General features: G+C 43.2%; 2 protein-coding genes across 3 annotated transcripts; one reads left to right on the top strand and one right to left on the bottom strand.

The window, feature by feature from the left end:
* Positions 1-2,550: 2,550 nt before the first annotated feature.
* LOC131564857 (uncharacterized) lies at positions 2,551-7,102 on the top strand. Its single transcript, XM_058815463.1, has 2 exons — positions 2,551-2,629; positions 4,328-7,102. The coding sequence occupies exon 2, from the start codon at positions 4,330-4,332 to the stop codon at positions 5,317-5,319; it is 990 nt and encodes a 329-aa protein (XP_058671446.1). The 5' UTR covers positions 2,551-2,629; positions 4,328-4,329; the 3' UTR covers positions 5,320-7,102.
* Positions 7,103-17,963: 10,861 nt separating this feature from the next.
* Positions 17,964-50,474, bottom strand: CNOT6 (CCR4-NOT transcription complex subunit 6). Of its 2 annotated transcripts, none has more exons than XM_058815071.1 (12): positions 50,356-50,474; positions 35,938-36,051; positions 33,305-33,491; positions 29,850-29,935; positions 28,782-28,886; positions 28,625-28,693; positions 27,067-27,224; positions 26,402-26,556; positions 25,302-25,456; positions 24,133-24,363; positions 22,710-22,912; positions 17,964-22,051 (listed from the first exon to the last, which is right to left on the bottom strand). In XM_058815071.1, exons 2-12 carry the CDS (start codon positions 36,047-36,049, stop codon positions 21,839-21,841), a joined length of 1,674 nt encoding a protein of 557 aa, XP_058671054.1. In that variant the 5' UTR covers positions 36,050-36,051; positions 50,356-50,474; the 3' UTR covers positions 17,964-21,838. The 2 variants fall into 2 exon arrangements, with proteins under 2 accessions (XP_058671054.1, XP_058671055.1); XM_058815072.1 differs by having other exon boundaries at positions 28,797-28,886.
* Positions 50,475-72,089: the final 21,615 nt, after the last annotated feature.

Genomic DNA, 72,089 nt, shown 5'->3' with positions numbered 1-72,089 from the left:
TTTTAAGTGACCCGGGCTGCTGGCAGGACAGGGGGTTTCATGTGACCCTGGCAGGAGAAGGTTTTCAAGTGATGGCAGTGCTGCCCTCACTGAGACCTGCAACAATTCACAGTGCTCACTCTCCAGCCTCTTTGTGTGGTACATCCAAGAGGAACCAACCCACACCAGCGTTCAGACACTTTGGGACATGTATAATCTAAATGATGATGAAAAATTCATCCATGCAAAGGTACAATTTAAACATAGGCAGATCAGTAATAACAGAAATGGCGTTCTTAGAGCAAGCATTCAAAGTTGCACCTTGTTTCTTTTAAATTAAGATTTTTTGAGGATGCAGGTGATGAAAGAAGAAACCAAATAGCTGTGGTTGAGGTAAACATAAAAAGAGATATATTATATTTGTCCCTCCCATGTAGCATGTTCTATTCACTGCATCATACCTTTAAGAAGGAGATAACTCCAGCAGGGAGGAGAGACTCACCAGGGCAGAGGAACCATCTTGAAGACTCTTTTTAAAGAGGATGTATCCATGCACATCTGCACGTTTGGAGTTTGTTTCCAGCTCAGTGATCCTCCTCACACAATGTTTTTCCCAAGCTCCATACAGCAGCTGTTTAGCATAGCTGATGTCTGAGGGTTTTTTTCCTTTAGATGGTAATCACGTTTCCTGCAAGCAAGAAGGAAAAATTGAAGGTCTGAGTTACTACAGCATGATCCCTGAAGATCATTGCTGTTAGTGAATTTAATGCCTGAAAGGTTGTGGGTCATTTCAGCTAAATTCAGCTGTTTGGCACCAGAAGTCCAGAGAAATAGCTTAAGCTTACGTACCTGTTATGTTGAAATAATAAGCAATGGCTATTTCCGGAAGAAAAAATAATCTGCTTGGAACCATATCCCAAAGGGATGCAAAAGTCTGCTGAGCTGCTTATTTCTTTTTAATGGAGATGAAAAAAAAAACCTGAATGATGAGTGTGGGCTTGGGTGACTAAATCAGCTGTTAAAGCCAATTCCAGCCTGAATGCTGGTAACACAGAATATTTGCATTAAAACTAAAGTAGTGATTTTTAATTAAAAATTTCTGCTTTTTTCTTCATCCCTCCAGCAGGTCAGGACAGGCGTTGTGGGGAGCAGCAAGGCTCAGAAATGCAGTCACACTCCCTGGCCTGGGCACACAGGGGTGTTGTGTGGGATGGCTATTCCCAGGAAAGAGCAGCAGCTGTTGGGGCTGCCTCTGAGGACAGTGTTGGGAAATAAATACAGAAGGAAGGTTCTGCTGCAACACGACAATTCATCTCCCCACGCAATGTGATGCTGCAAGAGAGGCCATGAGGGGGACACTGGGGTTGCTCCAGAATTGCAATCAGTTTGCAGCATGTTAATGAGCCAGGAAACAAAGGCAAATCCCTGCTGCCCAGGGACCCACAAGGTCGGATGCTGCCAGTCCTCCTGGCAAAGCAATTTGCTGCAATGCACTTGTGTGGTCTCAGAGAAACACAAATGGGGATGATCCTGGGAGCACTGGGAGAGGGGGTTGGTGGAGCACAGTCCTGGGAGGTGCCTGGAAGGGCCGGCTGCTGCTGTGCCTCCACAGCAACGTGGATATGCAGCTGAATCCCGGGATGCAGAGCTCAGCCTGGGGGTGCACAGCTCAATCCAGGCATGCAGAGCTCAGCCTGGGGGTGCACAGCTCAGCCCAGGGAGGTACAGCCTGGCCCAGGATGTAGGGCCTAATCCAGGGATGTAGAGCTCAGCCCAGGGATGTGTGGCTCAGTCCAGGGAGGTACAGCTTGGCCTAGGGATGCTCCACTCAGAGCAGAATGGAAGGGACAGAAGAGAGCAGAGAGCAGCGCTAAAGAAGCTGCAAACACCCACGGCCTATTGGGAAAAACAGCACAAATTTGTTCACAAAATAAGGCAGAGAAGGAGGAAAAACAGCCCCAAACCTTAAGGATTCCTCTTCCAGCGCTAAAGCATGAAGGAGCTACGGCTCCTCTTTTCCCACCCCAGCCAGGAGCACTGGCAGCCTTTCCCCTCCTGCAGCACGGCCGCGGCTCCGCGGTCCCTTCTGCACGGGGAATGGTCACCAGGCAATGAACCGCAGGGATTTGGGGTTTGGGATGGCCATTCCCGGCCGGGCCATGAGCCACAGGGATTTGGGATGTGGGATGTGGGATGGCCATTCCCAGCCGGGCCATGAGCCGCAGGGATTTGGGATGTGGGATGGCCATTCCCAGCCGGGAGATGAGCCGCAGGATTTGGGATGCGGGATGTGGGATGGCCATTCCTTGCGGGCAATAAACCGCAGGGATTTGGGATTTGGGTTGTGGGATGGCCATTCCCGGAGGGCAATAAACCGCAGGGATTTGGGATTTGGGATGTGGGATGGCCATTCCCGGCCGGTGCCCGCGGGCTGCCCCGGTGCCTGCCTGGGCGCCCGGCGGCTGCGGCTCGGCAGGGCAGGCAGCCAGCGGGATATATTTAGCAGCAGCAACACAACAGGCAGCGGGATCAGCTGACTGAGGCAGGGAGCTGGCGCATGGGTTGGTGTCAGACAGCACATCTCCGAGCTGGAGCGGGGAGCGGAGAGCGGGGCAGAGCCGCGCAGCCCGGGCAGACCGCAGCAGCCCAGGTAAGGGGAGCGGCTCTGGCCGCGGGCGTGTGCCGGGGGTCGCCAGGGATACCCGGGGTGCTGACAGCCAGGGATGCTCACGGCACGGTGGGAGGGCTGCAGGCAGCGGGTGCAGCTCCGCAGGGGCCGCAGGAGGTGCCCAGGGCCAAGGGGATCGCGGCCGGGCGGGATCTGATCCATCCCTTCATCGGAAGAGTTCTTTACCTGCAAATAGGTGATTTAAATTTCCTTCCGGAGGAAGGGCGTGTTGGCAGGACCCAGTGGCTGATTAGCGCTATCGGGTTTAACACGACATGCCCGCGCCCCTCGCCAGCAGCATCCTCGCCCTCATTGCCGGGCCCAGGCTCTGACCCTGCCGGGCTCAGGCCAGGGCTGGGAGGGAAGGAAGGAAGGAAGGAAGGAAGGAAAAAGCCTTTTCTTCAAGGCTTGGAGACATGAGAGAAACGGAGCAGGCAGGAAAATGATAATAAAAGGGCCCTAAGGTTTAAAGCAAGCATCTCCTGCTCTCAGGGCAGCAAATCCCAGCTTGGCTGGCTTTTCCAGCAGCACACGAGGAAAAGCAGGGAGGGCCACAGTAGCCTGGGGAGGGACAGACCCGGCACGAGCTGCTCATTTGTGCTCCGTGTGTGATCTGCAGCTTTGCAGGGAGGCTCAACAAAGCCAGATTTATTTACAGCAATGACAAGCAAGGCATTAAAATAGCCAGCAAAGCACTTTTGCGTTTAATCACACAACAAAGCTATATTGTGTCTGCAGATTAGTCGCATGCAAATTTCATTGGGGGAAGCAGTGAAAAAAAAAAAATCCAGGCTGTGTGGTCATTTCTGCCAGAAGGGGAGATAAGCAAAGAACAGAGGGAAGTGTTTGGAAAAAAAATAAAAAATCAGTACAGTTAGAAAACACTGCAGTACAAAATATACAGAAAAATTTGTAATTCAATATATTTAACTGAGTAGTAGGAGCAGTTTGATGGAAATCCATCCTAAAATGAGTTGAGGATGAGTATTTGAATATAAATTAAATATGAATTAAATCCCTTTGACTCTATGTAAGCACTTAGGGGAGGACCTACCTCTTCATAACTACATTTATGAACTACATTAAAAAAATAAAATAAATATGTTTATATTTATATAAACATATATATATATATATATAAAAGTGATAAAAGTGACCCTGTACATTCTCACCTACAGTTTCTAGAAGGGACCACTGTAATGTTGCTTTATGTAGGGGGTGCTCCCCACAGGGGCAGGGCAGCTCTCTCCTGCTGGGTTCAGCTCCTTGGGCTAAGGGTGCAGTCAGAGCCCTGTCACAGCGAGCAGACATGGAGATTAAATAAGGACAGCAGTTTGTGCCTTGCTGCTCCCCCAAGGGCAGTGGGACAAGCTCATGCCTCTGCCCCATGCCTCTCCAGCTGTGCTGCCCTGCATTGCTTAAGGAGGGAGGGAGCACCATTGCTGATCTCCTTAATGAACCCTCTATTTACTGCCACATTTTATGACCTGGCTTCTTTGGCACATTTATGAAGCTCTTCATGAAGCCATGGATATGCCAGCAAACTTTTAAAGCGCGGTTTTTGCTACCAGCCGTGTTTACCTCAAGAAGACATCAGGTGGCTCAGGCAGAAGCCAGGCCAGGATTTCTCTACCAGGGCAGGTTTTCACATGCTGATCAGCTCTGCTCTGCTCTTTGCAGCCATGGCACCCCGGATCAGGCTGAGCCTTTCCAAGCCTCTCCCAACCATTCGGGAAACCCACGAGGAAGCGATGGAAGAGCCCAGCAGCAACCCCAAGTGTGCTGGGAGTGCTGCAGCCAGCCCAGACTCGCACTCCAGTGATGACTACATCCAGTCCATCTGCCACCTCGCCAGGCCCACCTTCCCAGCCCTTCTGGAAAGCAGACGTAAGGGTAAGGACAGAAAGACCCTGAAGACCCTTGAGGATGTGTCAGGTTCTCCATCGCTGGTGGGGACGCAGCAGGAAAGGTCAAAATGTAAATTGACCAATTTCATCTCCAGTGTGGTGCCACTGGGAAAAGTCCCACCTGCAGAAAGCGACTTTTGGTCCAGAGAGGATCCCCTGGAACAAATTTACACCAATGCAGGAAATCTTTGCTCCTCCAAGGCTTCTTCCAATGGTGAAAGTGCCAGCACTGGTTACTCACAGTGCAACTCTTCTGCCCCAAAGGGTGACCTTCATCCCACAAACCTGGAAGAAAAAAGCTCAGGGAAAAACAGTTTTCCACGAGTGTTCAGTTTTCCAAGGCTTCCCTCCCCAAGACCAGTTCAGAAAGAAGCAGTATGCTCAGAGATGAGATATCTCAGAAGGGATGAGGGAACAGTTTTAGGGAATAACCACAGTCAGAAAGAAAATGGCCCCATGTTCATTAACACTGAAGAGCAATTGGCACCCTCAGCCAGAGAGAAGGTGGCAGGAAACCCAGCCCTGCCCTGCTCTGTAGGAAGGCAGAATTTGTTCAATACAGCAGGCATAGATGAAAAAGAAGGAAGAAAAACTTCTCAGTGTTACAAAAATGTCATGGGTGATGTTCCCACTAAGCAGAGATACTTCCAGTCTTTCCAGGTCCCTAAAAAAGCCACCATCCATAACTGGATTTCAGAGCACAGATGCATCTGGAAAGAAGCAAAGATAAAAGCTTGTTTGCTCCCAGCCATTGCTGAAGTGTGAAGAAGTAGCTGCTTAGAATAATTTTATTCACAAGATGTAACCAACCCTGTGCTCTAGCAGCTCTCCCTGGAGTCCTCACACAGAAAACATGGCTTGAACATGCATGCGAGTCAGGCAGACTCTTGTGATCCATCATATCCCTCATCCGTGGGCAAAGGGACAATTCAGGGTCTCATCTGCTAAGGAAACAGCAATCAGTTCTCATTTTGGAAAGGCAACAGTTCATGAAGCGTCTCCTCCCACCTACTGCCTAGAACTGCCCTGAGCATGAAGAAAAGCTGGAGAGAGCTGGAGAGAGCACAAATCCCATCTGTGCTGGAGAAGAAGTGGGAACACTGAAGTACCAAGCAGGCAGATGTTGCTGACACTTGAGCACAGCTATGCAGAAAGGAGCCCTTTGCCCAAGGCTCGGACAGTAGGAAATGCACTCCCTGACACACACATTTACTGGGAGACCCATCACAGATCCCTGCCTCAGCACCAGGATCCCAGGAGAGGTCACCCATTAGAGCAGCAGCATAAAGAATTATCTCTTAAAAATCATAAGAAGTCTTTTATGAGGATTTGCTGGAGGGAAAGGCGGAAAATATTACAACTCCTTGGGTGGGGATTTTCCTGGTGCTTACCCTGTCCCTTTACTCCTGGACTCAGCCCTGTCAGGAGGAGAGCTGGGGGCCCTGGTGGGCACTGCTGTGCTGGGGCTGTGGCTGCTGTGGAGCCAGGCTGCTCACCACAGGCACCCATGGGCTTTGCTGCTCAGGTGTGGGGCCCAGGAGCCCACACAGAGCTCTGCAGGCTCAGAAGAGCAGCCCTGGCTGAGGGGCAGCCCAGAGATGCTGGGCTGCTGCTGATAGAACCTGAATGTAAAATAGTAACTTGTGTTTCCCTTCATACCTGTGCTCCTGTATTCTCACCATGCTGATGGTGTTGACTGAGCTTTGCTTCGTGCTGCGAGACTGAAACACGGAAAAAGCAAATGTGCATGTCCCAACCACCCAGCACACAGCACATACAAACAATTCATGCTGATGGAATTGCTACCTGGGATGTCTGCAGGACAAGAAGCATTCCCACAGGGCTGGGAGGCCCTGGCATGGGGCAGTGGGAACATCCCCAGGCATCCCTCACTGCCACAGAGACTTCTCCATCAGAGGAGCCATTGGCACTTAATCCTGCAGTCGGAGCAACCTCACCCACCTGTGTCTGGTGTCACACTCTGGTGTCACACTGGTGTCACACTCTCTGTAGCCAGTCAGGAGATGTAGCTGAGCAAACTGCAAAGCAATACCAGCCTGATTATTACTACTACTAGGAATAAATGTTTTGGCACAGTGGAGAGCAGAGGGACCAGGCTGTTTGCTCAACAGCATCTAAGATGAAAAACAGCATTGGAAAGCTGCAATTATAAAAATGCTCACAAGTGATTTCCAAACCACCCTCAAGCAGATTAAATGAAAAAGCAATTTCTACTCAGCACCAACATGAGTGTAAATATGCTCAAGGATCAAAAGGTGAGAGTGTTTGAGCTTCTCATCCTCACATCTCTTACCTCAAATATTTTTTTCTCCTTCTGAAACTCATTATTGCTATGGAGCTGAGCTGCTTCTCAGCTCTGTTTTTGGACTAACCACACATCAAGAATGGAAGTGAAGGTGGCTCCAGCACTCATTAAAGCTGATGGAGAAAGTTGAACCCAGGAGGTCCCAGCCTGCTCTGCCTCCTCCACACCTGCCCCTCCCTTCTCAGGTAAATGCTGGGGTTTAAGCAATGCTTGTCCTCACTGCTCTGCTGTCATTTAAATTCCTCTCCATGTGAATATTTATGACTCTAATGCCTAACAAGTCTTGTGCCAACTGCATGTATCACTGCTTTTGACAGAGGAAACAAATAAAATCCTTCCATCCAGTTGTTGTTTCCATCCTGCATTCCACAGGGCATTATTTTTAGTGCTGGGCTGATCCACAGCACACGGGCTGTGCCTTGCCATGCAAGCACCTCCTCACTCTGCCAGGTCACCAGAGGCCTTCACACCTCACCCCTCCAGCAGCTGCTGCCCAGGGCTGGGATTTCCTCTCAGCTGCCACAATCCTGCAAGTCTCTGCACCCCTGAAACCCATCACCTTTTGTCTCCAGAGCAAAGAGGCACAGCAGCACAGAGATGCAGCCCAGGACGCTGGGAAAAGCCTCCAACTCCTCTGATGTGGGACTGGGAGCAGATTCTGGGGGCTTGGGTGGTGGCAGGGTTGGGCTCAGAGCTGGAGCCATTCAAAAACAGTGTTAGCTCCAGGAGCAGCCAGGTTTGGAGCAGGGAAGCTTTGGAGTGAACTGGCTCTTTCTGGGGAATGCTTTAGTGAATATTGAGATTCTGCTCAAGCAATTGGGATTTTCAAGAGGATCCAAAGCTGCTGGGATGCAGCAAAGATGGGGGTAAAGAGACAAAGAGGCAAATTAGGGTCACAGAAGTGGCAGGGCGTGTTGGGAGGAGGGAAATGTGGGGCTGGTGGTGCCAGTGATGAGCAGGGCAGCTCCCAGCAGGGCCAGGAGCCCCAGGCTGAGGAATCCCAGCTGTGCAGTAGAAGCTGTGACAGGTAAGAAAAGAAAAGCTGGTTTAACACAGGACAGAGGCAGCAGACAGGGAGGGTTTTCTCTATCCAGGTTCACTTAAATCCTGTTTTGAAAAGCACAGTCCTCACCTTCTTCACCATCAGCTCTGCAGAAATGACCATCTTGGTCCTTGTGAAATCACTGCACGATTAAATAGGCACCAGTCCCCTGGACAAGGCAGTTCTGCAGCTGTACAACATCACCCACCTGCTGCAGGTGTACCTGGGGCTGGTTCAGGGAGGGGATGGGGACTGGGGCAGAATTGTCCCTCCCTGTCACAGCCCCTCTGCCCCCTCCCTCTCTGCTGAGGGAGCCTGCACTCCTACCAAAGGAAAACAAATGGGTGCTGTTGGGTAGGATAATGTGGCCTGTGGTTACACAGCACTTTTCTCTCTGTTCTCCCCATGGGTGCACTCCTGGGCCATCAGAAAATGGTCTCCTCCTTCCCTCTCTGAAGAACAGCCCTGAGGAATCGCTGGTCAGGATAAGCCTGCACAAGTTGCTGCCTGCTCAGAAGTGCTTCCAGACAAGAAAGAAAACCTTATCTGGGAATTTAGGTCACAGAGAGAGATAAAAGCCATGCTGCTTCCATGGCCAATCTCATGGCAGGCTCTGCATTTGAAGTCACTGGCAGAAAAATCTCATTTATTGAGATCATCAGAACTGCCAAAGGGATTTGGATTAATTTGAATGGGGAATTGGTATCCAAATCCCACCAGCAGCTTTCAGTCTCAGACTTCACATCCAGTTCACAGCAAACTGTGAGCATTCATGGCAATTTTGCTTGCATGGTCATGCAGCCTCTCCCTGCTGCAAACCGTAAATGCGTTTGGACACAGAAAATCATGACCAATTTACAAACCAGAGATGGTGAGGCAGAAAGAAAACTGTCCCACTTTTTCCTTAGATTCTTGTCTTTAAATGACAAAGATACCCATGAGCTGAAACCAAAGGTGAGGAGTAAACAGCTCTGTGATGATCAGACCTGTGCAGTGCAGGAGCTGCTCAGAAACTCCTGCAGCACAGAGAGCCTCACCCACCCAGGAGTGATGCTGTGCCCACACAGCCAGCAAGAGAGATGGTGATAAACAAACCAAAATCTGAGCAGTGCAGCGTGATTACAGACAAGGATTGTAATGTGAGAGACAAGCAGGAGCAGATCGAAGGGCTGCACACAAACAGGGAGAGGCTGGAGGGCTATGAGCAAGGCTAGCAAAATCAGTTCCCAAAAAGGTCTTTAAGTCTAAAGTTAGGATTAAAGCAGCTATTTTTGATTTCAGGAAAAAAAAATCCAATTCTTAAAGCTCCAAGGAAAACTTAAAGCTCCCACCTTTAAAGGAGATCAGACCTGAGCCCGAGGCAAAACCCAAGGATGGCTCAGCTGCAAGCAGGGGCTTTGGGGGGGTGCTTCATGCTTTCCCCCTGCCCTGAAGTGCCTGCATTTGGGCCTAATTGCTCATTAAGGGCATATTTTAATTAAATTTGAGCCCTCCTGAGTGGAGACTACTTCATTTATCATGGTGCAGAATGAAGTTAAACTGCATTTAGTGACTAAGCAGGAATCCTTAGCTTTGAACGAAGCCTTGAGTGAACCATCAGCACTGTGATTAATGGCAAAGTGTTTTGTATTTTCCATTTGCAGCTGTAACCACGGGCAGAGGAGAGCTCTGAAGTGATGGCTGAAAGCTTTGCTGCTTGTGTTTGGAGAGACAGAACGTTCAGGCCCTGCCTTGCTCACCAGGGCCCACGTGTGTTTTTGTGGCTGGCATCACTCATTTGGGCCACAGCTGACAGCAGGGATGACCCCTGAAGTGCCCCATCATGGGCTTGTGGCCTTTCCCCGTGCTCAGGGATTCTCAAGGATAATATAATTTGCTTGACACAAGCTAGAGCTGATGCAAAATACATGTTGTGTAAATAGAGAGATATTGTTCCTGGTAATTGCAGCCTTCCTGGAATTAATGCTCCTGGAGGCAATGCTTCCTAGGGCTGTTGCAAAGAGCTGTAGAAAGACTGGGCATTTTTAGAATACCAGCTTGTTGCTACATAAATTTTGACCAAATGCCATTTAAATCAAAGGGAGCCTTTAAGTGCTTTGGAATGGGCTTTTAATGGGGATAATGGGGTGCTGCATTCAAAGCACAGATTTCTAATAGCAGCTGATGAGAAAAATCAAATTATTACTTTATTTATTTGTGTGTATTAGCATCGTATCCACTGTTTCTTGTCTTTGCTTTTAAATTAACCCAGCTGAAAGCCCCACCAGCCTGCTGTGAGCTCAGCAAAAGCTGTGTGTGAACCACAAGGCTTTACCTGCCTGTGCCTCACACACCTGCAGGGGCTCTGTCCCTCAGGACCAGCAAATCCTGCTCTGCAGGGCCATGGTCAGGCAGGGGGAGAGCAGAGGGAGCCAGCAGGGACACGGCCACATCTCACCTGCCAGCACAATGTCACATTTGCAGGTCAGCCGTGCTCAGCTGAGTGTTTTGTTGTTTTTTCCTGGATGGTGAGTATGTGGGAGAGAGAACTTGGTTCACACCAGAGGTGCTGGGCTGCTCTAAAGCCCTCTGACAGGAGGCTGTGGGCAGGTGGCTGCTGGTTTCTCCTCCCAGGTAACAAGTGGCAGAACCAGAGGAAATGACCTCAAGCTGGGCCAGGAGAGGTGGGATACATAGATTTTGTTTTGGGAACAATTTCTGGATGGGTTCTCAAGCCCCGGAACAGGCTGCCAAGGGCAATGGTGGAACCAATGTCCCTGGAAGTGTTAAAACCATGTAGGTGTGACACTTGGGAACCCACATGGCTTAGCAGTGGGTTTGGCAGTGATGGGCTGAAGTCAGTGATCTTAGAGGGCTTTTCCAGCCTTAATTGTTTTGTGTTTTTGTTTTGTTCCAACTCACTCAATGAGCACTGGCTGAGCTCCACTAGCTCAGCTTCAGAACAGGGACATGCCACATCTCAAATGTCCAGGCTCCAAAGCAATTACACAAGAAATACCAAATTTGCTCCAGATGTTCTTCGCACTCCCCCTCAGGTCATGCTACAGAAACACCAAAAACTGCACAGAATAAATTGTGATGTTGGCTCACAAGGGCCCTTCATGGCTGCCCAGCAGTGCCAGCCTGGCCCTGTGGAGTTGGGGGCTGTGGAAATGCAGAGTGGCCACCCCTGAATGCTGAGCCCACAAACCACTCCAGCCTCATCTGTGGAGTGATCTGGGAGCTTCAGATTGAGCTGGATTTGCACAAAGAGCAAAGGAACCCGCACATGGTCCTTGCTCACAGAGCCAGCCGTGCAAAACAGTAAAAAATAAAACTGTTTTTAGGGGAAGCAAATACAAGCACATGCCTGATCATTGTCAGTTTTGGATCCAGAAACATCCAGGTCCCCACATGGGTGGGGACATCTTCCCCTAGAGCAGTTTCTCCAAGCCCAATCCAGCCTGACCTTGAATATTTCCAGGGATGGAGCAGCCACAGCTTCTCTGGGAATCTTTGCCAGGGTCTCACAGGGAAGAACTTCCTAATACCCAAACATCCATCCATCTAGACTCCAATTTAGGACAGATGGGGTCTAAGTGGCAGTGGGGGTGACTGTGCCAGTGGTGGTGACTGGCACTGTCTGCAGGTAAGAAGAGTTTGGTGGTACAAATATTGCAGGTGAGTTCCTGCTCCTGCCCAGAAGAGCTGATGGGGAGCAGCTCTCCCGTCAGAGACTCTGCTGGGACTCTGCTGCTGCTCCCAGCCTGGCTCAGTCCCAGCTCTCCCCACAAACATCACTGCCCCTGCTCCTTCAGGCACCACAGGCTGATATAAAGCACAGCCAGGCTCTGGTGATGTTTGAGCTGCTCAGTCAATGTTCAGCTTTCCCTCAGGTGTGCTGGGGGGTGAGGCAGCCCCAGCCCTGGAGGGATGGTGACATCCCTGCCTCGGGTGCCAGATCCTGCGCTGAGCCTCCATGCAGCCTCTGCTCAGAGCTGGAGCAAGGGCACACAGACAGAAAACATCACCCTCCTTGCTGTGCAGGGTCAGCTCCTGGAATTAACTGCTGCAGGATGTCAACAAGATAAAATTCAGCAGGATCCAAGAGAGGATTAGACAGTCCTGTGATCAGGAACGTTTGTGCAATGCTAACTGGGTCAAAGAAATACAAGTGAAATGAAGTGTTGTGCTTCCCTGAAGGGCTGAGCTGGGTTTAGAACAGATTCCTCCCCACCTCCCTTTCCCAGGCTTTTTATAGCAACAACAAATAGCAGGATCTATTGCAAAGTGTCTTCTCTTCCCTGGAATAATAAAGCACTGCCTGCTCTAGGAAGTTCTTGAGACCAAAGTGACAACTGATCCTTGCTGCAGCGCTCAGCAAAACCCTCCCCTTGTCATCATCAATGGATGTTTCCTTTCTCTGCTGCCTCTGAGCTTCAGATCAACACTTTCTCAAGAAGGGAATGAACCACACAATAAACTGGCTGCAGATGAGCTGCTTTTGTCTCCACCCTGAAACTCTTCTAAGCATAATTAACCAAATTAATTATATAACTCTACAATGGTGTTAACCAGGAAAAAAAGTGGGGTGAATAGCTGGATCCAGAAGCCAACAGTGGGATTATAGGGAAGTGTTAGGGGGATAATGGGAGTGGTGGTTTCCACTACCAAAGAGAGCCAAACAGGTTAGGTCTTGCAACAAGGAAAAGAGGAACAAATTCCTCAGGATTCTGGAATAGAGTGCACTTTCCAGGTTGGCAGATGCTGCACCAGTGCTCCAAGGTGGGACTTGCCATGGAGGTGGAAGGTGGAGGCTGGGGTGCCCAGTATAACCTTTTCCTAGGCTTTATTTTTCAGTAGAAAGATGCTGACAAACATCCATAAACCCTGCACATTTTTCTGACATGCAGAAATGCTCCTGGCACTATTGGCCAGCAGGCACAAGGCACAGCATGTGACAGCAAGGGCAGTGCAGCTGCTCTGAGCACATCAGTTCACTTCATTAAACTGCACTGTCCTCAACAACAGCATTCTGAGAGAAAAATCCCTCTGAGGCTGATGCTGGCAGCAGAAAATTACCTGGTGATCTCAGATGGGCAGCAGAAATCTTTGGATTTTGTGCCCAAAGATGAAGCCTCCTTCCTACAGTTCATTGCAAAGGATAAAAGCCAGAAAGAAAAGCATTTAAACGTCACCCCTTTAGGCTTGGCAAATTCTGTGATGCCCATTGTATTCCAAATTTTCATAGTATCATAGAATGGTTTGGACTTGAAAGATCATCTCATTCCAGCCCCCTGCCATGGGCAGGGACATCTCCCACTACAGCAGTTGTCTCCAAGCCCCATCCAGGCTGACCTTGAATATTTCCAGGGATGGAGCAGCCACAGCTTCTCTGGGAATCTTTGCCAGGGCCTCACAGGGAAGAACTTCCTAATACCCAATATAACCCTGCCCTCTGTCAGTTTGAAGCCACTCATTTTTGTATTTGCTGCCCAAAATTGGCAAAGAAACAAACCCTCACCAAACCGCCTTGCCACATTTTGTTGTATCTAATACTAATTCTAGCAATTTCATTTCAAAAGGAAATTAACAATATTGTTATCATTTCCCTTTTCCCTGTTCTTCCAGAAATAGCAAAGGCTAATATGACCTGACTTACTTTGTCAGACTGAGACCTGTGGGGGCTGTGAGGCCCCAGCTATCAAACCAAACATTGTAATTAGCTTTACTATAATTCTTTCCTTTTTCATCAACAGTTTCAAGCACCACATTTACACAGGAGTTTGTCACACATAATTGGTTTTGTTTTTTTTTTTAGAGAAGTGGTTTTTTTGCACATCCTGACCCAAAGGAGCTCCCAAGGTCTCTCAGCTCCATTGTACAGCAACAGACAAGACAGACTCATGGATCTTTATGGATCAGAACATTTGCAGATGTATTTAAGAAGTCCTTGCTCTCAGAACCTTGTACAGAGTGTTCCAGGCCAGCAGTACAGTACCTTTAAAATCACTGTGGAAACAAAGCACTGCACCACAGGCATTCCTTGTCCTGGGGACAGCAGGGAACCAACGCTCCTGACAGACTGAAGGGACATTGCTCATCTTGCTGTGGGGAGGAGCTCCAGCAGGACAAGGCCATGGCTCTGTACCATCCTCAGACCATCTGATCTGCACAGAAATGAATCTTTCTGCTCAATGCAGAGCAGTTTTACCCTTGCTGAAGTCCCTCAGCTCATGGGATGAGATTCTCACCTGCAGGACAAGAGGGAGCAGAACCAACCCCAGAGTCCAAGCTGGGGACTGCAGGTGTGACCTGCTCCACCACCCAGACACCCAGGATTTTCAGTCAGTTGCTGGCTTTTGGAATTATTTCTGCTTTCTGTAGGATGGGAATCATTCCTACTTAGGGAAAAAGATTACCCAAACATATAAGAAAAAAATAATTATACAGGGACAGATTTTTCAGAGCAAGCAAAGAATCACAGAGGTAAAAGAGGAACATGTGTTGCAGTGCCAGGTGGTTCCTTCTCTTTTTTCATTTCACCAGTTCCTACAGGACATGAGTACACGGACAAATGTAAGGGAAAGGCTGGATGACTCCTGAGGCTGATGGAACAAGTTGAAACTGCAGTTTTCACACTATCAAATTGAAAGCTTAATTAAATTGTACAGCCATGCCAGAGACTTGGCACAGGACCCAGCAAAAATGCAACCTTTGTTCAGTGGGATGTGAATCCTGTGTTGGGAGCCACAGGTCAGACACTGCCCTGGTGCCTTCAGGGCTCTGGGGAGTCAGGACAGGTCTCAGGGAAGACAGGCTGTTCCACATGCACATGGGGAACTTCATTTTCTCTGCTCCTGACTGTGTTTTCCCTGTGAAAGCCCAATGGAGTCAATGGAAAATTTCCTGTTGGCTATTTTGGGACAAGACCCAAATTTCAACCTTTTGTTCATCTTCCTCCTCCCTCACTGATCTGTGGATAAATAATTCCACTTGGGGGAGAAAATGTTACACAGGGTAATCTCAATCCTTCCTGTAGTCTACCACCTCAATTTACACCAGAAATACTCCTAGCTTACTACCTGCAAGCATTAGCAGGCACAGCCCCCACTTACACAGGGTGCAGCCTCTCAGAGAACAGCTAAGGCACTGAAAACCTTCAGCTGCCTCATACTCCAACTTAAACACTGCAAAGGACATGAAAAAGCGAAAATTCGTGAAGCAGAAACTGAAAATCAAAGAGCAGTTGAAGGAAAAAAAGCATGTTTATTTGATCTTGTCTCCCTGGGCAGTGCCTGGGGAGTTTTGCAGGGTGGAAACCTGGGCAGCCATTAACCCAGCACTGCCAAGCCCACCTTGTCCCCAGGGGCCACAGCCAAACATCCTTTAAATCCCTCCAGGAATGGCCACTTCATCACTTCTCTGGGAAGCCTGTTCCAATGCTTAACTACCCTTTCCATGAATAAATTTCTAGAGAAATCTAATATCCAATGTAAACTTTTCCTGACAGACCATTTCCTCTCGTGCTGCTGCAGAAGAGACCAACCCCCATGGGCTGCAGCCTCCTTCCAGAGAGCTCTGGAGTGGGATGAGGTTCCCCTCAAGCTCAGTTTTCAGAGTTAGGCAAATATTCACCATCTCCATTGGTTTCCCTTGCTCAATAATCTGTAATTCATCCTTCTGAGCCTGCAGCAGCTGCTCCATGGCTGGCAGCACACACACCCCATGACACAGGCGAGTGCACAAGCATGGCAAGGACTTGGTTCCCAGCACCCCACCACCATGAAGCACTCTCACAAACCACTGGAGCCTGGCATGTTCCCAGAGACCAGAAAACTGCAGAGAAAACTTAAAACTATATTAAAGAAAAAAAAAAAAAAGCTATATAAAGAAAAAAACTATATTAAAGAGGTCACTCATCAAGTGACCTCTGTGTTACTTAAATCTCTGTGGTCACTAAAACCCAGAAGGAGGGTATGTATGTTTTTATTTTCTGTAGTGTGTGCTTTTTTACAATAAATATCTAGCATTTTGAAATAAATCAGTGCTGTCCACTGATACGCTAGGAAGATGTCACCCAAATGTACCTTCTTATCTTTTAAAAACTGATTAACTGTGAGAACACTAGGCTTATTTTGGAATAAGAAAATATTCAACTGTACCAAAGATCCCTATAAATAGCTTAATTAGATTTACTGCCTTCTATACAGAGTAAGGGAACATATAGAGAGTAAACCATTACTGCCTTTGGGTTAGGAAAGGAGGATGGAAAGCAAGAAAAGAACCAGAACACTCACCTTTAGTGAAGTATGGCTTCTCCCAAGAGGTCACTTCATGTACCTGGCTGAGTCTTGTCCTTTCCACTTACCTTTTTCTCTTTGGGCTCAATTCCACAGGTTTTAAGGTTCCTCTGCCTCACCAGTGCCAGTAGAAAAAACAAGCCACACTGTTAACTGCTTTGATTTGGGAGCTTCTCACCCTAGAAAGCCCAAATCCAACTTTTTTCCATCAATGAAGAGACAGTGGATATGGGGTATGAAGGACCAAAAACCAGGGTCTGATCAGAAGAGATTGTGTAGTCAATTCTATTAAAATAGCTCCAGTTATTTTACTCCAAGTTAAGCAAAGATAAGATTTCTTTGCCCTGCCTGATGACAGGACACAGGCTCAGCTCAGTCCTTTGCCTTTGAGGGAGAGGTGCTGGTTTCTCCCCACATTCTCTGACAAGGACCCTGGCCTCTCTGTTAGTGTTGGCACTTTCCCTACAAACAGCTCTCCCCATACTTACATGTCAGGTTTGCACATTCTGTTTAGGAGCTTGTAAACTCCAGTCTGGAACCATGTAACAACTGTGCTCATCTGAAAGCATAACCTTAAATAGATTGATTAATGCAACAAGGGAAGGCCCTACTGAATAATTTTGTCACCAAGGACCAAGTAGGTCCCTTTCATTCCCATCATGACAGCTGGATTTACAAAACCAGTATTAATTGGCATGGAAGTTACCAAACCAGCTGCTGCCACTAGAAAAGGTTCATCCCTGGGCCTGAATTCCCACAAATATTCTTCAGAATAACTCCACAAGGCACACTTTGTGCATGCACTGAAGCAGGTTCAGGCTGTGTGCAGCTCAAGTCTGTGTTTCCCACACCATCTAGTGGCAATCCTGCAAATGTGTTGGGAATTAACATCTCACCCAAGACACAAAACCAAAGAGAAATCATAGCTAGGTCTGCAAGGGACCCATGACACTGCTGGGGACTTACAGCTGCTTCAACAGAGCACATTTTAAACCTACAAACAAGATGAACATTGTGGGGCCTGTGGTATTTATTGGAACACTGAACTACATCATTTATTTCAGCACCAAACACAGAACGGGGGCTCTGAGGAGGGCAGTGGTGCCAGGAGAGGTACTGGGTGCTTCAGTGTTCCACACACACAAATGTGCTCAGGTGTCTGATGTGTCCTGCTGGCAGTGATGGGAACATCACACCAAATGTGGTGAGGCTGCACCAGACACTGAGACAGCAGCACCTGCAGAGAAAGAACAGGGTAGGAAAATAAACCAAGGACAAGAGTTTGCTGCAACTCATTCCTGAAAAATAAGCTGAAGAAGTCTTCACTTTATTTCCCTCCCACAGTAAACTGAGTATTTGAATCCCTTCCTGCTGTCAGACCCCAAGTGTTTGTGCTTCTGGAGCAGTAAAGGAAGGAAGGAGCGGGGTCTACAGGACTGAGACAAAACCTCCACTGCACAGCTGATCCTACAGACTGGCCTGGAGGGTCAGAGGGTGGCCAGCTATGAACACAAGGAGCTGAGCCCTGAGTAGGTTTGGACAGGGCTCTCCACAAGCTCTGGAGGCACTTCTGATCATGCCTTCACTTTGCAATCCAAACCCCAAGTGACCAGAGCAGATTTCTGGTGTGCAGATCAGGAAGCACAGCAAGGTCCTTCTGGGATTAACAAGTTCCTTATGTTTCCATTATACCCTTCACACACTTCACTCTTGAGGAAGACCTTTACAAATCAAGTTAAAATATGAATTAGACTTCAAGAAGGTTTGAAACAGATACTGGATTTATTGGTCAGCTATGAGTAGGAAAATACATTGGTAAAGAAAAAGAAGACCCTGTATATAAATATAATACTAACTAGTTAAAATTTGACCAAGAAGAAAGTTCCACTGAAGAGAACAGTAAAAGCCCTTGTTTACCATCAGACCATATTCAGTTTCCCATTTATCTTATTGAAGAGCTGCCTATAGACAAATGCAACATTCTTTGAGCTTAGTGCAGATAATGTGCTGGTTTTTGTTACATGAATGGTAAACAAGAGTTAGTCCAGTGCATTACACATTATACAGAAGTACTGTGAATAAAGACTAAGATATTCTATTTTAGACACTACTTAAACATACCAAGACACTTAAGTGTTACAAATTTATGCAACCAAAAGAAAAGAATAGCAGTTAACATACTAAAAAATACTGTGTCCGGCTGGATGAGAAAGGCTTTGCTACTGAAGCGGTTAACTGAACTTTTCAAAGTTTTACAGTGTAATTGGTTTTCTTTTTCCCCCTCCCCCACAATGGTGTTGCAATTATTTAGTCTTTCATGCAGGTTTTGCATGGTTGAAAATGCAAAGCATAAGCTATTTTGTAAGCCTGCTATAAAAAAAAAAAAAACACAACCTTGAAAGACTTGCTGAAGTTACATCAAAGATGCATAGAATGTTCTAAAAATTGGTTCAGTCCAATGCTAGCCAAATTTATCTTTAATTTAAAGCTGCTAAAAGGACAAAATAATTACAACACACACCAATTTATATGCTCTTTCCCCCCTACTTGTGTTATGTTAAAAGCAGTAACTCGTGGTATTAGTCTTGTACTCTAAATAATTGTTTTAGTTAAGGGTGTAGTTCAATTTACACTTTGACACCCAGAACTCTTGGTAAATGTAAATAAAACTAGACAAGATATGGCAGAGTGTATTTTAAGTGGAAAAAAGCCTGGTCTTACCTAAATAAATCCTTTCAACCCCAAGGATGTTCTGTGACTTTTGCTGTATGTGCTTTTACAACAAGAACACTGAAGGTACATTATGGCAACACCCAAAACCACCTCGAATAAAAATATTGCAAATAACCATTTCATGTTAAAAACTATGAAGCAAACATCTTGATTTTGTGAAGACACGGTTTATTGCCTTATTCTATGTTATAGCTGGAAACTGAGACTTTTGAGTTAGATTTGTTTGACACAAGAATGTATTTTCTTTGAGAGATTGTTTGACAAAGTTTATATCAGCTCTGTTTTGGTGCCATCTGGTCTTTCCCTATTTTCAAAACATTTCTCCTTCCTTCCTTCAGCCCCCGAGTCACAGCTGCTGTCCAGTTAAAACCCAGTGAAGTCAAAGGAGTGTCTTCAATGGATTCAGAGGGTTTTCAATCAGGACCTGATAGACTACTATGAAAGCTGGAGGAAATGGTTATTCAAATGGACCCTTAGACCATAAGGTGACTAAGCAGGAACAGTTGTGTCTCCAAAAGCACAAGGGGCCATATTTTCACATGCTGTCATAAATTCAAATATTTTTTTAAGACTAAGCAATAGAGGAGAACACATACTGGATAAAGCTCAAACCTTTAGAATCTAACAAGTGCACTCAAGCTCCAGCATCTATTAAAGTAAATTATCCCCCTCTAAAAAAATACAAAATGAGTAAGTGCTTCCCTTCCCCTTCTGTAAAGCTTTCTGGACTCCTTACACAATCCAGATATCAGAAAACAAAAATAGTTTGCTTAGTCTGACAAGCTAAATTGGCTCATCATTACTGGAAATTGTCATGATGTACATTACCAAGACATCATTAAGGAAACATGAGTAAAACACCTTTTATTCACACTTTACAAAAAAACCCCAAAAAACAAACAGAAAAAAAATAACACTACGCATTAAATCTACTACAGCAATACTACCAGCATTTCAATGTACTGATTATAAACTGGACATGTTTGGTGTTTTTACAACTAAAACCAAAACAAGATAACCCCAAGAGATCAGGTCCCAGACAAGGATTCAAGATCAAAATTTCTCGTATTGAAATTTTAAAATGTACATTTTACACATCCGAACTGTTTGCAATTTTTCTTTGAGCTTAAAACAGAACGGTTTGAGCACATTTGTGTGCTGATACTTTTCAATAAAATTTTGAATCATTATTACCAATCAATTCTCTTATATATAAAAAATTCACACTATTTAGAAAGTTTTCTCTTAATGCTCAGTGTCCTTTTGCTTCCCTGCCCGCAGCTGAAACAAAAGCTGTTTAAGACCAAGCTCTATCTCCATTATTAATTTTTTTTTTTTTACATTTATTATTCAAGTTGTATTAGTTTAAGGAGATGATGAATTCTCCCTTTTAGGATACAAATAGACAAGTTAAATTTATAAGCTGTTATATACTTGGCTTCATGACACAAATGGCACTGAGGGTACACTATAACTCCGGTCTTGCTTGACACTTTAAAATAAGACTTGGTCACTTTAAAATATGATCTGAAGAATTGTCTTTGGGACCTGTATTGAAGATGCATTTATTTTACACTGCTTCATTAATAGAAAATGTAGGGCTAGGTTTTATCTTCAAGGAATTATACTTTCAGAAACTGAGGAACACACAAATGAAAGAGAATCCACATGATAGTAGTTCTTAGTGGGAAAAACAGCACTGTGCAATGACACTGAAAGAAGCAGTGCATGGGCATTAGAAGCTAGAAACTGTGTACCCATAACCTGAACATGTTCCAAAGTGTGATATTCAATGCTTCACAAAGGAAAAAAGATGCCACAGCTTATACAAAAGTATCTTCATAAAATTTTCACAAGTGTTAACATTATTTAAAAAAATAAAAGAGGATGCACAGGATCTCTCTGCATGCACAGGCAGTGCTAGTTGAGAACAAATTTAAGCAGGCACAGTGGAGATAGGACAAATATTTAAAACAGAAATGAAGAAGCTGTACACAAGTATCCTAGATTTTACTTCAAAAGTTAGAGATGAAAAAAATGTCTGACTGTGTACACATCAGCAATAACTTTCAATCCATACAGGTCTACTTATATTCACTGCTCAGCTTATCTGTTCTGTGAGAACTCTATGCCTCTTTCTTTTTTTTAATCAGAAATAGAATGTATTTTGTTATCTCTGTAAGATATTAATATTTTATAGGTTTGGATTTTGAAAGCCACGTTCTCAATTGAACATAAAAAGTAGTATAAAAGGGCTAACGAAACCCTAACAGTGCAAACCATTAGCAGAGAAAACCTGTGACAACCTCTTTTACACGCTGGCCTTTATAACACATGAAAACAGATAAAAATTTAGCCTTAGTTTACAATACAATCATTTTCCAAATCTGATTTTTCTTTTTTTTTTTAAAGTACAAAATCTCATAAATCAGGTTTTCTGTTGTTCATATACAATCAATAAAGGCTAAATTCAAATTCTATATTTTACAAACAAGTCTGAAAAAGGAGGGAGTGAAGTACAGAGAATGTTCTGTGGATGTTCCTACTGGCCTCAAAAAAGTAGTGCTACAGATAACTGTGCAAAGAGAATACACTGTATAACAATTCCCTATTTCAAGGCATGAAAATGTCAGGTTGGAGAAAAGAAACAGGAAGGTAATTGTAATGTATTAAAGAAAGGTGCAAATGCACCAATCGCTGTGGAACAGTATACAAAGTATATTGGGCTCAGAATTGTGTCTGTTGATAGCACCTGGCTTTTACTATGTCTTTAGCAAATAATTAGATTTAAGATTAAGATTATTAAGAAAAAAAATCCCTGTTGGCCATACCTCACTCCTCTATATTCAGATTTTACAATTGTACAAGTTAGATTGAGGTTGCCCTCTAAAATGTATTTGACTACCTCCTGCCAGGGAGATGGATTCCATTTACAGGAGGCAGGAAAGGCAGCAAAAGCTCCAGTTGTGCAAAAAGTGAGAAGTGGTCAGAAGGGATGAGTGGATGTGGACAACCACTTATATTGTTCTCTATTAACCAATGATGATCCAAAGGTCCAAGAATGCCAAGTATGTTTAGCTGAGGTTTAGAGTAGAAGATGTAATCAATAATACCCTAAAACAAGAGAAGAAAAAAAAGATTATTGTCAGTATTTATTCTTGTCTCAAGTCATTATTCCAAACAAAAGGTGAGCTCAGTGTTACAAGTAATGAAATATCCCACTCCTTCTTTATAGCACATCACAATTTAGGAGATTTCTTCTTCCTATATCCAGTGGGATGCTCAATATAGATTAGGAAAACAAAAGAAAAGGCCACCCTTTATCACTTCCTGCTATGCTTTTGTGGGTTTCAATTTCCAACCTCCTAGAGAGCTTCAAATCACATTTCACTGATTTTTAAGAGAAAAAAACCCAATCTCTGTTTTCCCAACAGAGAGCTCAGACTTTTCCAGAAGCAACATGGATTATTTCCTTGCACTTGACAGCTTAAGTGCCCCTGTCATTTAGCTTGGAGTATCAAAACACAAACTCCTTCTGTTTACAGGGAAGGTTAAGAGCACCCCAACTCCTGTAAAGCTGTTGCAAGTTATTAAAAAGAATAAGATGGTTTCTAGGAGACTGAAGTGCTAGACATTCTAGTTTGCTATGTTTTAAGTATAAACTTGGTGAACTTAGCTACACAGATTAGCTTATATAACAACTTCATAGAGCAAATCACATTAGTTACACTTGAAAATGGAAAACCTTTCCAAAATATAAGCAAGTCCTTACCTTGAAGTCAAATGTGTAATTTGTATAAGGCATTAGACCATTCTCATAGGCACTCTTCAACTTGAAACCATGTGTAATTCTTCCATTTGTTGTCCCATTTTTTCCATTACAGCTGAAGTTAGTAAGACTTTCATTGTATCTCAGTTCCTTAAAATCTTTGTGGTTTGTTTCCACTCCACCAGTGCTCAAGTACTCAACAACGCCTGTGAGGAGACACATTACAAACAAGAAGGTATTAACAAACATTCAACAAATAAGTGTAGGCACTTAAAGTCAGACATGCAACTTTAGGCTTTATGTACCTAAAACCTTAACAATACACAGTACAATCAACAGCAGTTCTTTTAAAATACTGTAGGGCAATGTGTACCAAGAGCAAATATCACCTAGAACAAAGTGACACACTTTGATTAGGAAAAAAGAGAAGATTAATAAGGCATAGATTGGGAAGATCAAAAAAAATCAGAAGTAAAATTCTATCAATGCTAGTTATTGGCTGCCTCTTCTTGTTTTTATGCTCAGGTCCTGCTGTTTAATGTTCTTCAGCTGAAGTGTTGCAAAAAAGCCAACTTCTGAAACACTGCTTCAAAAGAAGTTAACTTTAAAGAGGCTGCAAAGCCAAATTGATTAGATTTGTATCACAGAAAACAGTGGTTGTGCCTCAATTTCAGAACATCTGTGTTAAAAGTTGTTTTGAAGACAACCAGACACATGAACTGGTCATTGCAATCACAACCAGTGATACTGATCTCCCTTGGATCAAAAAGAATCCCATTTCCATTACTGCTGAGCAATAACTGCTCCTTAAAACCCTAACAGATGATAAGGGTTGCCAAGATGGAGCCAGAAGGAAGGGGACCAGGAATGGAGATGGAGGATGGCTCCTGAGTACAGCACTTCAGCTGGGCACCTGAGCAAGCAAGGTGGCAGCCACTGAATGTGTTCTTTCCTTGCACTTTATAAAGTTGCCATCCAGTCAGGAAACAAAGTCCCATGCTAATAAAGAGCTCTGGAAAGGCCCCCTCTGAAGGGGATGTATTGAATTTTTTAGAAGTTCTAAAACATGACAGAAAATTATTGTATGGTAGCAAATTTAAAGGTAAATTTCACACTTAAAATTAAGGAAACAGAATTATCAGCAACACACTCATGCTTCCAGTTATTTTTGTAAGTTATTTTAAAATACAGGAACAAACAGGGAACAAAATCACAGTGGAAATGCTTCTGAAAGATCAGATACAACTTACTACAGCACAAGCAGTAAGATCATCCACAAATGAAACAGTTGCCTCTCCTCCTTCCCTTCCCTTAGAGCTTATATTATCAAACAATGATATTATCAAACAATGCATTCTCCAAACAGAAAAATTTACAATTGCTACACACTTTTAACAGTCTAAAGAATCAGAAATAGAACTCTTACCAGAGTCTGGTAGAGAATTGAGATCTGCACACAGTACAAGTGGAATGGTTCCAAGCTCTCCCGAAACACCAGGCTTGAGACTACGAGAAGCTTTATCAATAATGTTCTTTACCTCGGACAGGAACATCATAGTCTGAACCAGCTTCACATCAGAATAATCTGGGTCCCAATGCATATGTGCATTAGCTACAAGAACTAGCTGCTTTTCCATCCCAAGATGTGACTTTCCAGCTAAAATTTAAAATCAGTTATTCATTTAAAATCAGTCAGCGACATTAAATACTATTATAAAAATTTAAACAAAATGTTTAAGGGGACAAAAAAATAAAATACTAGTATGAGTTCAAGAGGGTTAAAACCATTTGAATGAAGAGGGTCAGATAACTCCTCTTACATTTAACAAGTGTTTTAGTTGATAGAAGGCATTAGGAATGATATTTCACATTCAAGACCATTAACAGATTATCTTCCTACATGTAATGCTTTTGTATTCACTGAAAATTAACATAAGTAATGGATAATCCTAATTACAGGCAAATAATGTTTTTCTAAAAAACTACAGCAGCTTTCCTCAGGCTATGATAGCAAACAGGCTCTGTTCATATCTTATTAGGCAGCAAGCTCTGAATTCTAAGTTATCCACATTCTCTTGCTGGAAGTGTTTCTTAAAAGGCTTATTTGCTACAATCTGAATTAATAAAATATCATTTGGATAAATATAACACAGGTTGAGTAGATTCCCACTGTGATACTTATAAAGCCAATTTACATTTCCTAAATTAAGAATGACAGGGCAGAACAAACAGTTTATTTAGGCAAAGAAAATAAGTAAAAACGATGGAGATACATGATCCAGAAACACACAACTAACACCACCTGATTCTTTGATACTTGTACACAGTTTTAAGAAAAAAAACCCAAACAACAAAATCACCCAAGTTTTTATATCTTTTTTTTCCTTAAAAATACAAGTGGGGAAAAAAAACCCCTCATTATTTAAGCAAAATGACTTTTCCCCAAAATTTTTTTTGGAAATAAATTTGTCTGAACTTACAAACTGCAAAGCCAAATTCATGCGCAGAACCTAGCTTCTCTTGTTTATTATAACAACAGTAATTTTTTATTTACAAAATACCATCTATTTAGAAAATAAATGAAATGGGACTTACATGACATTTCTATCAATTCCTTTCGCAGTTCTAACAGAACAGCGACTCCAATGTTATCTTTTGTCATAACTCTGTTCAGCATAGCCTCTGAACCTTCTGAGTTTGCCATTGCTAGTTGATTGAACTCAACAGTATGCTTTTGGACCAAAGTAAATCTGAAAGAAAAACATCATATGTAATTGTTTTCAGCAGCCAGATACAGTTGGAAATGTTATCAGTAGTTCTTTTAATTAAAGCTCAAACACATTTATGATGTGAAAATCTCAGCCACTCACATAATTTCATTAAATCCTAAATTGAAATCAAGTGATACAGTTTTCACAGCAATTTTCATGTAGTTTATAGTACCTTGGTTACAATTAAAATATTTTGTTGAAAGTGATAGAGGTATTTTAGAAAAGTCATGATTGTTTCTAACTCTGCATTTGTTCCTAGTTCAAATATGCAGATTTGACAGAGAGGGAGTAAATAATTTTCCAAGCCAGTAGGTTGCAAACCTGGCACCTACATTTACTTATGGATACAGAGGAATGGAAGCAGGAAGGGACATAATTACCAACACATCCAAAGCTGTACAGTGAAATATGACACAACCAGTAAATGCTGCAGTTCTTCAATGATTAGGGATTCTTTACAGAAATGTGCAGTGATCCCTTGTTGTTTGCCTTACCAAAGGCTAATGTATCAAAAAGTCAATGTCATCTGAGGCTTTATTTCTGCAATTTGGGGGATTACGAATTCCTTTACTCAAAACCACAAAAGGCAAGAAAATCTGCTTCATTTTTTCATTATTTCCTTCATTTTCTATTATTACACTCAACAAGTGAAGGATAATTCAGTGAACTCCCAACCAGCACTGCTCAAACAGAATGAAATGTCATTCAACTCAATATTTCAAGGTTAAATTTTTATTGCTAGTCCCACACAGAATGATCTCTGTCATATAAACCAGTCTTTCCAGGGGTAGGAATGGTTTTTATCAAAACCCTGCCTGGCTACACAACGACAGTTAAAGCCCAACTGTGACTTGTAAGACCCACCTGAAAAATTATGTAAAAGAGCAAGACAAAACAGAAGGCTTAGCAAACCACATCACTTACTTTTCTGTTTTGAAAAATATTGCACAACCATCAACATGTTTTCTTTCCTGTTCTGACATTGTCCTAGCTCTAGATTTTGGACTGAAGAATCCATTATAGCCACGTTCTTTCAATTCTACCAGGAAAAAACTGTAGTACTGCTCCGTTTCAACCTCCTGTAAAGTTAAGGCAGCACAGCATGAACGCACTATTAGCAAAATATAGAAGACAGATATTATTTAGACTCTTCAGAAGTGTAAATCACTTTCAAATTAGATTTAAGGGGAAAAAAAAATCTAAAAATTAAGTACATGAGAGAATGCAAATTCAAGAGCAATATCCTTATTTTAAGAAAATATAAATGAATTTCTATAATCCCTGGAGTTATGATTATCTCAAGCCTCTTACTTGAAAATGTGTCAATTACAGCCCCACATACACACACAGGCACAAAGCCACCCCCACCAACACTGCTTTGATCAGGGGCTGCTGGTTCCCATTCCAACTGCGGGGGCTGAGAGCCTTCTTTTGATGTCAAGCAACAAACAATGTTCTAAACACCACTTCTTTTTCTTTTGTTTGCAGAAGGTTTTGAAAACAGACCGTTTACTAAAAATACACTTAATGTGAAGAAACCAGTACATGGGAATAGAAAAGGAAAAGAAAGAATGGTGTCTTTTTTTTACCTGCAGACTTATGATGTCAGCATTGCAGCTCAGTATTTCCTGCATAATGGCTTTTTTTCTGTATTCCCAGTTCAAGGCCCAGGATGGACAATAGCCATACAGCTGCCGGGTGGCATATTTGTCACAGAGGACGTTGTAACACATGACAGAGAACAAGGCTGCAGAACAATAATTTTACTTACACACTGATAGATTAAAAAAAAAAAAATACAATTGTGTTCTTGACTTTTGTCTTCTGCAAATTTATCAATTCACGCTTCATTTGTTTCAACCAAAACACAGCATGTGTATCAGTGCTAAAAATATTGTTAGTTCTTCTAGAGAGACAAATTACATGTTTGGACTTATGGCAGCTGTCTTCTAGCATTTAATTAGGAAACAAACACCCCCCCTTTATATGGTTAACACAGTGAAGAGCAGAAAAATGTGTTTTATGCTAAGTGGCGCTGTACTGTGAAAAACCCAAAACAAAGTAAGAGTATTTGAACACTTGTATCTGCCAGCTACACAAAGGTCTGAAAGTCTACAATTAGTATCTTTAAATCTACCTTAATTATTGCCACCACAAACTGTAACAGGTCCATAGCAGGGTGAGGATCCTTTCACACAAAGAAAAAGTGCAGGCAAATTAGCCCCTCAAATATTTCCACCTCAAAAAGGCATTCAGGCATAGGACAAGAAATATCTCCTCTCTGTATTAATTTAAAACAGGAGCAATAATGAGACAGGTTGGGGCAATTTGACAGGTAATCCAGCAGCATGGATTTGGGGGGTTGTTTTGTTGGGTTTTATAGGTTGGTTTGTTTTTAAAAAGCACTTAAAGAATTTGTAGTACAACAATGAGATACTTGGAAGCTCCTCTCAAATGTAGAAAAAAAAACCAATGTCACTGAAGATATAGAGAACTGAAGAATCTTGGTCTGATTGGGGTCAAAGTCTAGCATTTTGAAAACCAATAAATAGGTGACAGCAAAACAGACACTGCATTAACATCATAATCTTTGAAGCAACCACCTTAATAATGGGAGAATTATCAGTCCTGAAAGAGAAGACACCGCAATAATTGAGAAATACACTAAGATTTCTGGTGTGTAGCTAAATAGAAAAAACTGTGTTTTAAACAATTTATGCAGGAAAAAAAAAAAAGGCAAAGAATTAAACATGACCTGAATCCCAACAGCAAGAAAAATGCTGAATCAAGGATGATACCCTGGTTACTTAATTGTACATTTTTTGGAAATCATGCTCAAATGGTTCAATTTTTTTATTCTTCAACGAATGTTAAATTAAGCCTGTTATAATTCCACCATTTAACTAATTGTGGCCAACAGTGTCAATTCCTGTGAGGGGGACGTTAATTAAAAATAAATTACTTTAGAGTGAAAGATGGGTAAATCTGGAACAGGTGTTCCAACTGGGATAGAATGACTTCAGCTGGCTGGTCAGCACTGCAGAGATGACTGGTTAATTTAAGCATTAACTTCTTTTCCAGTAAAGATCAACAGCTTTTATTAAAAGCAAAATAGAAGAAATGAGAAATCTTGAAGTGTAACAGTACCTGTTGGTCTTGTACGGTCTGGTTCTTGCAACATAATCCAGGATCTTGGAGGTGGCTGTTCTGTCGAAACTATGGGAACATTTTAAAATAGAGATACAAGTGATAATCACATTTATTTAACACAGCAGAAAGAAATGTTTGAAGAATGATCACTTACTTCTTTTTGCAGTACCTGCCAAATTATCAAGCAAATAGTTCAGTAGCCGTCGTGTCCCATCTGGTTCCTGATACAGGTTCAGAATATCCTGTGTAAGTGGGTTTCCTACAAACCAATTCACAGGAATATTGAATAAAATACACAGAACTATTGCAGACTTGCATATCAGTGTTGAAAGCTGACATCTTGGAGACAAGATCTACTATGAACTACTTCAGGATTACAGATCTCAGGTCTTCAGTCCCACAAAACTCTGGATGTGTGGACAGCCCTAGTGAAGTTTAACAACATTCCCTGCTGATTCTGCTGTGGGACTGAGCATCCCAAAGGTGGTGCTTGGACTAAGAGCAGGGAAGAACTTGTGGTACAACAGGCAGAGATGATGAGCACAAACACAGGAGCCACCTCTGCTCAGTGTGAAACATCCCCCAGCAGCTGATCTGACAGTCAGACCTCAGCAGAGGCTCTGCCATCTGCCAAACATAAGCAGATTGCAGAAGCTGTCATGGACAACACACACTGCAAGTGCCCAGTTTTAAGGGGGAGATAAACAGACTTTTGAAACTTAAGAGTGTATAGAGTTATTATATCTCTCAGTGCTTCTGATTTTGGGACTCAAAATTCCCCAAGGTCAGCAATTTTATAGTTAGACTCCATAAAGTTCAGAGGAGAGAGGGGAGAAAGGAAAAGCCTTAAATTGCTGCTTGCACGAACAGCACAGAACCCTGCAGCTGTACAAAGGATGTTCCCTTTCTGGCTGGAGATGTACCACAGTTAACCACAGACTATTTCTTAGTTAAAGCAGAATTGCATTCAACCCCCATGTAAGCAACAAAGCTTCTGCACTGTCTGCAAAAAGCAAAGGAAACCTCTTTCTATGGGCACTGCTCTGTCAAACCTGTTATTTTTTAAAATAATCCCTAAGTAACAGTATTTACAAATGTGGAGGGAGCAGCTACATCTGGATTGCTAATCAGTAACATTTTCTGAACTAGCAGACTACAGCCATTACAGCTCAGCAGCAGTATCACTAAAGAAGCAGAGACACCAAGAAAAAAACAGCAGTACCTTTCAGACCCAAAGTCTGTAACTGGAACAGTTTTCCCAGCTCAAAAGGTAAAACTCGTAACAGGTTGTTATTTAAATGTAGTTCCCTGTAGACAGAGCAAGAATCATATGGGTCTGAAAACAGAGCAACATTTATCTGCAGCAGTACAAAAATTGAACTAGAAGAGAATCAATATAGTAGCAATCCACAATATTGAAAAATTCAGAGACTAAACAGCAATTGTTAAGGAAATCCTGCTGTACTCAGACACATACACCAGACAAAACACATTATGCTGAAATACAGAGGAAAGGATCTGTTTGGAGAGTTTATCTTAAACAGTCAGACATTTTGTGAACATTAGCAATAATTAAACACTTTAGTATCTACAAGTGATGATGCAGTAACAGCTCACACAAACCAGACCATGAAACAGGTCAGCTGTGATTAAGAAATAAAGGGAAATTACATCCCTGAAATCAAATTTAAAAGTCCAAGATCACGGCAGTATGATTACAGTGATGGCATTACCTTAGTTATTTATTACATAGTCATTTTATTACCATAGTCATTTGCAGTGGTAATTTTCTGTTGGTTTGGGTTCATCATTTCAGTGGTAAGACAAAATATGTGCTTTGAAACTCACAAAAGCAATACACAGACAGGAGCAGAATTCATATTCTGAATTCTGATATGCCAACAAACTGGGCAGAAAAAATAAACTTTTCACTTTCCTAAATGGATCCCCACTAATCAGTGATTGATTCTATTTCATAGAATCAATCAATATAAACTTGCTGCTCAAAAGTGTTCAGAACTTAGTATCTAGAGACTTGACAAGTATTTCTGGGCAACAAAAAGGAAACCTGGAAGCAGGAGTTAATTTAACTCTTGTTGATTTCTACAGAACAGCATTGGAGGGTTTCAGTGTCTTCCTTGTCCTAAGCAGCCCAGAACTGACCCCAGGATTTGACTGCAGTGTCAGCACAGGGGGACACTCACTGCCCTGGTCTTGCTGCCACACTATTGCTGATCCAGGCCAGGTGCCATCAGCTTTCCCAGCCCCCTGGGTACACCTGGCTCATGTTCAGCTGCTGCTGACACCCCCACCAGGGAGCCTCCCAGCCCCTGCTCCCCCAGACTGGAGCACTGCTGGGCGGTGACCCAAGTGCAGGAGCCAGCACGTCCCCTGAGTGAACTCAGCACTGAGCCCACGGTCCCAGCCTGTCCAGATCCCTCTGTGAGCCTTCCTGCCCTCCAGCAGATCAACCCTTCCACCCAGCTCTGTGTCACCTGCAAATGTACTGGGGGTGCACTCAAGCTCTTTCGAGCATATCAAGAGGATCTGTTTTACAGCTGAGCTTTCCAAGATAACATGTTACACTGTTTATTTTTCTCTCCTTTTTCTGCAAAGATCAGAAATCCTACTGCTCTGACATCTCTTTTTTCAACTACTTGCAGTAAAAAGGGAGATGAAAGGAGTCTTGGGAGAGCTCTACAGTACAGACCAAACCCAGAGCTCCAGGTGTGGGAGCTGGGGGAGCTGTTATCAGCTCTCAGTGTTGAGAGCACAAATGATTTCTGTGGCTTGGGATATCAGCAATGCCCATGGTTGAATTACCATTAGTGTGAACAACTTCCCAGAATCCAGGGGAAGAGCCTGCAGCAACACCAGCCTGGAACACAAAACCCTGGGACCTGCAATGTGCTCTCACATAGAGGATGTGCTTTGGGGCTTTTCTTCACTTACACTACAGTAAAAAAAACATGGAGCAGCTGCAATTACTGAGGAGCACAGTGGGTTCATGCACAACTAGAGATTTGGGCTCAAGTGCTGTGTTGGGGTCATAAATAGAAAGCTTATGTGATCCTAGACCTTAGCTACACATTTCACATTTACAAGATACCCTCATCTGCTCAGAAGAAACTTAGGACTTTCAAGAGCTGAAGCTTCATAGAATCAGCCAGAATAAATCAGAAGTGGTGTTGGGAAGAATGCATAATGACTTGACATTACTGATGACTCTGCACTGCTAAGCTATCTCCATGTCACAAGTGTTACATTTACAAAAAATGTTTTAAAAAGAAAAAGACTGAAAGGAGGCTAATTAAGTACAAAGATGAATTTGAGACTATTCCAGTAAATCTAGGGCTGCTACCTCACAATATCCAAGGAGTTGAATAAACAAGGGAAGAAACCTGTAACTAATAACTGCTTTTAATTGAAATAGTAACGCAAAGAACTAGAGCTTAGAACAGACTCCTCTCCAGTTGAAAGCAACTATACAACATGCTACAAAACAGAGCTGCCAATTATACTTCAAAAAGCAAGGTCCCTTTGCTCAGCCTCCAAGGTTGAGGCTTGAACTGCTCTGGAATTTGAGCTTTTAGCACCAATTTAATCAGCTAGTTTAATCCTCTCCAACAGAGCAGACTTTTCTAAAGGGGAGGAAAATGCAATGACAGATATTTCTATGTGCAAACTTGTTTTGCTTCCAATTTCATGAAAGCTGTGCTGGCAGTCCATTGCTCTATCATTCCTTTACTTCTAATAACATTCTTGTTACTTTCAGACTCTGCATTTTCTGGATTTGAGAAAGCTGTTCAGAAGTATCTTCAAAATTAAAAGCAATGAAGGCAATTACTGGCAACTGTCTAATAAACCCAAGATAAGGCTCTTCCTTTGGGTCAAGGGCAAAAGACTGTTGCCTGTAAATATTTACTCTTACATAAATAATTTATATATTTATGTAACAGTGTTTTTACAAAGTAAAATGCTGCAGCCTTAAGTGCAATCTAAATAGGCACCATTATTCACATTTCACTTCCAGGCTAACTTTGTACATCTTGGCATTGCAAAACTGAAGGGAAAAAAAACTTGAAAAGCTGTGATTACAACATTTTTTTTCTCCTCCCCAGTTTGCACTGGAATGCAGTTACATCACAGCAAAGGTGGGGAGGAGATGATACTGACATACTAGATGATCCTAGATGTTGCAATTGTTATACAATAAACAGAACAAGAACTATTGTTAAATATAATTACTGAATGTCAATAAAGAGGACAACATTGTAGTTAACACCATTATAAATGTTTAATCTGATCTTTTTACTACCTTACTATGAGTTAAAAGCAATTTTTTTTTTGGTGTTTCACTTACTCTTTAAAACAAGCACCACATAAAATATTTGTAAAAAAATCCAGAAAGAGATGCCTTATAGGAAACCTGATTTGGAAAAATATAAAAGGGGTGACTGCATCAAACCAAGCACTTCTGAGGCTCATTCTGTGCTGTCATACATCAGAACAGGAGATCACACAAAAGCCAGTACTGCTAGAGCTGCACAGCCCACAGCAAGTATTCAGGGAGGCAGATAAGAAGGGAGAAAAGGGGATTTTACTTATGCTGAAATTTGAACTGTTGCCACAAAGATAATAAAAGAAGAATTTTAACTCCTGTTAGGATTTACACACCTGAGTGACACCATGTTTCCGAGCTCTGCTGGTAAACTGCGGATTTTATTAGAGGACAAGTCCAGATATACCAGATTGTGAAGCTTGGCAATGTCTGAAGGAATACGGGATAAGGAATTGTCACTGAGATGCAAAGCTGTCAAATGGGTCAGTGTCCACAAAGATGAACTTAAGCTTCTCACTTTCCCTGTGGAAGAAAGGTACAAGAGAAAACAGAACATGTCAAATCCATAGATTTGGCAATAATAGCACATTTCTCAAGTGTGTATGGGGCAGGGGAATTTGAGGGGGAGTTTTGCTTGTGGGTTGTTATTATTATTATTATTATTTTATTCAATGTAAATTCCATAATCACTAATTCTATAGATGAAACATTTGTCATTGTGTGAGAAAATGCAAGATATTGCCAAGGATGCTTGAGGTCGTTTTTCCCCATCCATATTTAAGGCTTAAACATCTGTCTTTATCTAGTTCCATACAAGACAAAACATATTAACTAGCTGACCATGAATTTATCATTAACAGAAGTGTAAGAAACAGATTTTTTTCAATTATAGTTTATGTCTGAGATGAAAGACGGTGCTTTGGTTCATCCCTTATTTCTGCACATCTTTCAAACCAAAAAATCTTTACTCTATGGCATTAATCCAGCCAAGAACAGATAGAAACACTATATTTAGGGTGACTAAGATGCTTAGTTGAGAACATGGATTTCCATCTGGCATTCAACGAAAAGCTGTATCAACTATTGCCAGATATTTTAAAAAAGGTATGATTTTTTGTATAAACTGAAGTGTGGAAACATGGATTTGTGTGACAGAATCAAGATTTTTACACTGCTGCCTGCAAAGAATGTGAGATATCATCAGAAGGTCTCAAAATATTTCTTGTCACCAAGAGTTTTTTCCTCCAAGGGGAAATCCTTTTTCATTTACATAAATCATTTCACTGTGCCAAAAGCATTAGGAGTACCATCACCAGTTTTTCCAAGGCAAAAAGTTAGCTGGAGCTACTTTAAAATGCCCACTGTGACTCACCAAGGTTAACAACAGTGTGGTTAATATTATACCAACACACACACTTTTTAATTCCCTTCCTCAAATTATTTTCTCCAAAATAAGAATTCATATTTAGTGCCCAGGGAAGGTTACACTGAGACATGTGCATCTGAGACTCAGTCCCTGGCAACAAAATGTTTAATAGTGGTATAATTTCCAGTGAGCTGTAACAAAACAAAGCATAAAAAAGCCTGTCATGAAAAAACATGATTTAAATGACATCAGTTAAAACATTTGTGGCTTGCTGTATTATGTGACCAAGTATTTTGCAAGGAAAGGACAGTGTGAACACTAATGAAACAAAAAACATTGCACACTTTATTTTGCAAGGCAAATGCATACAGTTCTTAAGGGATTGATGCTCCTCTAATGCTCGTTAAGAAATATTTTGAAACGTTTTAAACACAAATGGATAGTTCTTTGCATTTTAAAAGTGAATTAGCACCTCTCCCCCACCCCCAATGCAAACAGGTGACTGTGATCATAGAAAGCATTGCAGCTGAAAGGATTTCCAGTCAACATCCCTGATCCAGGCTCTCCACTGCAGCACCTCCCTCGGCGGGAATCAGTCTATAGTGAGATTACCAGGCATGAAAGGAAAGAGCCATCACTTAATGCACTTCCTATGCAGAGCAGCAGATGTCCAAGAGGATTCCAAGCCTAATGCTGATGTATAATGCTGATTCCTGAAGCAGCATTTAACTGGGTTTCTGCATCTGTAACCTTCAGCAAAGAATGCTATTCACATGGGGAGGCACGTGGTACTGGAAGCACGGCACAGATTCAGTGAACTGGATGGAAAGATTCTTCACAATTTGAAGAACTGTTTGTTTACTCCTTCTTCTATAAATTCCTCTTCTTCTCAAATTTCTCTACAGCCATTTTTAAATCCCACATGGCAATTTTGGCAGCTGCTTAAAGAACCTCTGTGTCTACACAAAATTACAGCCTAAGTTTAAAATGTCACAAAATTTTTTAATTCTTAAAATATTTTCTTGAATTTCCTGTTAAAACACTTTTTGTAGCAAACTCAGGATTTACTCTACAAATCAAGAGACTGGCTGACCAGTTGAAATACATGCTTATGAATTCTGACCTTTTCAGAAAAGATTCAAGAGTCCAACAACAATATCTCAAAGCTTGCACAGATTGTGGAGGCTTTGGTGTTTGTTTTTACTCTTAAGAGCAAAGCAAAATTTACAACTGCTTTTAAACAGAAAACTTTTGCTTCATGGACTAATACTTTGTTGTTACATTACCTGCAGTAAGAACATACTACTACAGATCAACCCCAACTTCACCTTCTTCTCGTGGAGAGATTAATTCATGCTCTCACTCACTTCAAGAGTTCACATCCATATCCTCACCTTGAAAACTTTCCTACACATGGGGATTTCCCACTTGCCCCACCTTTACCCCTCCCACAGCTCCCTGTGTTATCCCAGCCCAAGCTCTTCCCCAGCTTTGCCTGTGCTCTGCTGGCTCCTTTCAAGGTAGGTAACTCCACCCCAGATTTGCCAAGCCCACACTACTTGCAGGGAGTTCTTAACTCAGGACCATGCCTCAGTTCCTTACCACTTATTTCCAACTCTGCCCAGTGTGATTTCTTTCCATTGGCTGCTTCCTCTGAGGACATAATTGTGTACATCCTCCGTGGATCAGGTGGATCGTACTTTTCCTTGGGCATTCCTGTTGAAACCAAAAGGCAAGGGATGAACTGAGATATTACATACTGACAATTCTTCAGAAGGTAATTCCCTTTTCAGTTAAATTTCATACTAGGTTTTTGTACCAAATACTTCTCCAACCTACAGATAATGTGCCAATTTACAAATGTCACTGAATAGGAAACACTGCTATAAAATAGAAAAACAGATTCCTAATACTCCTAGAATAGCAGACAACAGCTTAGCCCCCCCCAAAATTTACCAGAATCTGCAAAGCAGTTTAGAAATTGTGTCCCACCACCTTCCATGGCTATGCTGTGTGTCCCTCAAAACCAACACATCCCACTGCAGCCTCTTGTTTCTTCAACAATGAACCTTCAAAAAGGGATGACCATGACCACTGGGATCTCACACCCCTAGAGAACACATTTGCTAATAACTCTGATTACCCATCAGTTCCAGGTTTACTGCAATTCTCAGCTTTTCACACAAATCAGCATCAAGAAAAGAATTAAGGTTTCAAAAAGACCCTCAATTCTCTAAAAGTGATAGGTTTTAATCCAACCTTCACCCTACTCTCTGCAACCTGAAAATATTGCACCCGAGGTAAATATTTCTATCACTTTCTTCCACCAGGTATTTAATACCAAAATTTAACTTCATTCTTCTCATTCTTTTTGACATCATTCCTGGTAACTTTATAAGAATAATTTTTCTAGGTTCTTTTTACCATACTCAATCATGCACCATGACAGAGAAGCAAACATTCCTCTCCAACAAAAAAGAAGCTATAAATCTATTTATATGAAATAGAGAAATTAAACAATGCTGGCTCAAATAACACTTAAAAACACATTACAAGCAATATTTTGCAATTATCCATCAAAATACATTACAGCAATATGGTAATACTACCCAAATGCACTCAATAAGCAAGCAGCTATATTGGTCCAATTTCTAAGGACATCTTGCTACCAAGTCTTTTAAGGCTTTCTCATTTTTTCATTTCCTGTGACAAACTGAAAAATGTTGTCATTATATAAAAAAAAATCAAAGAATAACTCCCAGTAAATAAGACTATCAACCAGACTTATAATCTGTTTACTGATTTTACTGAAAAATGTTTACTCTGCATGTTAAACAAAACAAAAGAAATCCACCAAAAACTTTCTGATAATTATGCATCTCAATGAAAATAAAGCTTTTAGGTATCACATGCTTACTTTAATATAACAGTTCTTTTACTAAGTCACACTCCTCCTTCCCTTTCCCACTCCCACTCCTGGTCAAAACCAGATTTCTGCAGTGAAAAGAAATTCCCCTTTAAGAAGTGAATTGTGGGTAAAAGGATCAGATTATAAATAGCAGCTGGGTGAGGCTCCTTCCAGAGTGAAGGCATTTGAGTACCCAGGGTGTGGGAATCGCCAAGTGTAACACTTTTTTTCATCAAACTTCACTAATTAAATGAGAGGAGAGTGGATTACAATCTCCAGAAAGGTAAAAGCATAACTTCTTCCTGCAGTAAATATGCAAAAATATATATCAGAGTAATGTACAGAGCATCTCTTCTGAAATTTCTACACATAATTATATATAATTCACAAAGACCAAGTAGGAATGCTCCAGCTTGTCAGGAAACATTTACCTTAGTCAGACATTTACTGCTTTCTCTTCCTGCTGCTCCCTGAATTAATAAATATGTTCCAATTTTTCGAGAAGCAGGTATAGCAAAGACAGAAATCTCATTCAGTACAGAAACACGAACGCTCCCCAGAGCACACTCAATCACATGCACTAATTAACAGCTTTGCTGGTACCAGCACTGGATCACTGCTCACTGCTAGGAGAGGATGACATACTTTTCCAGTGGGTTTTGTTAATGTACACTAAACAATTAGAGATTTAAGAATTTGGGGGTTTAACACTGGATCCTGATGATCCTGCACTCCCAGTCACTCCATCTCAATGAAGTCACCCTCCCTCTCTATAATAAAGTTCCTGCTCTTGATGGTTTTCCCTCCTCACTGCTGCATTTCTCAGAGGATGAGGCCCTGCTGTTTAGGGTTACCAGGTGTCAAAAAAGCAGCAAATGCTTGAGAGCCTCCTGGCTGAAGGAGCTACTGCTGCCCAAGAGCATCACTGGCACCAGGCACATCCAGGACACTGTCATACCAGGCATTAGCACATCTTCATCTATCACCCAGAACTCAAAATGTCTCAGGAACTGACAGGAAGGCTAATTTTGGATAGTATCTCACAGTACAGCATAAAATACAAGCACAACACCTTCAATTGCATTTCAAAACTTCACAGCATGGAGTAGTTCAAGAAAATCAGTCTCTTTCACTGTCTCCTTTCTCCACCTCCCCAAATCCAAATTTAGCACCTGCTAAGCTGCTACAGTAAAACATAAAAGCTGAGGTAAACATCAGATTAAGTGATAGAGTTTTGTCAGACTAAAGTAATTTTTAGTAAGACCCATAAAATAGTGTTGAACATCCTTAGAAACATTGATAACTGCAGCTCTTAACAATCATCATGGTAATTTTCAAAAGAGCTTATACCACCTGTAATTTTCACTTACACCAATACAGATGGTGAAACACCATTAATGTTAAGTTCTTATTGCATACAGTAAATCAGTTTGTAAAGGAGAAAATCTTTATAACAAAGATATGACATGGATTCCTGGAAAATGCTCCAGACTACATAAATTTAATGAAAAGGGCATTTAAGTATGTTTGAATGCAAATGAAATAGTTTACTACCTTGTACCAGGTGATTAAAATTGTCATTTTAGTAGCTGTAAAAACAGAAGAGCTTGACAGCTGTACTGAGTGTGGCTGCCCACTCCCACTGTGGGTCATGCAGAATTAACACCCCTTACCCCACAGAAACTGAGCCAAGCAAGGCCCATGAGCTCAACAGGGCCCAGGTGTGACACAGGAATTCCAGCTCAAGCCTCCAGTGCAGGCACTGCCCCGAGCCCTTGCTTGTACACAGGGTGCTGAGAGACTGGCACTGGGACAGAGTGAGGGACAACAGGGATGGACAGCCCCTTCAGGGAAGGGTGACAGGGACCAGGAAGAGAAGGAAAAACCTGAACTTTGTTATGTCAAGGGCTGACAAAGCTGGCTGCTGCAGCAGGTGGGTGATGGAGCTCTGACTTCCCTCAGAACAGAGCACTGCAGACAAAGCCCAATGTTCCCAGGCGCTGCCTGTCCCTCCAGGTGCCAGCCATGGCTGCAGCCAGGCCATGCACAGCCAGCCTGGGCACTGGGGCTGTCCTGGACAAGGACAGTGTCACCACCAGACCCTGGGGTGCCCTCCCAGCCACAGCACCAGGGCCATGGAGGGCACCACGTCAGCAGGAGCTGATGGTCTAGAAAGGATTTCCAGGAGGCCAAGGTGGTTTAGATACTCTGCTCCTCATAGAAGAACGAAGGGAGTTCAGCTCTTTGCCTGACAAGATATTTGGAATTATAACTGTCCTTGGCTATGGACATGTGCAAAGTGGAAGCTGGACTATGCTCCAGGTGACTGGGGAAACTACCAACAAATAATGTCTTCAAAATGGAGAAATGAGCCTGCTCTGAGTGACAGGGTAGGAAAGGTGACAGCTTTTTTTCCTGTTCTACCCTTCTGCCATTTTTATGAAATTGAAAGATGATGAGAAGATTTAAACAAAATAAGTAGGGAGCAGATACTTGGAGATTAATGTTTTGGGGTTTTTTTAAGCACCCCAATACTGCAGCAATTCTTCATTTCCTGAAATGCTTTCTACAATACCATGATAAATTACCTTGATTTCAAAACTAAACTATTGAACAACTCCTGTAGGCCAAGTACAATCTTTTATACCATTACTGTGGATGTAGAAGTCAAGTTTGCCCCTAAAACATCATCTTTAAATTAGAGAAACTTGAATTCTAAAATTGTGTAGAAAATTATGAACAAGTAGGAGCAACACAGTGCTCAGATGTAATTTCAGCTGATCCAATCAACTATTCCAAAATAACTATTTCCATAGTTACAATGAACTATCTATAAAACCCATTTACAAATCTGGGAGTACCTTTAGAAATAATTCAATCCCAATGTTGAAGCATTACAACTGTTTCTGAAAGCTCCTAACACATGTCAGTGACTTCTTTTGAATTCCCCTCCTTCCCCTTGCTTTTACTTGTCACTGACACACTAACGCAGATTTGGAGATAGCCAGGAGGGGAAAGTAAACAAAGTAGCACCACACCTGATCAAGTGCAGAATTACTGAAACTTTTTGCTACTTTAATTAAAAACAGTACATCAATGATGCAAATCTAGATCTAATAAAGTAAGAAGTAACAAGACAATTGGACAATATTTTCCATTTGTTGATGCAGTGCAGTATTACTTGCCAAATAAATTACTTCTCAACTGCTGAAAAGTAGCAGGATAGAAAGCAATCTATTAAGTTGCTCAAAGATTTCATAAGAAAACAATAGCACATATGAGAGACTTTTTTTCCCCCTTTCTCTCTCCAAACTCCAACTGGAAGCTCACCCCAGACCATTCTTTTATAACCTTGTGCCTTTAACCCTGAAGCTCTTTTCCATGCAATCCCAAGTTTCACTTAAAATGGGTTTCAATGACCTTCCCCACAAATATAAATGTTTCTTAAATTGACTGGTCCGTTTTGAATTCAAAGTTAATTTAGGATCTTCCACACCCTCTACCACTTGCACTGTGGTTTTACAATGCATGAGGCAGAACTAAGCTGGTCCTGCTGCAGTTCCTCCTCCCCAGGACCCTGTATTTCCACTTCACTCTTGCATCAGCATTGACTTTTGTCTGATAACAAAGGAGCTGGTGAAGAGAATTAAACTGGCTAAGGGGGGAAAGAGGAAAATATATATATTTAAGGGAGACTGCACTCGTGTGTTGTTATTCCTGTACAGCAGGAATGCATGTGTGGATTTGCAGCTGTTGAAATCAGGACAGCACCACAATGGAACTTCTGGCCACACTGACACAAAATCTCTTCTTCTATAGCAGGAAGCAAACCCTTGCTTCCAGCTACCTTCACCCAGTTAAACAGTAACACTGAACAAAGTCTGAAATCCTAACTGAAGGCAAAGTACATTGCACTTTAGATAACTTAAGGCTGCAGCAGGTTTAGCAATGTATAGGCTGATCAAATATGTTAATCTGTATTGAAAGGGTTAATTTCTACTGTTGAGCTTTATTAGAATTAACAGGAATTTCTGCTTTCAACTCCAAACAGGGACCTTCTTCAAAGGGAATACAAGTACCTCTAAAAGATAACTACTTTGCAAAAACATCTTTACGATAATTTCATAGTGCTGCATTTCAGTTTTACTACAAAATTGCAGATTTGCCCTTTCCTACTCAAAGACTCACCACCCCTTGTTTAAAAAGTGCTTTTCCAACATGAATCAAGCTTGCTGCTTTCCCTGTCCTCTCTGGTGGTGCTTTACTTAGCAAGTCATGAATTTCTATGGGAACTTAATTACATTTCAGCTTGAAGTACAGGCAAATAAGCAACAACACTGTCCCTGGCCAGGATGACAAGGTGCAACATCTGGCACGTCCTCACAGAAAAGCCACAGCAGCTTGAACTGGGTTTATGATAAAGGTCAGTCCCTGCAGAATTTACACACTTGACTTGATGAGTTGAGTCAATGACTGAATTTATCCTCAGCCTGTTCCATGCCTGGGCAACAAACTCGAGAGTGATGTCAATACTGAAATCTGATGGAAAAATATTCATGGACAAGATATCATGATGAGGAAAGGAATCAAATACCCAATGCAACCCAGCTAAACCTCAAGTGCCCTGTGAAGTACATTTAATGTAATTCAATTAAATCCTTATTTAAAATTATTTGACATCACCCCACCCATCGAAGACATAAAACAAGAGAATTGGATGGGTTTTTTTGTATCCTGATACTGTTCCTACAAAGCCTTCTAAATTTCATGTTATCTTATTTCTATAAATGTCTTATCCAAAACATACTAAATTGAAACTTTGGTTTTTCAAAAATAAATCTTAATATATGCTTGTGGTTTTGTATTTCCCAACTACTAGCAGGTACACACCATAATATGGAAGAAAACTACCATTCTGCTAAGAAACATAACTTGCTACATAATGCACACTTTGTTGCAATATAGTATACAATATATATGTTACACATAGTTACTACATGTATTTTATACCGAATGTATTTTTCTACAATGTATTGTAACATGCAATATATCTGCAAAATATATTTTGCTACAATACACAAGCAGATAAACCAAAGTTCAGGAAAACAGGTGTGAGCCATCACTCAAGAGAAAAAAAAAATCCAAAATAATTATATCTACCTCTGAATTGAGAAATCCATACTATAGTACATCAGAACTAAAGTCATAAATATTCTGAGGCTGAATAAACAGAAATTTAAGGACTGGCATATCTACTGAAATAAAACCTTACATTTAACTTTGTAGGCAAGAATCAGATCCCTCTATTGAAATACATACAAAGAAAACACCAGTGTTGCAAGAAACCACATATTTATTTTTTCCCTACTAGTATGCTACTTCAAGGCAAATACCAACTCTGTTGTGTAAACACCTATTATTTGTGGACTAGTACAAACACTCTTGGCATTTTATTTGAAAAAAGCTGTTCAAGTAATATTTTTTTTTTTTACAGTAAGCATTTGGTATTGAAAAAATGAGGCGAGGAAAAATCTGATTGGGAAATCAGCTAAAGGTCAACACCTGGATTTTTCCGAACACATGCTCTAAGTTAAAAATTTCCTTTTGCCTGGTGTGGGGAGGGGATGGCACATACCAGCTGCGGGCACAGGCAGAACTGCAGCAGCACCAGGACAACTCCTGAAACACTCCCCCCTCCCAAGAGACTCAACTGTAACATTGGGAAGGTGTCAACATCCCTTCAACCCAATTTATAGCTCAATGTTGGAATAATCTAAATTAAAATTATAAAAAAGAAGCTGTTGAGTCAACATGAAGTCAATTGATTGATTCCAAGTACTTTTTCACTCCCTAAAATTACATTTTAGTGGCTGTTAGCATAGTAAGATTTAATGGCTTCATCAGGGATGTAATGCTTCTCCATCCTATTTTGAGGACTTCTAAAACTGTAATTTTACACGACTGCCAATACAAACCCACGAGTTACCCTTCCTCTTTTTCAGACTTGAGATAATGCTGTGGGATATGAACATGCATGTGAACATGTGTAATAATAAATACAAGATACTGATTAACTCAATATCCATGAATTCATGTAAGTGTATCTGGAATATTATTAATCAGATGAGTTATTTGAATTTGCATATATAAGTTGTACTAGAGAAAACTCAGAAGCTGACAAATGCTTTAATATTCTTTTAAAAATCTATAAAGCTGTTAAAGTTCAGCAAACCCCTTAATCTAGCCAAAGCTGACTAAAATGAAACATAACCCTCCTGAAACCCAAGCAAAGCATCCTGGTTCAGATAAACTGGGCCATAAATGTCAAAGGATTTACTTGCTGTCTTCAAATCAGGAAGACTCCATTAGACTAGAGAGCACTGACTAGAAAAGGCTTTAAATTTTGCTAAGTTCAAAACTCAGTCATTTCATATTTTTAAGAAGAGCGTATTAAATTTTGACCTGCAGGTATTTCAAATTTAATTAAGGTTTCTTTGTCCTTCATAACAACTTGTTTATGGAGATGCAAACTGGCTGGCTCCAGGTGGCAGTGGCAGGCATAGGGAGGATGTCATTTTCCCAACTTGTACTTTTTCTACCCAAGCTCTGCCTATTACAATTTCCCACAGATAAGCAATGTGCAGCCCCATGTTCTAATGGTGTACATGTAATCCTCTAAAGCTTGCACGGTGTGAAAAACTTGTTTACCATCATTTCACCAATGCAAAGAGGCAATTGCCACTTCCATGTTCAGCTGCTACAAAAACTAGTTTAGGTTCAGAAGAGAAATCTAAAATGGCCAGAGTAAAAAAGGCACAACTGAGGACAGAGGTCCTTGATGCCTCCATCTTCTAGACAGACCTCCAAGACAGACCATGATAAAAAACTCTCAAATTCCCACCCCTTCCCCTGCACAACATATAAGCACTAGAAACACGATATCCAAATGTTCTCAGTGTTGCAAACATGGTCCAGATGATTAGAATAGCTCTTAATGATCAGAAATTGTATCTAATTATGACTCTAGTAAAAGGCTGCTGTATACAAAACAAACACTAACACAAAACCAAATTGCAAAGCAAAGCCTGACCTTAACTGGTACCCCTGGAACCACACTGGCTGGTTAATGAGTACCACACAGCATTCAGCTTTTTGCACATTCTGTTAGTGTATTCTGAAAAGCCAATATATTAAAGAGATGTCAGCTTCACTAATTACTTTAAGAATTTAAATAAATTGCATTGCATACAGAACTGTGTACTGTACAAGTCAGATGGAACCTAAAAGACCAGCTTTAAAAAGGAAGAGCTGTGTTGTAAAACATTTAGCTTCAGGTTTTATAAAGGCAGAAAGACCAGGGCTTAAAAGCTTCACCTACAAATGTCTCCAAAAAGCTGAGAATAGCCTTACACTCCAAAACAATAATTTAATAAAACTCCCACTCCACTGCTTGTATCCAATCATATTTGACAATTTAGTTATGATTCTTCACAACACATGGAACACTGATTCTTGTTTAGGGGACCTAGTGCAAAATTTCTCATCTTAGTCCAACTCAGTAAGCTACTCTAAACACTGGCACACGCACCAACATGTTCCTTACCACATTTTCCTTTATGTGTCTGCAGAATGCTTACCACATTTCTGTTGTTCCATGGGGGAAAACCAGAAGTCACCACACAAAACACTATTTCTTAGTCTTACAACAGAACTAAGGAGTAAGAGAGAACTCAGTTACTTTAAATGAAGTTTGGACATGAGCTCATTTTCAGCATTCCTGCTATAGAACTGAACCAGAGCTTGACAAGAGATGTCAGTGTCTATATCCAAAAATCTCTGCCTTCCTAGAACACAATTTCAAGATACCTAAATGCTTGTTAGTATTAGTGTTGCTAAACTAACTGAAGGTCAGGATGTTACAGAAGTCATTGCACAGTTGATGCTCAACCCATCTAGCCACATCCTGACAGTAAGCAAATAATTCACAGATTGGTTTTACTTCAAATTTAACCAACAAGCCTAAAAATGTTTTTCCACAACCACGCTCTTGTGCAAAAAGCCAACTCAAGTCTTCTTTCCTGTCCCCATGTTCCACTGCACCACCTCTCTCAGTTGTGTTGATGCAGCTGTTTGTGAGACAATACTGAAAACCAACAATGATACTCAGCTAAGAAAGTGGGGCTTCGAGCTTGTGGGGGTTGGGGTTTTAAAACAATGAAGTATCACTGCTCAGCCACATCCCTGGCTGGTTTTGAGCATTACTCTGGCAATGCTTGTACTGACATGGATGATGAGCAACCAAAGTAGCAGCTTTCCAAATTCTGCCCCTAGAGAGAAGTCCTGACCTACTAAATCAGAAGAAACCATGAGGTGATCTAGTCCCCTGTACAGAAAGCACCTCTGCCATGACTGGCCACTGCAAATCTCCAGAGGTGGATCTTTCATGCTCCTCATCAAAACAGGATTCCTTACTAGTTTTAATTATTCTTCACCCTTATTAATTGTTCCTAAAAGCTCCCATTCCTGAAAAGACTCTGCAGATGAATTGTGATTCACACTGTACTGAAATTCCTCTTAATCCACAAGACCTTTGCTTTGTCAAACAAAGCTTCTCTGCTGGGTGAGCAACTGTTAAAACTTCTTTAAAACAATATTTAAAAGCATTAATGGTCAGTGTGGCATAAAATCCCCCAGTACTTTTTACATTCAGCCATTATGAAGCCATTTCCTTGCTCTGACAGGTGATACACATCAGATGGCGCACGGCCAGCCCTGGTGGTGTTTTAGTTTAGTTTCAAACCCTCTGTCTTTGGAGGTGTCGGCTAAACGTGGCCTTTGTTGCAAAAATCACATGGAAGATCTGTCTCTGGAGCAAGTTTCTTCCTGATCCCTAACTTTGCAAACTGATTTATGCAGAGAGACACTTTTGTGGAGAGGCATTTAAGTTAGGTCAATGGGCAGGATCCACATCTCACCCATCAATACACTCCAAAATAGCTCAAGCAATAAAGCTGCATATTATTTGTAACATGCAGGATATGACATTACTGTATATTCCTGGTCTCCTAACCATGGCAAGGTGCTGCACCTTCATGACAGGATCCATCACTCAAATTCCTTCAGCATGTTCTGGAAAACCCCAGTTTTCCAACTGAAACTGCTGCCTTGCTGAAGAAAGGGGGAAGCTCAAAGGATGCTTTGGAGATACTGGTATTACAAAATGGAACAAAAACTTTAGGAAGGTCTGCAGGTAGGGAGCCCCTTCACTTGCACAATAAAGGCTGCATACCAGGAACATGAACTAAGGTGCACAAGAGAGCCATCCAAATATCCAGGCTGTGATCAAATGTCGAGCTGGCAGCCTCCATAGAACAACTAACAGCATTCCCAGTCTACAAAAATCTGAAATCAAATCAATCTCTTTCTGCAGATCTCCGCTGTAGCATAAATTGGAATCCTAACAGCAAGTATTTTAGTTCTAAAATAAAAAACTGCATATATTTACTGCTCTTAGTCCCTCCTTGATTTATACACTAGAAAAAAGGCCTCCAAGGCATTAACGAAAGGATTCATGTTGCAGTCTTACAAAAGGAAAAACTGAGTTGTTGCCAATCTTTGTTTTTTAAACAAGCACCATCTTGGAAGCGCAATTAGCAGCTAAAAGTACATGTTAAGCATTTAAACAGCTTTTTCTTTGGGACCTGCCTAAGCATTTGTAAACTCTCAAAGATGTCAGCTGCAGAAATTGCTCCATGTAGAAACTGAGAGTGCAGGTCCCCAAGTTTATGCCAAGGCTCCCTTGTTGAGTGGACTTGTACAGCCCAATTTCAATGTAAGAACATAAATTATGTCACTTAACACAATGCTAATAATCTTGCAGGCTATTGTACAATAATCACACTTCCAAGTGTGAAGCACCAACACTTTAGAAGGAACAAAACAGATGAAACCCTGCAGTGACTCAGCTTGAGCAATTTATGCATAAAGCTTTCAAAATTACACCATGGAGAAGGCTAAATTTAGACTGGAATCAGTAATGGCAGTGTTTTGACATGGGAAGTAGTGTAAAACCTCAATATATGGATTGAAAACCCCAGATACTTTGTATGCAACTGGGCATGGCTCAACCTCTGCCTCATGCAACTAGAACTAAAATCTGGTGGTTGGGTCTGTGGAGAATATTCTTGTGGTGTTTTAAGGCCACTGGCAGCTTTTTAAAGCCCAATGTACACAACTGTAATCTTGTAATACTACATACACTTCCTGAAAATAGAAATAAGTGTCAATTCTTGTACATCCCTTCAATTCTGAAGACTGAAGGCATTCTCATTCCTAAAGATTTCTGTGTAGCATCTTTGCCTAATGTGGCCCTGTTTGAGACTGGGGTGTAATGCTCAGACTGCACATAGAAAAGTGTACAGCCAAAAGGACGTGACAAAAACAGATAATAATTTAAAATTCACCAGTCTGTTAGCAAACAGAACCAGGGCCTCTGCAACAGGGCCTGCACAAGTGGATGAAGAATTCTGGTTCACCACATGGACTCCTGGCACAGTGGTGAGCCAAACAGCATGGCACAGTGTGCTATGAGCACTAATACTTAAGTTTTTTGGCAACAGATTAACAGAACCATTTTTTAATACAGCCACACTTTCAAATATGGATTCTTTTGTTCATATGTTGGGAAAGAATTTTTAGTTTGCTCGGTCTTGGAACCATTTTGAAGACAGTGGTTTCCACTACAAACATTGCACTTGGTTAAAATAATGTCTTGCTAACATCTAGTACAGCCCTATCTTGAAAAGGTACCATGCTCATTCAATTTGTGACCCTTCAGAACATGTTTTCAAGTCTTCATGGATAAAATGTCAAATGTATTTACCTGCCCCCGCAGTATTACAGTTTCATCTATCGTTATATTTCAATTCTTCCTCTAAAACTCAAGCACAGTAAACAGCCTAAACATGAGACTGTATTCAGAGTTCAACTTCAGAATGCAAACAGAAAAGATGCTTGGTAGGATCCTTTTTAAACATGGGCTGATCCAAGTGATTCAGGTGAAAAGTGAACAAAGAGTTAATCCAAATGCGAAGGGCTCCATTTCAGTAATAGCATGAATAAACCCCCACAGAAGGCTTCATTGCTAGCAGCAAACTCCACAGAGTCCAGATGAACCAGCAGGAAGAACAGAGGGCGGATAATCCTGTAAAATTACCCCAGTGGAAATGTTGATAAATTCCCAATTACGAGACCTGCTCTAGAATGAAAAGAAATGCGAGATACAATACAATTACCAGTCAACACTTGCACATCTTTGTATTTAAGCCAGACAAATACCACAGGTATTTCTTAATCCCTTGGATTTTGAATTAGTTACCCACTGTGCTGAAATCTAGATTATGAAAATAAGCCCTAGATAGCAAATGAAAAAAACAGGCAATCTGCAACTCTAGTTACAAAGCAAATACCATCCATGAATTCCTATTTACAGTGATGCAATTTTCTATGCGTTTGTGGAAATACAGATGGCTGTATTAAAAAACAAACAAACAAAAAAACAAAACAAAAAAACCCCACAGAACAAAAAAGCCAACAAAACCTTTAGCTTACTGAATTTGTTTTGAATATAGTTCTCACATTACACAAAGCAAAGCAGTAAAGAATCTGGTTAGAGAAAACCTCTAAGATCATCAAGTCCAACCTAGGACTACAACCTATAGGTTTCGTATGAATTTTTAATGTTTGTGGAAAAAATGCTGATAAAATACGTGTTCACCATAGATACCAAGACACAGACAGGTGCATTAGATATCTCCTTTTCTAAAGCCTTGTCTGATCCCAGGCTTATCGCTCTCCATAAAATTCTGGAGGAGGAAAGGCTGTCCTGTGAGCCCCAGCACGGACCGGGGGGTGCGGGATCTGCCCACCGCCCGCTCCCCTGCACGATGCGGTTCGGCGGGCAGCCCAGGCGCTCATTCCCCGTGCCCCAGGCGAGGCAGGGACCCCGCTCGGGCCCCGCCCGGTTACGGACCGACGGTGGGGCCGCCGCGATCACGATTCCAACCCCGCCGCCCCCCGCCCCAATTCCCTCTGTTTATCCCTGCATGCGCCTGTCCCGCGGCCGCGCGCGCCCGCCCCCCGCGCCTCCCCATTGGCCGCCGCCGCTGTCACTCACAGCCCCTGCGGCTCCGCACTGGCCGCCGCCGCTGCCACTCAGGGCTCCCGCCCGCCCCGCCGCTCCCTCCGCCGGAACGAGAGAGCAGCGCTCCGGCCCCGGCGCCAGCGCGGCCGCGGCTCCCGCTGCCGGCGGGGCGGGGAGGGACGGACGGAGGGCGGGCGGCTGCCGCGGCTCCTTCCGGAGCAAGCGAAGCGCTCCGCTGACAGGCAGCGCTGCCGCCCCTTGGTGCGCGCCCAGCCAGGCGGATCGGCCTCCGGGGAGGCAGCGGCGCGGGGCGCCGTGCGTGGAGGGTGGACGGGCAGTTCCCCCGATTGATGTCATTTCCCTCGGCCTTTTGTTAAAAATTATTTTAAACTCAATTGCACGGTGAGGGAAAAAAAAAAAAACAAAAAAAGCCAACAAAAACAACAAAACCTACCAGCACCAGTAATAATAACAACAACAACAAAAACAAAAAAACAACTTCAGGCTTCCAGATGCCATTATACTAATTTCTCTTAATTGCCTCTCGATGCAAACACAGCCGGGCTCCTGCGCGGCGCCGCCCGGCCCGACTCCCTCCCAGCCTCCTTCCCTGCCTCCCGCTCGCCGGTGGGCGCTCGCGGGGCTCGGCCCGGCCGTGCGGAGCCCCCTCCCCGCCGCCCCCGCTTCCAAAGCCGCCTTTCCCCGCCGCCTCCCCGGCCGCGGAGCCTCCTCCGGGCGTCCTCGCAGCAGCGACTGCCCAGGCCCAGCACACCCCCCCCGGACCCCCCGCACGTCCAGAGGGGCCTCGGGCCCCCCTGACACCCCCAAACGTCGCGGCGCGGGGGCTTCTCCCCGCCGAGCCCGGGGGTCCCCCCTGGCCGTGCTAGCGCCGGTCCCCCCTCAGCGCGCTGCCCCCCACCCCCCCGGGCAGAGCCCCCCGCTCCGGGCCGGGCGCCGGGGCCGCCCCTACCTGTGGCTGCAGCATCCCCGTCCCCCCGCCGCCCTCGCTCCGCCGCCTGCCTGGCTCTTTGTTTCCTGCCGCGGGCCGGACGGGAGAGCGGCTCCCCCCCGCCTCCTCCTCACACTCATTGAAAGCAAACAAGCATCATGGCGGCGCTGGCGGCGGCGGCGGCTGCGGGCGGGCCGGCCCCCCTCCTCCGCCTCCTCCTTCCTCTCCTCCTCCTCCTCCTGCTCTCCGCTCCGCTCCGCTCTCCGCCCCACCTGCCCAGGCCGCCCGCACTGCGCGCACGCTCCGCGGCCGCGGAGGGAGGCCGGGGAGGGGCGGCAGGGCCGGGGGGGATGCGGAGGGAGGAGTTGGGAGCGGGTTTGGGGGTACGGCTCGGGAAAAGTGGGCGAAAGTAACGGGGGGGGCTGCGGAGGGAGGCTGGAAAGCCGTGCAAGTGGGGCATGGCAGGGAAGGGGCTCCCAGCAGGAGCCCAAGGAAGGCGAATGGGAATAGTCACTTGTTTGGAAAAGAACTTTTAAATTCTCCTGAAAAAGGCCAAGTGGGGAACTCAGCCTTGAAGTGGATGAGCTCAGAGACGATGTGGGTGATAGGCCAAACGCTTTTTAGGAAAGACAACATGTCTTCTGTGTTTGTGTTTTTAATGGGAAACCAGTGCCTTGGATCTTTCCCTGCGACACACTCCGGAACAATGTTTACTGTGAAATGTCCCCCAAAATCGCCCGCAGCACCTTCTTGAAACTCACATTGTGGCTCACGTAATTTTCTCCATGAACTGATTATTGGATGCAAACCAAGATATTTAGAAAAATAAAGTACGTTCTCATTAAGTGTTATTATTACTGTCTCTGCACAACAAGACTTTATGATGAGAGATGCCAAGTGAAATGATGGTGGGGAAGTGCCATCCATGGTGTAATACTAGCAAAATGCCTAAATAATGACTTCCTAAATAAGGATTTTGTCAGTTTTTCAGAGGGTTAAAATGCTGAAGCATTGATGATGCTACAGTAAATGAGCACTTGGTACATACCACTTCATCCAAAGGAATAGTGAAAACAAAAACATTGTCCCAGATACCCAGAACTGTCCCAGAGCCCTGTTCATGGTCTGGGAAAACTGAATTGGAATTGAGACCTGCATTCAGGTATGAGTGGACATGTAGCTGGAAATAAATGGCACTCACACTGTTGTGCAGTGAGGCATTCTCTTTTAACTCAGTGTGAAAGAGGATGGTGCCAGGTCCAGATTCTGAGGAGCACCACCCCCATCCGTGGAGGTCAGTGCTTTGGAAAACATGACCCTGGCATGCTGCTGACCAAACCTGCTCACAGAACGTCCTCCACGGAAGGGTTGACACTTGGCTGGAAATAATCCTGCTATACTTCAGATTTCTGTTCAGCCTTATCATATCATATATCTGAAATGCTCTTGGATGATAAACTATCTCCTCTCCACATGGTGCAGTCCTGTGCTAAGATATCCGAGCCTGCTCCATTACGGATGCGCACGGGCTCCGGCAGAATGCCGTATCTGCTTCCCCGAGCTGGCTGGCTCTGGAGAGCTGACAGTCATTCACAACTGACTCCAGTAGCTCTACTTGTCATTCTCCTGCACTGCATGTCTTTTCTTTCTGATAAGCAGCTGTCCTGCACATTCTTCAGTTAATACTTTCTGGGTCAGATATGGCCTCAGTAGACTATAACATTTTGCCCAGAGCTAATTCTCCAAAAGCAGTAGGAAAGCCTTTGAATACATTGCAGGATTTTCCAGGAATTGCTGCTCAGCAAAGAAAATTCAGTTGATCATAAGTCTCTCGAAAAATGCTTGCAGGGAACCTTCATTCCTCAGGGATGGATGCTGGGGTAATAGTACGTTAAACATGGAAAGGTCTACTGACAAAGGCCTGCAACACTGCAAGTGGAGAACCAAGGCAGAAAATACTGTAATTCTCAAATAACTGAGATAAGCAAATGAGAACATTAGAGAAAATATTTTAAAAGCAATTACAAACAATCCTGTATAGATTAACAGGAGATCACTGCAATTTGGCAGATTTCAAGTTAGTGAACTTTATTATGATTTTACAGGTTATTTATAAAAAAGTCAATATTTGGAGCTTACAGCCTTTTATGTCAACAATTTTTTTAACCGCCAGCTTGTGTGGTTTGAAAGAGCAGAATGAAGTAAAAACAGGTATGTGGGGGTTTTTTTTAGAAACTGTTATGTTCCACTGAATTTCCTGTGCAGCAGTGCTATTGCTCATCTGTACGTCTGATTAACTTTTGCTCCCTGAAAGTGTTATCAGACCTGTAACCAGGCAAACAGCAGAGCAGATGGCCAGTGCCAGTATCGGTGTTTCTGGTCTGGGTGCTTAATGAGATCTGAGAGTGTAACATGAGCCTCTTTCATTTTGTCTGTCTCACATGGCAGATATACTTGGTGCAAGTGCTCTGGTTGCTCAAGGTCACAGATTCATCAATCAAGAGAGAGCCCTTCCCATTAATCTTTTACCTGCCCATGACAGTTCCATACATCTCAGGAGCTGCCAAGTCACACCGAGTGCTGTTGTCCTGAGTTTGGGACAGGAGTGCTGTAAAAGACAACCAGGTTAAGCAGAAATTGGCCACCATTTAAAACACAACATTAAATGCACTGTACTCTGAGTGTAAGTTTTCATTCATTAACTCTAACCCAAAAATGCTTTTTTGTACCGTGGAATAAGCCTTCAGCTGGGCCAAATCTCCTGCACCACACAATTGCATGTCCCACACTTTGCAGGTGAATGTCCTACAACATTTCTCAGCTTACACTTGGAGATAGAGGTATTTGCTGTGAGTAGTTTAAAAAATCTCAGTACCCCCCATAATCTCCTCTCTAAATGCACACATCCAAGTGGAGCTGGGAGTGTGCCTGGGAGGCCTCAGGGAGGACACTGGGTACGTTTGACCAACACTTACAGCTGGTTCAAGGTTCTGGTGCTTCTGTGCACTGACAGAGGGATGTGAAACTTGTGGTAGAGAGTTGTCTTTGTGGCAGAGCAATGGTACTTTTTTGCTTTATTTAAATTGCTAAATTTGGTAAAGATGTACTCTTGAAGTATCTATACACAGTTGCACAGTAGAGGATTGTTTGACTTCTAAGTTCTTTGTAGTAAAGGATGACCTTCATCCTGCATGGCTCACGGTCACCCCAACCTGAGGGAGAGCAGGCACAGCGGGGTTGTGGCTTGTGGGATCTCTTGTGTCTGGGGTTACAGAAGGGGTGACCAAGGAAAGGTTCAGTCCTACCCTCTCCCTCACCTTGTGTGCCCAGGAAATGTGACAAAAGCAACGTAACTGGAGGCGGGAAAGGAATCTAAGAGGAGAGCACAGTTATGGTAAAGCAGGGGAGATAATGAGAAGGAAAGAGGGAGTAACTGGGAGATGGAGAGGGATGCCAAGTAGGAGGGCAGAGCCTCATTATGGTCCGCATTTTCACTCTGTGTGGGTATAGACACAGGGATCTGAACTGCAGCATGGCTTCCATGGCTGAGATCAGTGGGATAGCTGCTCTGAACATGGCATATGCCTAAAATGACAGGTAGTCTGAAAAATGAGGACTTGGAGCACTCATATTGTGCTTCTGAAATCATTGCATTTTTAATGATTTCAGCCTTAAGTTTTATGGCCTGTTCTCCATCTACCGAGTGAATGTAAGAGCATCTTCTTTCACAGCTGGATAGTAAAGATAAATCTTTGATGTTTATTGAGCATTAAAACTACAGTGAAAGCTCCATACAAAAAGCATTGAGGCAATTAATATTCCTGCTTTTCTCTGCATGGAATGGAGTTCAGTGGTTTCCAGAAGACCTGTATGTAAAAAGGTAATTGAAATCTCCCCTTATGCATATCCACAACAGAGACGAATTCAGGAATTTTAATCCTGGGATGGCACAATTTGTAGGTAAGGGCTTTGCAGCCTTAGAATTACTTTAATATGCATTGTTAGACAAAAGTGGAATAAGTACTTTGAAAGAAACTGAATATGATCAAAAGCTTTCTTTCTAGAAATATCTGCATTTTAGCAGGCAGACTTCCACAGTGAGAGAAGAGTTTTGAACTCCTTTTTGCTGGTTATGGATACTACCATATAACTCTGCCATCACCTGAATGCTTGTGTACTATGGTTAGATGACTCTTACAATTATTTAGATATTTGATAAACTGTCAGGGTTGCAGCAGTTTAAAATGTGCATTGAATCTCCTTCTCTATCTCAAGCATGCAGGTCTGTGGAGCATTGAGTCATTAATACTTCCTAATGTGTACATTTGTGCTATACTGTAGCAGTGAAGTAACAGATCTAAGAATGCCATTAATTCTTACTTGTCCTAATCAAATATTAAAATCTGAAGTCTGTTAGGAAGCTGGATTTTTGAACCATGATGTTGTTTACCTCATTGTCATTTTTTAGACACAGGCTGATTCTTGCATGTTTTTGTTTCTAGAATCACCTCTCTAACTCCTGGTCACCTTTCTCCAAGAATGTATCCATCTTTTCATACTAGAACTAAGTTAATAATATGAAAGAAAATGTTAATGGCATGACCTGCCTGCATTCATTACATGGGCAGAGCTCCTGGTTGCATTCAAAGCTCTGCAAAAAGAGCACAAGGCTTTGCCTTTCATGGCAAAAGCTTTTATGTATGTGAATGAATAGAGCAAATTGCTATGAAATACCTGAATGCCCAGTTATGGAGTCACAACGGAGAGGTTAAATGCCAAATAATGGCATTATTGATGTAAGATGGAAGGATTCTCTTTAATGGAAGGAAAGCCAGTGTTCAAACTACCCATCCAGATGTTTGGTGTTTTCTACCAGATCCTCTTCCCTTTGTACCCATTTTGGCGGCTTTTTCCTCTTCCTCTGTCAGCATCTTATTTTTCATCTTTATTCATCGTCGCTTTCTATGCTTTTCTCTAGCAACAGAAACATATTTACTTGCAAGCTGATCCCATCTGTGCTCCTGCATTGTAAAGCTTCCCCCTGCCGTGGCACTGCATGGCTGATGGAGCTTCATGCGACGGGTGGGAAGCTCCAGCTTTCCACAGTGCCAGGATTTCACACCGCGGGTCAGGCAGGCAGGCCACTGCCCACCGGGCATGGGGCTTTTTTTATTAAAAAAAAGAGGGTGGGCAGTTTTTCTTGTGTAAGAAAATGCAATAATGCTGTAATCATTTGTCGCCTGACCGTTCTCTGAAATGGAAGAGTGCGGAACTTTTAATTTAATTGGGTCTCCCGTGCTCGCGCTTCTTCCTGCTCATGAACCAGAATATATGAGGACTATAACTCAAATATACACTAAGCTGTCCCTGCTACAGTCTCATCCCTTGCACATTAAGTAGGATCAGGAATCAAAAGAGATAACTAAGGAGACCTATGTCCTGGAGGAAATTACCATGAATTACAAAATGATGGTTTCTCTCTTAATAAAAAATGAACTAATGCTCCAGTGTGACACTATGGAACTCTTCAGTTTATAAAGGCACTGTCTTTCAGGAAATATATATGTTAATCCAGCTGTCATGCATAAATTCTCATTTGGGGCCTGATCTAATTCCCATTGAAGTAGAGATGGACTCAATCTACTTAAATTTCTCCGTACAGTTTCACGGCTTTCCACTATCTTCATCTGTTGTATCACATTACTGTGTGTGGGTAGAGTTGCCACATTCCACCCATGACACAACTGTTTCAGTGGCAAGTGAAGTGATACGTGCATATGGTACACAGAGGCTTTACAGAAACCGTATGCTTTCAGACAGCTATCTGTGGAACTGGGGGACGCTGGAGAGGCTTCCTGAAGAAAAAATCAATTTTCTACATTATTAGGAAATGTAGCAAACTTTGTTTGTTATCCCTATGATCTTACTTTTGATATTTGAGGGACAGAATGTGTGATATATTGTTTACCTTTCGTAAATCAGCAAGTCAGACTAATTACTTTGAATAACAATAAAATGATTTCACGAAAATTTTGGAATCAATCTCTTAATATTATTATTTACTGTGCCAAATCTTAGGCCCAAATTTTGCTTATTTAACAGTGAGCAACTTCATAAAATTTCCAATTAGATTATGCATAGTCTTTATGGAATGTGTTTCACATTTCCAAGACATTGAATGTCCTCATTACTGAATGTTTTGTATAGGAGATTGTTATTATTTATCTATAGAATTTAGCTAAGGACGGTCTCTGGTTGGGAAAAGACCCTCCAGAGAATTTATAAAGTACCCTTTAATCTTGAGGATATTTTAGGCCTGCTATTCTTGGGGTTTTTTTCATTGGTGGTTGCAAAAAAAATTACAAAATTACCAAATAAATTTATCTGGTAGTTAAGTGTGGCTATTTCTGTAATAATATTATCTGAATTGATAAAATACTTTCCTTAGGATATCAGGTATGCAGAGAGAGGGGACAACATAGTATTGGGTCAAACACCAGCACAGCCAAAATAATTAAGTATGAAAACTTTTCAGCCTCTCTTGGAGCAACCTACACATTAGGTTTCTCCCTGCCTATAGGACCAGATCCATTGCTTTGGGACATCTGGAGTAGGATCACCCAAGGCAGAGTGGGCACATCCATGTGTGTGAGAGGATCACCACAGGATGCCCCTGCACTCAGAGGAGGCTGCAGCACCTTGGGGTTCTATTGTTTTTTGAAGGCTTTGAAGGCAGGCATTGGGGCTGAGGTGATGAAATTGGAAGAGTTTTGTTTCCAAGCACTGAGAGACCTCGCTGAGCTGAGGGAGCACAGGGTGCGAGGTGACTCAGTGTCTGCAGCCATGCTGGCTAAAAGGCTGCACCACGGAACAGCTTCTGCTCAAAAAGAAGGTGAAAATCACTGCCTGCTTCCCAGGTGATCACTGCAGGTGACAAGAAGAAAATTTGTCTGTCTACAGCTAATGATTGGTGTGGTACATTAAGGGATCTAAAATATTAGGCACTTCGAATAAATGCTCCCGCGAGGAACAAAATGCCAAGTTGAACAAGCCACTGATCTGACCTGCTGTTGTTTCCTCTGTGTCCAGAACTGTTGGTCTGCAAGATTAAAAAAAGGACAAAAATTTGTCAGACAAAAAAAACCCAAAATGTCTGAGCCTAATGCAGCAGGCTCAGGCTAAATCACGTTTCCCAAAGTGTGGCTTTCAATATCAAGCCTACTCCTGAGGAACTGGCAAATGCTCAACGAGCACAACACGGAGACAACTGGCAGCCTGAGTCATTTTCACATGTGATTGTTGAATGTGACAGATTGAGAATAGCAAGGAGTACGAGTTCATGCTATGAGAGTGAAGTAACCCAGCATCCGCTCGCTGGCTCGAGCCTACGGAGAGATGTGGAGTGCTGTGGCAGAGAAATGCCATTGAGGCTTTGGAAAAATGGCTTTAACACACATGTTGTTTTCTTCCTTTGCTCATTTTTATTTCACCAGAGAATATTTCTTTCTTATCTTCATGGCAGATGGAAAGTTAGAGAAAAACTCTTGACATATTTGTAAAGCCTGAATTACCTTATTTGCCTTTTTTCTGGTTACCTTTTGCCTTTCTACTTTTATTGATGCTGTATTGGCCTTTTAATTCCATTGTTCCAGCATGTTGGCTGTACAGAAATGGTTTCAGATAGAACTGGGGTACACTTGCTTATGGAAATGTTCCCTTCCAAACCGACCTGGTGAGGGTTCCTCTCAGAGCAAACTGCAGCAGGCTGGGGAAGTCCAGGGGAGTTACCAATGAAATATCTGCTGCAAACCAACCTTCTGTTGCACTTGATCAGAGTATTATATCTGAGTCATTTATTAATTAAATTTAGCCATACTTTATTTTGACACATGTTCTTGGAAAAGGCAACGTCTTCCCAATCTCTTACTCAGAATTGTTTGATGGATGGTCTCTGCCAGCCCAGCTGAGCACTTTGGCTGTTTGGGACATATCTGTAATGTGTTCTGCACTCAGCTGCTGTTTGGAGTTTGCTGTTCAGCTGTGCAACATTTTATGTGAGGGATTCCTTTGTTTAATCTTTGTAAAACAATGTGCTTGGTTAATTAGCTGTAGAGGTGTTTTAAAGGTTTTGCATGGGAGACACCATGGACCAGTGACATGTTGCAAAAATAATTTGAGATGGGTAATGTTGATGCACAGGGCCCTTGCAAAAAGAGGAGCCTCTGCACAGCTTGAGAAGGATAAAGGAAGATTTTGGATGTGTCCAGAAATTTTTCTTTTCTTTTTTCCCTGTAAGATCTTATGTGTTACCATAGGTTCAGGACATATGTGGCTATTTTTACAATTAGAACCAAAACCTTTTACTCCCTTAATTCTTTCTTCATCAAGACTTTGGGAAGATGATGATTCCTGGGAGCCTTTGGCTACAGTGAGTGGTGAGTACCTGGACTGACTCCACTGGTCTCTGTTCTGTTCTACAAATAATTATAGGTAATACATTAACACAGAGAGCTGCCTAATGCACGGGGCACTCTCTGTTTGCTCACCACAGCAACAGAAAAGGATTAAATGCATTCTTTGTGTTTGTGAGCTCTGGGCCGTTATTCTTGCCAGCCCGAGGTGATTTATTGCTTCAGATTTGAGTTGCCAGTCCCTGGTGGGGACGTGTGGAAGCAAAGTGACCTGTACAGGAATTGGTCTATTTAAACCCATATTTATTTGGTGAATCTTTGGCCTTAATGGCTGTTTGTGACAGCAGCTGCCTGTCAGGGGTGTGCCAGGGGTGCTGAGGGGCCCCAGAGAGCACCCAGGACGTGGATGTCAGGAGCTGTCTGTGCTGTTTTCTCCATCTTGGCACCTCCATGTCTGTCCATGCATCTGACACCACAAGAAACTGCACCAGCCTGGGCACTTTCTGACATTCTCTTTAACCTCATTTCCTAATTCTCTCCTCGATGCTGCTGTTTGTTCAGGAGAAGTCAACAAAATGCCTTCTCTCCGGGGTGACTGGTGCCCTGATCTGCCCAAGACTGGCCCTGCATGGGCTGCAGCTGCTCTCAGTGTCCGGGGCCAGGGTGGGACCTGGGGCTGGGGGGACACCGCGGGTGCCGGGCCCTGCTGGGGACCCTGCTCTTCCAAATAATGGACAGCAGGTGGTAGCACATGTTCGTTTCATCACTTTTGGGGTTTTTTTAAAAGAATTAGGCTTTGCAAAGCTTCATCTGATTTTCTAGGAAGGGAAGGGGTGGGAAGGCTGCTTCCGAAGAGGATGAGCACCTGGCTTGCTTCCAAGTTTTTCAGTTTTTCCACGAAATCCCAAGCCCCTGACATTTCCGCAGACACTTTCCTTCTGTTCCTTTGCAGTGTAACCAAGAGAGCCTGTCTTGGCTCGGCTGCAGTCTTTGCTGGATCATTTCCCTGTGGAAGTGCACAGGTAACGCTGAGCCAGCAGAGCACCGGGCTGGGAGCAGCAGCGAGCTCAGGCAGACTCTGTAGACCTGAACTAAAGCTGAATTAAAGTGGTTGCATCAGCCACCAGGGCTGCTGAAAGGAGCACTCCTCCAGCCCAAAATCCCCCTGAGAGGTGTGAAGGTGGCCAGGGCAGCCTGTCAGACAGGCAGGGCTGAGTCCACCCTCCAGCTGGCAGGCAAAATGTACAGATCCCTCTCCCCTGCAAACTGAGGGGTGACAGGAGCAATGGAAGCATTTTTGGACAAATATTCCTGCAGGGTTTGTGATAAGATAATACTTTATGTTGGCCTGGTGAGAGCATGTACACGGGCAAAGGCACAGACGTGGTTCTGAAACATCCAGCCCGGTTAATCCATGTGTCAATAACACATTCATCCTGAGATTTATTTAATACAGACACTTTGTTTACTGCTGGCTTTGGAACTATTTCAGCTCCAATAAAAGTGAAAACTTGTTTGTTTTTTAATAACTGGGCTTATGTAATTAACTGACATGTTATGACAGTCTACTATGGCCTAAAAAGCAGAGCTTCAATCACATGTCTTAAATGAAATTAAGACAATCTAACCTCAGGTTTCTTGTTTGACTGGGTTTATAATTGCTTTCAGACTGCCCTTACAAACGCCCACATGTGGACAGCAACACCTGCAGTTTGGCCACTGGGATAACCACTGGGTTGTTTCCTTGTCAGCCCAGGGGAGGAGTGCCAGGAGGCTGAACCCTCTCTTGTGGCCCGTGTTTGCAGGTGTAGCTGCTGTTGTAAAAATATTATGTGCCTAAACTCTTATCTGTATATATTCATTTATAGCAGGGAGAGCAGAAATGCCCTAGGAAATGCTCTAGGAATTGGATACTGTCACAGGAATATGTGATTCAACTTGACTCCACTTGTTTTGAACTGCTTAAGTTTTCTCAGGATTGAACTATGAGCCTATTGTAATTAAATTATGTCGAGCTTTTATGTCTTGATTTAGACAATCCAGAACTTTTCTTCTGCAGCAGCATGCTGGTATTCTGTTCCAAACTTAAATTTAGAAAAAGTAACTATTTTCCCAGGAACTGGCCAGAATTTGACATCTTGCAGAACTTCTGAGCAGTTTAAATTGGTTCTCAATGCACTCTAGTCACTGTGCCTTCTGTTTTTCAGTGCCAACGTGTCTCAGGGAGGAGCTTATTACCTTATGTGGCAATATAACCTTTTGTTTCATTAAACTTTTACCAGTAAAACCTCATTCATTTTCATCTGGATAATCTAGAAGATGAATTAGCACTGCAGTCCTCCTGCTTTCCAGAGCTGCAGTTGAGCCAAACCCCAGGTTTTCCAGAAAAGTGAATATTAATTTTGTATCCCAGTAGCTGGTAAATCACATGGTGACTGTTAATAGCAAAAATGGCTCCTCAATGACATTGCATTTTTGTAAAGTTACTTTTTGTAAAGCTTACATTAAAAAAAAAAAACTCTAGTAAACCATCCTATGAAAGACACATCTGAAGTAGAGAATAAGGGAGTTTGCTAACAGTGACTTATTTGTTCTCAAGTAAATGTAGAAGTAGTAACTGATAGAAATTTCTGGTGAAACAGCCAAATTCTGACGTGTAATTGCAACATGCTGCTTCAGAAGGGTGGTGCTTGCAGAAATATCAGAGTGTGTAAGCAAAATTCCCTTCAGGATGGGATGATAGGACAGCTCAGGGGACAAGTCCTGAAGTAGACTGGGTGTCCTGCCAGTAACCTTCACTGTGGTGACGTGGGAGGAACCACCCATGGTAGGAGTGCAGATGGCTCACGTTGTTAGAGATGTCCCCAGCAGGCTGGTCAGCTCTTTGTTATTTAATTTCAGCACAGCAGGGAACATGCTATTAATTGCAGGAGGGATGTGGATGTGCAGGATCCTGCCCAGCTCTGTAAACAGAACCTAAAACCTCAACCTCCCTTCCATCTTCTCATAGCTGGGATGATGGTATCAGGCGTCCAGGACAAAATCCTTCCTTTGTGTGACATCCTTGGGCCTCCCAGCAAAAGAACCCAAATTGTGAATAAACACCAGCATGGAGGTGGAACTGGGACAATCTGGTTTTGCTTAGTGATGCGAATGATTTTAACTTTGTTTCTCAGTTCTGGCTTAAAAAAAAAATAAATAAAATTTCTCAGAGACAGGTCACAGGCATTCATTCAGGAACAGAAGCACTTTTAGACTGAAAGGCCAAGTGATACAGGTTCTTCTCTGACTTCAACCCTCTTGGTGGTGGTTCACATGGTGTAATGCTCAAATGTGTCCCTTGACTGCCATTTGGTGCTGTTTTCTAGCCCAAGTGACAACATGTGCATGTCTAGAGAATAAAGTGGTGTTCCATTTAATTTTGGCCCAGAACAGAGTTCTTCTGTTGTTACTGGTGGGTGAGCAGGTTGAAGGCTGTGTCCTTCCCTGTACATCAGCTCTGTGGGATGTCAGAGGTTCAATTCTCTGGCTCCTGGCCAGGACAGGCAGGAACTCCCTCAGTGTCCTGCTCTTAGATATAGATGGGGCTGAGGAGAGCATTAGTAATCACAGCAACTCCACCCTGCTTGGTGGAGACACAGCACCCTAATGGGAGATTTCCATGGAAAACTCTGGTAAAGCTGATAAGAATCCCCAGCTGACCTTTGATGTCTGCAGCTTTCAGATGCAAAATGTTTAAATTAAGGAAATAGTGAATCTGAGGTGTTCCCAAGTGGGTCTGAACAAGGGCAAGCTGAAAATGTATTTAGAGCTTTTCCTATAGATGTGTGGGTTTAGTAGGGTCCAGCCAGAGGGAAAAGGTTTTCCTTCCTCTGAGAGGATTCTGTGGCCAATTTCCCTACAGAGCCCAGACTTGTGAGTGTTGTTTGATAGAAAAGAAGAGCTTCTCAGCTGGAACTTTGCCTGAAGAGACTCAGAACATACCTGTGTTTTTCTCAGCTTACACAGTTCTCATTTAAGTATTTCTGGCGCTGAGGTGATGCTTGCAGAGGTCAGGATTGTTCAGGGTGTTTTATTATGTTCATTTTTCAAGTGTACATGCTGTAGGCTTGTACAGCCCTAAGGAACACGCTGGCCCTGTCACAAACTGTGTTTCTCCAGCACAGCAGTGAATGAAGAAAATCACACTGAATGAAGAAAATAACACAGTGCAGCAGGTGAAGTCACCTTCTGGCTCCTCACCACGGAAGAGCTGGAGGAGGAGGAGCAGCCCAGGCTGCAGAGGCCAGAGGGGAGTGGAGGTGATCAGGTGCAGGAATGCAGAGGGGACATCAGCTCCAGAGCCAGCAGTGACAAAGCCAATGCAGAAATACCCTCTGTTTCTTGGATGGGAGAGTTCTGAATTCTGTCAGTTATCACTGAAAAGCAGACTGCAGCCTCAGTGCTTTCCCCAAGGGTGGGATGTGTAGGTTCAGATCAAAGGGCCTGGTTGGTTCTTGCTGTGTATGGGCTCATCATGGCCCTACAGAGCAGCTCAATGCTTCTACAATAAATGTGGATAATTTTGTTGTTCTTACTGAGACTGGTGGTGTATGTAAATTTGGTGTTGGAGTGCCTTGAATGGTTATAAAGTCTCTAGAAGAGAAAAAAGCGATTTAATGGAAACATTCAAACACTTCTAAAGAAGAAAATTTTCCTTCGTGCTGGACTGACTGAATTCAAATGAGGCTTCTCAGACCACCTCTTCAGCTCAGATGAAAAAGCCAACCCACATAATTCAGGGTGAAAAAACACTTTTAAAGAGAGCTACCTCTGTTAGCATCACTTCCAGTAACTTTGTTGGTGACACAGAGTTCCTTGGTGCATCACAGGGTGTGTTGGGTGTGTTACACCATGTTGTTATATGGTGTAAAATCCTCCTCATTTGGCAAGAGAGCTGTTGGGCAGTGTTTTGAAGGGCCTGTAGCTTATCCATAAAAGACCTTTGTTTTTGAACTGCTGCACTGCCATGTACAGAAAAAGTAATGTTCCACATAACCAAGTTGTAAAAAAACCCAGATATTTCTGGGTTTAGCCCCAACTGGTTACCACTGTGGGCAGATGTAAAAGACTTGCTTTTTGTTTGTTAGTTGTTTGTCATATTTTTAAATGTACTAAAAGATTTAAAAAATGTTGCATAAATATGTCCTAATCATCAGATTTTTAGTACAAGTTCTGCCTGCTCTGTAGTGTCTGATCTACACTGTTGCTCACAGAAGTGACTGAATTGATGCAGATGTTTTCCTTCCTATATCCCAAGTAACAGCTGAACACACAAATTCCAGATTTCTCAGCCAGAACTGATCATTGCCTCATACATAGCTTAGTAATATGTAAAAAGTAGTTTCAAAATATTACAGGGAACTGAGCAATTGTCATTTTTGCCTGCTTTACAACCCAAACCACAGAATTCTCAGGAGTTTTCTGTATCCACTCAGGTGCTCTGGTCAAGCCATCACCTGTAACAGAAAGATATTTGAACTCCAGTAGGTGTAACTGGCCCCAGAAAGCAGGAGCAGGGTTGGGTGCTTCCTGGATGGCAGAGGTCTGGTTTGAAGAAAGACCAGCAGTGAATTCCAGCTCAAAGTCATCCCTGTTCTCCCTTGGCTCATTTAGATCTGTTTCTTCCCTCTAATCAATAGCTGGCCTTACAGCACTGACTGTGTTACAGATGATCCATGTGCACTTATCAATATTAGAAAGGGGGCTGTGATGTGCTGCTTCTCTTTGGAACCTTCCCAGAGGGACTAACCACAGCTCCAAAGGACAACTACTCACTTCCAAGTAGTTCAAGCCCTGCATTGTCCTTTTCCAGAAGTGACATGGCTCTTTCTCCTTGATGTGGCAGCTCCTTCCTCTGCCTCTCTCCTGGCTTTAGTGTCTTGATCCCCTGCCCTACTTCACTCCAAAGACCAGGACTCCTCACCCTCAGATCTCCCTCTGATTTTTATTTTTGCTGCTGTGTTACCTGACTAGCTATGACTCACATAACAAAAAGTCAAAAGGAGGAGAGTTAGTGCTAATTTGGGAAAAAAAAAACCACTCCATGAATGTTACACGTTTTAAAAACATTAGTATGTTTTGTGCTCTCTATCCTCGTGGCTCTCATCATGTATAAATTTGCAGCTCTCCAGAAGAACACGCTCCTCAGCACAGCAGGACCCTGATTTGATCCTAATTGTGACTGCTGGGCCTGAATAGGCTGTTAGTCAGCAAACTGCCCCCTGCACACAGCAGGTGTTGGGGAGCCTGAGATGTGTGACAGATTTTGTGCCAGCTGTGCCCTCCCTGCCCATGCCCTGCCAGACCCTGACTGACCTGCCAATGGAGGGCAGGGGCACACAGACACCAAGCCCACGTGGGTACAAAACTTTGAGAGCAGAGAAGACCAAGTTTTGATGAGCTAAACTCAGAATTAAGCCAAGGAAAGCTCTTTTAACTTAGTGACCACCTAAAATTTTTCACGTGTAAACACAGCCCATGATACAACCTTTTAATCTATAAAAATTGCAAAAGGATATACAAACATTTACAACTGTGTATCCCAGATCACTTAACAGCCTGTATAACCTTAAACATTTGTGAGCCTCTGTATTTTTATTGACGATATGGATGAGGGCTTAGAGTCTTTTATTAGTAGTTTCGCTGATGATACCAAATTGGGTATGAGTGTAGATCAACTAAAGGGGTGTAGGGCTCTGCAGAGAGACTTGGAACGGCTGGACAAATGGACAGAATCAAATGGGATGAACTTCAATAAGTCCAAGTGCCGAGTATTGCACTTCGGCCATAATAATCCCCTGTACCGATACAAGCTGGGGATGGAGTGGCTGGATAGTGCCCAGGTGGAAAGGGACCTGGGGGTGCTGGTTGACAGTCGATTGAATATGAGCCAGCAGTGTGCCCAGGTAGCCAAGAGGGCCAATGCCATCCTGGCCAGTATCAGAAATGGTATGGCCAGCAGGAACAGAGAGGTCATTCTTCCCCTGTACTCGGCACTGGTGAGGCCTCACTTGGAGTACTGTATCCAGTTCTGGGCCCCTCACTTTAAGAGGGACGTTGAGTTACTTGAGCGTGTCCAGAGGAGAGCAACGAAACTAATAAGGGGCTTGGAACACAAGCCATATGAAGAGCGACTGAGGGAGCTGGGGTTGTTCAGCCTGGAGAAAAGGAGACTCAGGGGTGACCTCATCACTCTCTACAACTTCCTGAAGGGTGGCTGTGGTGAGCTGGGGGTCGGCCTCTTTCTCCGGGCGACAACAGATAGAACAAGAGGACACAGTCTCAAGTTGCGTCAAGCGAGATGTAAGTTAGAAGTAAGAAGGAAATACTTCACAGAAAGAGTGGTCAGAAACTGGAATCATTTACCCAGTGAGGTGGTAGAGGCATCATCCCTTGAAGAATTTAAGAAAAGACTGGATGTGGCACTTGCTGCCATGATCTAGCTGAACAGTTAGAACATCGGCTGGACTAGATGATCTTATAGGTCTCTTCCAGTCTTGAAAATTCTGTGATTCTGTGATTCTGTGATTCTGTGATTCTGTGAATTCCACAAGGAAATATTCCATTGCAGGTTGGAAGCCCTCTGAAACCCTGCTGCTCTCTCTCCCAGGAGAGCAGACAAGTTATCTCAGAGACTTGCACAATTCTTGTTTTGCATCACTGCTGAGGGCCCCGATGAGCTCAGCTGGCCGTGCCCCTGGCGAGAGCTAAAGCTCTGCAAACCTGTGGTTTCCCCAGTGGAAATTGCAGCCAGATAAGTCATCTTGATTTCATATCAGCTGGAGTTCCTGCAGTGTGCAGTTTTATTCTGATAATATTAGCCAGTCATTTCAGATTTTGAGGGCTGCTTTCCTAATGGTGCAAAGGTGTAAGAGAGTGGAATTCCCTCTCACTCACCAATGTGTACAATCCTGCAGAAAATAACCTGACATATGAAGCTATTTATTAAAATATTTTTAAATGGATAATCCTGCCTGTTTGTATTCCTCTTGCATTAAACAAGTCACTCATTTATAGGATGATCCCTTTTGTGTCCCACAGAACTCAGCAGTGCTGGTGCTTATAGAAGTTGTGCTGAATGGTGAACAAACAAAACCTCTCCTCCTCCAGAGGCACCAGCAAGAGCATCTGCTCCCTATCAGGCTGGTAGGATTTAAAGAAGTGACAAAGTATGGGATTTTTCTCTAGCCTTTGAGCAACCTTTCTTTTCTTAATGTTTATGTTTGTATCTGCAGGTGGTATCTGATCCATAAGACATGTTAATTGAAAGCCTACTTTAATCATTAAAAAAATGTGGGAAATAGCTGGAGGGTGAAATATCAGCCTGGGATTATGAGACTAAAGCTGCATTTTACAAAGGAAAACCTTGTGCCTGGCAATTGTCCTTGTAATGCTGGAAGAGCCGGAGGCGCTGAATTAATTCCCAATACAGCTGAGTTCTAATTATCCAAACAGATCAGGAGGCCCAGCAGCAGCACATCCCCCCCAGTGCTCCAGAGCCCCTCCAAGGCAGTGCTGGTGTTCCCTGAGATGCTGGGGGTGCACCTCAGCCAGCATCATCCTCACCTCAGTGACGTACTGAGGGATGCTGGGGTTTGTTGGTTTAAAATAAAGATGGGACATCCCCTTATTTAGGTAATGCAAATAGGACATAACTCACTCTGAGGTAATGGAAAGTGGGGTTTGAAAGGAAACCAGAAAAATGAGGTTCATGCAGGGGAGCTTGCACTCTCTAGACAATTTTCCTTGTCCATTCCCAGAAGAACAAATCAATAGTTCATGATCACATTGAGCTGAAGGTTATCACATTCATTTATTTTAAATTGACAGAGTAGGGTGTGGTGTTTTGGGCCATGGGTGGAACGTGGATTTTTGGGTGTTTTCCTGATTTATGATTGGAAATACTTAAAAAGCAATTTCTGTTTTGCAGAAGAATAGCTATGTCATCTTCCTGTGAATAACACAGGGTGTTCACATCTCCATGGTAATTGGATGTGATAAAATAAACAGATGTTCTGAGGTTCTATGAGAAAAGTCCTGTAAAGGTCTGAGTTTCAGTGCTCCTAATGCACATATATCCCTTTGCCTTCACATTTCTCATAAATAACAAGGTCATGCTACAAATCATGGGAGAAGAAAACACAAATCTGTAGAGAATTATGGCTGGAAAAAATTTCATTAACTTTGTTTAAAAAATATTGGATAAGATTTTAAGAATAGGGCACTTGACTCAACATGCCTCCCCTTTAGCTCCCTCTGCCCTAATCCTGTCTTCAGCTTTCATTTCATATCCTAATTCCTTTCCTCCTTCAGAAATGAATGGAGGGGTCTGCTAAATGCTTCAGGCTCAATCTCCTGCTCTTCAGAGGCTGCAGAAGCCCCTCAAGGGAAACACTCTGATGAGCCCCTCAAGAGGAATATCCTGATGAGCCCCTCAAGGGGAATATCCTGATGAGCCCCTCAAGGGGAATATCCTGATGAGCCCCTCAAGGGGAATATCCTGATGAGCACCTCAAGGGGAATATCCTGATGAGCACCCTCCTGCCCAGCACGAACCTGCTGCCTTTCACCATCCTGTTTCCATGGAACACACACACACACAGACACAGACACACACACACACAGACACACACGCACACACACAGACACACACAGACACACACAGACACACACACAGACACAGACACAGACACAGACACACACACACACACAGACACACAGGCACAGGCACAGACACAGACACAGACACACACACACAGACACACATGCACACACACAGACACACACAGACACACACAGACACACACAGACACAGACACAGACACAGACACAGACACAGACACAGACAGACACAGACACAGACACACAGACACACACACAGACAGACACACAGACACAGACACAGACACAGACAGACACAGACACAGACACACAGACACACACACACACACAGACACACACAGACACACACACAGACACACACACACACACACAGAGACACAGACACAGACAGACACAGACACAGACACACACACACACAGACACACACACACACACACACACACACAGACACACACACAGACACACACACAGACACACAGACACACAGACACACAAACACACACACAGACACAGACACACAGACACACAGACACACACACAGACACAGACACAGACACACAGACACACAGACACACAAACACACAGACACACACAGACACAGACACAGACACAGACACACAGACACACAGACACACACCCCACACAGTTTCAGGAAGCCCTCAGAGCCCACAGCAGTCAGATGAATTTGAGCCTTTATTTGAGCAAGTGTCAGGAGCTGTTGACCTCGCTGGTGCACATACAGAGCCCCTTCTCCAGAGGCAGCTCCTGGGGGGCCAGGGCAGCTTGGGGGGAGTTTTGGGTGTGGGCAGGAGCTGCTGAGGGCTTGGGCTGAGTTTGCCATGCACAAGTGGTGATGGGGAGGAGGGCAGTGCTGCTGTCTAAGTCAATATATTCTTATTGGTATTTCACTGATGCCTAAAAGCCCCGTGTGAGAGTGGAGCTGCTCCACGCTGCCTTTGGCCTCACACACATGCTGCTTTCCCTGAAGGCTCCATGCCCCAAAAGGATGAAGCAAAGGGTGGGAGGGGAGCGTGGGGTGCTGGGGAGAGTCCCCACCCTGCCTAGCTGGTCCTGGCTGTGCTGGAGCAGCACCAAACCCTCCTGACTCCCAGCCCAGCATCTCACCCACAGCTTTTCTTATCAATTTTTTTTTGCATTCTTAAAGGCATTTGATGGACTGCAGTTGCTGGAGCGCCACAGATCTGCTGAGAGGCTCTCTGAAGTGCTGGAAGATTAAAGTGTGAATAGAATATTTTTGGGGAGCTAGCCATATTCCACTGATAAGCCTGGGGGAAGAATGGTTCAGAACAACCCAGCCAAAGTCACTGCTGGCACATGGGGTGTCCAGTAGTTTTGGGAGCTGTCAGATTTTCTCCCACTTCATATAAATTGTAGAGAAGACAGAGTTTTGTCCTTGAAGAATAATACAAAGAGGTACTGAAAGTATATTCACCACTCTTTCTGTCTTTAAGGCACCCTTTAATTTCAAGTGCATTGTTCCAAGTTGTTTTTGCTGGAGTAATTATAAGGTGTTTATCATCCTCTTGGATGACAGCCATACCTGGAAAAAAAGCACTGAATAAAAGCCACGTTAGCAGTTAGCCCTGGGCTGGTTCCCACTGTGAGCCAAGCCCTCTCTCTGGAGCTCAGCTGTTTGCAGTTGGCAGTCCATTTATTTAAAAGCTGTTAAGATACTAAATATTTTTTCCCCAGGAATTCAATGAAATTGTGTGCAATTAATTTCTGCATTTCCAGCAAGCAGTTAAATTTTTTTTTGTTCCCCATTAGCTGACAAAGCTCTTGAGGTGGAAAGCTGCTTTCCTGCCACAATGAATGAATGTTAATATTTTGCTCTGAAAAAGTTCATTTGGGGGGTCACAAAACATTTTGCAAAGGTGGATGGCTGTATGGATTGGCATACACACACACACACACACACACACACATATATATATATATGTATGTATGTATGTATGTATATATATATATATGTATATATGTATATATATATGTATGTATGTATATATATATATGTGTATGTATGTATGTATGTATATATATGTATGTATGTATTTATATTTTTATATATGCCATCTGTCATGGGCTTTTCTGTTGTCTCTAACTGCAGCTGCAGCTGGTTCCGGCTGGGGTGAAAGCTGACCCTCACCAAGGAAATGTGGCAACTTCCAGACCTCCAAATTATTTAGGGGTGCTTTAAAACATTTGAAAACATCCATTTAGTCTCTTTCCCTGCCTACTTCCATAGTAGACAAAAAGACTGGGAAATTTTGATTATGTTTTTTACTAAAAAAGACCAAAAACAAGCAAGCCAACACCTCCCCTGAAGTCAAGCTGACTGGAAGATTTATGAGGCTGAGCTGGGGGGAGCTAATTTTCTTGGAAAGTTTCAATTTCATTTCTAAGAAATAAGGAAATAAACATTGAAGCTTCCATTTCTTTTTTATTATTATTAAATATAATGCTGTTTTCTAGCCAACCCTAAGTCTAAAAAGCCCAAACAATAACTAACATGATCCAGTCTTGGGTGCCAAGGTAAATCCTTTCTGGCTTGGGTAAGAGACCAGTGAGCTCTGGGCAGGCACAGGGACATGGAAAAAGGTCAGGGCAGGATTTCTGCAGAGATTTTCTCCTCTCCAAGAAATCTTGATGGGAAGCCCATCAGCCCTGGATGTCTTCCCTTTATCCAAGCAATATCTCAGGCTCTCTGTCCCCAGCCAAGTCCCTTTGACAAGTCCTGTGGCCCCATCTCAATACCAAGGGACTGGTTCCCCTGTGGCTGTTAACAGCTAAGCCTCTGCACAGCAGCTTGGCAATGTCATCCTCTCCTGCATTTTCCTCTCCTCCTCTTCTTCTCTTCTCTTCTCTTCTCTTCTCTTCTCTTCTCTTCTCTTCTCTTCTCTTCTCTTCTCTTCTCTTCTCTTCTCTTCTCTTCTCTTCTCTTCTCTCTTCTCCTCTCCCCTCCCCTCCCCTCCCCTCCCCTCCCCTCCCCTCCCCTCCCCTCCCCTCCCCTCCCCTCCCCTCCCCTCCCCTCCCCTCCCCTCCCCTCCCCTCCCCTCTCCTCTCCTCTCCTCTCCTCTCCTCTCCTCTCCTCTCCTCTCCTCTCCTCTCCTCTCCTCTCCTCTCCTCTCCTCTCCTCTCCTCTCCTCTCCTCTCCTCTCCTCTCCTCTCCTCTCCTCTCCTCTCCTCTCCTCTCCTCTCCTCTCCTCTCCTCTCCTCTCCTCTCCTCTCCTCTCCTCTCCTCTCCTCTCCTCTCCTCTCCTCTCCTCTCCTCTCCCTTGCCAAGGCTCTGAGCTGCTCCCTGTGCTGCAGTGCAGGGGAAAGCTGAGCACACCCATTGCAGGAGCAGGTTGCTGTGGCTCCTTCCCCAGGAGCAGGATTTGCCAGGGAAGCAGGCAGGGAACAAGCTCAGCCCAGGGCCAGGAGGCACCAGCCTCATTCTCTGCAGGACGTTTTGAGGGAAAGTCGCGTGGTTCTGCCCCATGGCAAAGGACAAATCGTGATGCAAAATTGTTTCCAGTTGCTTTCCAGCTAGAGGAATTCATCCAGCCCCAAACCACCCACGCAGGAGCAGAAAAGTTGCACAATGGAGTGTTCAATGGCTGATTTTTAAGGTGAGAAGATAAGGGGGTATATCGCATTTAATTAGGAGAGCAACAGAGC

The sequence above is a fragment of the Ammospiza caudacuta genome, chromosome 16, assembly GCF_027887145.1.
Source record: "Ammospiza caudacuta isolate bAmmCau1 chromosome 16, bAmmCau1.pri, whole genome shotgun sequence".
NCBI lineage: Eukaryota > Metazoa > Chordata > Aves > Passeriformes > Passerellidae > Ammospiza > Ammospiza caudacuta.
Note: the sequence above shows the minus strand (reverse complement) of the source record. Positions and strands in the feature narration are given on the sequence as shown.

Coding starts and splice junctions, on each gene's coding strand:
- LOC131564857 (XM_058815463.1), top strand. CDS start 4,330: ATGGCACCCCGGATCAGGCTGAGCCTTTCCAAGCCTCTCCCAACCATT.
- CNOT6 (XM_058815071.1), bottom strand. CDS start 36,049: ATGCCCAAGGAAAAGTACGATCCACCTGATCCACGGAGGATGTACACA. Junction 27,225..28,624: donor AGACCGTACAAGACCAACAG/GTACTGTTACAC, acceptor ATTGTTCTGCAG/CCTTGTTCTCTGTCATGTGT. Junction 26,557..27,066: donor CTGACATCATAAGTCTGCAG/GTAAAAAAAAGA, acceptor TTAACTTTACAG/GAGGTTGAAACGGAGCAGTA.